A 72,089-nucleotide genomic window follows, 5' to 3' on the forward strand; every position below is an offset into this window, starting at 1 on the left:
GCTTGGAGGATGACCTTGTTGACACCTTAACCACCTCTACCACCATGGGCTAGATCTTCACTTATGGCTTGGATGAACCCTAAGTGTAATGACCTGGTCATTTTCTTTCCTTTCCTTTTTCTTAAATTTTACGAATAATTTTTTTCCGTTGAATTTCCTTTTTCTGAGTTCGGTTTCTCATCACTTGGTGTCATCTCGAGTGCTCGGAAATGACTTCCGAGACTCTTTCCTTTGGATTGACAACTTCCTTGTTAAGAGCGCATCATTTCCACACTTTTGTTTTTTAACATTATTCACTTTTTGTCTTTTTCGCCATTCGTCGCTTTTTGGCACAACCTCACTTTTCATGCTCGGAGTAGGTTTTTGACTTCACGTACCTTCATTCTATGTGGTTTCCACGAAGCACGTATCTTTACTTTTGTAGAAACATACTCTAGTTGCTCTCGGTGTCCATAAGGGCATGGATGCAAAGTTTCTTCGGAAACATTCTTCTTTCTTGGGGTATTTTTCATAAATATCTTTTGAAGATATTTTTATTTTGGGTGTTTTTAAGAAAGTATCTTTTGGAAGATATTTTCATTCTGGCCCAGTTTTGCAGTTATCCTTTCTTGGAGGTGCCATTGTGCAATTAACGAAAGTTATTGCAAAATGCCTCATTTTGAGCCTGGATCCTTGTACGGGATTCATTTTCACATTTCATCAAGTCGTGTATTCTTAGAATTCCCTTCTGATTGTTTTCCCCAGTTTTATGGTTTTCGGCACCAATTGCCGCCGAACTTGTTCGGGGCATATATTTCTGCACGGAACTTGGTTTTCAACATTCTTTCTTCCACTATTCATTTTTTTCCATTTAGGTTCTTTTTTGTTCGTGGTGTTTTACCATTTGAGAACGACTGCGCAAATTCCACTTTTCTGGACCCGACGGGGCCCGTTCAGGGCATTTTTAGGGTTTTACTATAAATAGGATGCCCTAAATGAAAAAGTCAACGTTTCAGCCTTCTTCCTCCCTCTTTAGTCGGCAGCCATGGCAGCCCCTTGGGCTGCCACCATTCTTTCTTCTCCTCCACTCTTTTCCCTTCGTTATTTGCTTCGAGCCTTAGCGTTTACCGAAGGCCTTGGCGAGGTGCACCTTTTATGATTGCCCAAGTTTTGCAACCTGGTGCGTCAGTGGTGATCTAAAAGTTGACTCGATAACATATCCGAAATGCAGAAGCGAAAGAAGTAAAGTGGCCTCTAGAGATGTACGTCATCCCTAAGGCACCAAAATGACTCCCCATGAAGCCACGGAACTCAAATGAGTCAAGTATTGAAGCAAGGATTTCAAACCTAATAAGAAATGAACCAAGGGTAAAATGGTCATTTCAAACTGAAATGGCTGCCACCGTGCACACCATTAGAAATACAATGAAAAAAGAATGAAGTTAGACTCAAGAATCACCTGATTCGGATTCCAGACGGAAAAGATATGAAGATAGAACGAAGTGGCGTCCTCTGATTAAAAGATACCACGACCCTATCTCACTAAAACTGTCATAACTCTCACTATAATTGGAGTTTTGGCGTATGGTTGGTACCATTGGAAAGCTAACTTCAATCTCTTGAATTTAAACTTAAGAATGACCAGATTTGGATCAGAAATGAAGGAGATATTACCCTAGGAATTTGGTGCGAGAAAGTTGTCCAAGAAAAACTGAAAAGGGAAGGCTTCAGGGAGGATCAGCCGGCCAAAACTCAAGTATTAGTCAGCTGATGGCAAGGATCAGGCGGCCGAAATGGCCTTTTCCACTAACAAACCTACTGGAATTGGTCTCGAGGGTCTGTCAGCCGGCTGATATCAGTTGTCAGTCGACCGATGCACCTGATATCAGTAAAAATGCTACTGTTAAGTGTGTGGAAAGTGGTCGGTCCAACTCTAAAGCTATACATGCATCCCATATGATCCGAAACATGTTTAAAAACATTCCCTAGCCTTATACAAGCATCCATAACATGCTAAATCAAAATGGAACTTCAAACCATACTCCAATGCATGAATTTTTTATAAAAATTCATAAATCACTCAAAAATAGTTCTAAAGTCAAAATTTAAGAGTTTTGTGAGATGTGGACATGCACGCAAACGTAAAACGACATTTAAGATATGTTACAATGGCCCATGGCCTCAAAATAACCCCAATGCAAAATATGACCTCTCAAACCACAATTTTTTCATAAAATTGTCTTACATTGCAATAAATAAAACCAAAATGCAAAACCTAAAACAAAATGGTGTTTGGCCCTTGGCCACACCTCATACATGATTAATGAGACCCTATGAAAGAATAAAAATGGAATTCCCACACCCGATGCAAACATGGTGAAACAATAACTTGACATTTTTCAATATTTCCATAATAAACCTTGAAAGTGAAAATATACAGAATACAAATTAGATGTCATTGGCCTATGGCCTCATCTCATACATGTCAAATACATTATAAAGAGTGTACTCATGTACACATTACATGTTTAGAATCAAATATACACATTTTGACTTGTAAGGATACATGTGGCATTTCAAGCCAACCTTTACAAGAATGGAAACCTTCAAATCCACAAATCATCCTGAAAAATGTCCCCACTACGTGGGTGAGTAACATAAAACAACTCGTAGAAGATGAGCATGTATAGACCTAACGTTTTACTATTCATTAAATTGATATAAATCAATACATATGGTCCATGCCACCTAGCGTTTATATCAAAGGTGAGACTCAAGGAGCATCCTAAGCTACCTTAGATCATTTCTAGCATAAATCACATCATTCATGCAATTCAAACAACATAGAAGCATGTTATACAAAGGAACAAGATATAGATTCTCAAAGCTATCAACTTGAAATCTAAACTATGAAAACAACTAAAGTGGGTCATGCCACCTAACGTCTATGTTCCAAATGAATCTATAGGATCATTCCTAAGCTACATTTGAACATTTTAGCATAAATGTACTTAATAACATCAAAATTGCAATGATTCATTAAAAATCACAATGCATGAATGTACTTAACAACATTTTAAATTTGCAATGATCCATTAAAAATCATAATGCATAAATGTACTTAACAACATTAGAACTGCGATGATTCATTAAAAATCATAATACATAAATGTACTTAACAACATTAAATCGCCAATAACCAAAATCACAAGTCACAATTAAACATTGGTTGTCAACTTGAAATTGAATGCGAAATCAAATAGTGGAAGACTTGGACATCAAATCTCGGAGTAAAACAAAGACCTAAACGGTTATTCCGGGCACTAACCCACTGAGAATACCACCCTAGTGCGCACTATAAAATGGGGAGAACTCGTACCTCCCGTACTAGAGCCAAACTCTAGCCATGTCTTTGTAACAATGTCCCAAGTGACTCCAAAATCAATAATAAGTTCACAACTTATATTTAATTAAATAATGCACGAAACTACCTTCCATGCACAAGTAAGTTGAAGCCACAAAATCCATGCCTTCGAGTTCCAATTCTAAAATGGCATATATATAATGTCAAGTCTTTACTATGATATAACGTACAATACAATATCATCTACTTAACAATTTAAATCATGCTCCCATGGTAAACTTTAACCACTAATTCTATGACATTGTAGCAAGAAGTTTACAAGGCTAATACTATCAATAATTCGCAAGAATCTCATATTACTACCACATAGTAATAAGTTAGCAATTTAACTTCTAATAATGCGCAATAAGCATTCATATTCATAATACTATGAAATCATAAGAATTTAGTAATCTACTAAATTAAATAACTTCTCTACACAAGTTATATCTTCTCAAATACTTGATTATATCAAAGGGACCATTAAATACATTTTAATTAATTCATTTAATTAAAATCTCTAGATTTCAAAACAATTGCAAATAGTCTCAATTTAATATATGTTAAGGAACCTAGCATGTTCATCAACAATATCAAGTTAAAATTCCAATTAAGTAACTAAAACACTTAAAATAAAATTAATTAAACTAATTAATTAATTTTCTCTCAATTTTAAAACAATTCCAAATGGCCTCAAATTAACATAGGTTAAAGAATATACCAAGGCCTATTTTAATATCACATTACAAGTTAATTTCATGCTAGTTACAACTATGTAAATTAAATTTTCATAAAAGAAAATAATTAAATAAAAGTCTCAATACTTATTCAAATGTCCTCAAATTAATATATGTTAATAAACATAACAAGGCCTAAATTAATAGCGTGCCACAATTTGATTCTATCACATATATAACCATGTGAATTAAATCTTACACAAAGAAAATAATTAAATTAAATTTTAGATTATGAACAAAAGCATGCATATAAACTGTATAAGCATCAATAGCATGCAAGACAACAAAAATATAAACCTATAACATCCCCTACCTCCATTTGAGATGAAATCTCAAATCCCCACCGAAAGAAAAGTGTTCCAAATCCGACAAACTCCTAGGTTATGTCGGGGACAGCAAAAGAAGCAACTTTAACCCTTGAGGCACCATGAAAATCCAAACCCGAACTCAACAATGTTCGAAAACGGATTCTAATACGGGGGAAAGGAAGATCTACCAAGGCCTACAATAAATGCTAAGGTACTACGACAAAATACCAAAGGGAAGTGGCCGAAAAAGAAGAGAGAAGGTTGGCAACCTAAGGATGCCATGGATGGTCGGCAAAGGAGGGAGGAAGAAGAAGAAAAATCTAACTTTTCATTTTATAACCCCCTATTTATAGAAAAACCCTAAAAGTGTCCCGAACGGGTCCCGCCGGGTCCGAAAAAGTGAAATTTGCGCAGACGTGCTCAAACGGTAAAACACTGTGAACGAAAAAGAACCGAAATGAAATAAAATGAATAATGGAATAAACGGCGTCGAAAATCGAGTCCCGAGTGAAAAGATATGCCCCGAAAGTAAAAATGAATCCCGTACGAGGATTCAGACTTAAAATGAGGCATTTTGCAATAACTTTCATTAATTGTATATTGGCCCCTACAACTAGGGTTAACTGCATTAATGACCCAGAATGAAACTATCTTTTAAAAATATTTTCTTAAAAACCCCTAAAATAACATATCTCCAAAAGATATTTATGAAAAATACCCCAAGAAAAGAAAATGTTTCCGAATAACTATGCATCCATGCCCCTATAGACGTAGGGAGCAACTAGAGTACTTTTCAACAAAAGCGAAGATACGTATTTCGTGGAAACCACTTGGAATTAAGGGAAGTGAAGTCAAAAACCAACACCGAACACAATTGAGGTTGTGCCAAAAAGTGACAGACGAGGAAAAAGACGAAAAATGAATAGTGTCGAAAAAATGAAAATGTGGAAATGACGCGGTCCTTTACAAAAGTTGTCAATCCAAAGGAAAGAATCTCAAAAACCATTTCCAAGCACTCGAGATGACACTAAGTGATGAGAAACCGAACTCAGAAAAGAAAAGATTAACGGAAAAAAAAAATATCCGTAAAATTTGAGAAAAAGGAAAGGAAGGAAAATGACCGGGTCATTACACCTTTCCCCCTTATTAGAACTCGTTTTTTACTATTTTTGAGTTCGGGTTTCGAGCTCGGGTTCGGATTTTCATGTTACCTCAAAGGTCAAAGTTGCTTCCCTTGTTGTCCCTGACATAACTTAGGAATATCGTCGGATTCGAAGCACTCTCCTTTCGGTGGGGAATTGAGATTTTCATCTCAAATTGAGGTAGGAGATGTCTTAGGTTCATTTGTTTGTTGTATTAAATGTAATTCATGCTTATACAACCTATTTACATGCATTTATATCAAATCTAGAAACTTTAATTAATTATTTCTTTATGTAAGATTTAATTTTCCTGGTTGATTATAGCTTGGATTAAACTTGTGGCATGCTATTAAATTAGACATTGATATGTTCATTGATACATATTAAATTGGGAGCATTTGGACAATTATTGAAACTTTTATTTAATTATTTTCTTGGATGAAAATTTAATTCATGTGGGTGTATTTAGCTTGAAATCAACGTGTAATGTAATATTAAATTAGGCTCTACTATACTCTTTAACATATGTGACTTTGAGAGTATTCAGAGATGTTTTAAAATCTAGTATTAATTAATTAATTAGATTAATTAATTTTATTTCAAGTGTACTATTCACTTCATTGGATTTCTAACTTGATATTGTTGATGAGTATACCATATACTTTCATATATATTAAAGGGTAAAGAACAACAAACCCCCCTAACCTATCAGCCAAAAGCACAAAACCCCCCTGAATTAAGTATTATCCCCCTGAACTTTTTAAAATATGCAATCCAAGGACAAAACCAAAATTTGCCCTTACCGGAGCTACTGGATACGTTAAATTACCAATTTATCCTATAGCATATGGAGTAGTACATTTTATTGCTTTAGCAACTGATGTTCATGGCGTGTCAATTGTAATCTCAACACCCAATAGTACTGTGACACATAATCTTATCATAGACATTCCCTCGTTAAAGCTCCATGTGTGCAACTCCCTCTGTATATGCGCTCTCTTTATACACTCTCCTCTTCGTGTAAAGCTCCATGTGTACAGAACTCCCTCTATTTAAGCCCTCTCTCTGTACACTCTCCTTCTCTAGTAGTTGATTATATGGCGGACCAATTGTAACCTCCGGCAGCCATCAACCTCAATTAAATAATTGATGGAGTGAAGCTCTGAATTTTACTGTTGTCATTGTTGTTTGGCCTCTCCAAGCATCCATGGCTAATATTTCTATATAAATCTTTAGAATCTGATAGCCGCGCAATATTAATTTTTCCATGGTTGTTGGGTTTGAAGATTTGGGGAAAAAAAGGTTTGTTTAGAGAATTGGAGGTGATGATAGGTTGGTGTGGTCTGGGTTTATTTTCTTTGATGGGTTAGCGTTATCGAACAAGCTTTTTAGTTGAATTCAAAGCAACCCTGAATGGTTTGACTCCTCCAACTTCATCATCGCCGACATTCAATTCATCAAATAGAGCGCTTAAAAGCTTCACTCTCCGAACCAAATTACTGTACATCTTCTTCTAGGTGTGTCGGCACTCGGGTAGCCCAAAAATATCCCTTATTGTCTCACCCAGTTGACTCACCAAAGCGTCTTTTCGATCATCCATTATAATATTATGGATCACCAATTAGAGCTCTACGAAAGACCCATCGTGAATTGAAGATTTTAGAGCAATTGTGAGATACCCAAATGAGAAATTTGTTTGAATTTTAATGGTTTTTTTGTAAGACGAATCAACTCACCAACTTGGGGTATGACAAAATCCTAAGCACAAAAATATCAGAATTTGGAGAGTAATTTCAGAAACCCAGATGAGAAAATTGATTGAGTTTTATGGTTAGGATATGATTAGGGTATATGAAAGAACGACATATATATTCAAGTATACATTTCTATGTATACTAAGCAATATTGACATACATGGCATACAATTATACAAATCTAAGTATACAATGCAAGAAATGAAGTATCATGCATCCTAGCACAAGTTAAAAGTAATCCAAGATTACACTTAAGAATTGAATGCGAAATCAAATATTTGGCAAAAAAACAAAGGACATAAGATCTCAATGACCAAGTAAATGGTTCTGGGTTATTAGCCCGCAAGGTACTACCTAGTGCACAACTAAACCCGGAATAAAACCATTATATTGGTGATTTTGGGTTACTAGCCCTCAGGGTACCATCCGGTGCGCACTATATGAAATAGAGGGAACTCTCATCCCCCGTACTAGAGTCATGCCCTAGCCGTAACAATTTCTAATGTCCACACAAGCTTCTCAAAAATTATCAAATTGTGCAACAAGTATATCACACATACACAATGCACTAAAATCAATTACCATGCACAACCAAGTCATGGAATATACACAAGCCATACCCTAGGCATTCAAGCTACGAAGGCCTATTAAATGTCATATAAATAAAATGTGAATACTGACAAGTTAAATTATAACTCCAACTCATGGAATACTATCATATAACAATATAACAAGTTCCAAACCACAAATTAAGCAAGAATACAACATCAATGCCTAATTATCTCACTGGGAGCATAAAGGGGAATTTAATTAACTTAAATAATTAAATTCTGACGATTACAAAGTAACTCCAAAAATTCTAAAAATCATATATGTCAAAGGTCATATCAAGGCCTATTTTAATTTCATGATACAAGTTAATTCTACACTAGGCATCACTAGGTGAATTAAATTTCATGCAACGTAATAATTAAATAAAGTATTCAAGACTCATTCAATTATTCTCAATTTAAAGTATGTTAATGAACATATCAAGGCCTAATTTAAAATCACATTACAAGTTAATTATACACTAGTTACAACTAGGTAAATTAAACTCAATGCCAAGAAAATAATTAAATAAAGTTCTCAAAACTTATCCAAATATTCTCAATTTAATATATATGATAGAACATGCCAAACTCATCAACAACATCAAGTTAAAAATCCATTCAAGTGAATAGAACACTTAAAATAAAATTAATTAATCTAATTAATTACTTTTTTCTAGATTTTAAAACAACTCCAAATGCTCTCAATTTAACATAGGTTAAAGAATATACCAAGACCTATTTTAATATCACATTACAAGTTGATTTCATGCTAGTTACAACCATGTGAATTAAATTTTCATTCAAGAAAATAATTAAATAAAAGTTTCATTACTTATTCAAATAATCTCAATTTAATATATGTTAACAAATATAGCAAGGCCTAATTTAATAGCATGCCACAATTTAATTCCAAGCTATGTACAACCATGTGAATTAAATCTTATACAAGAAAATAATTAAATTAAATTCTAGAATTAATACAAAGGCATGCTTATAAGTTGTATATGTTTATAAAACTATCAATACAACACATATATAAACCTAAAACCTCAATTTGAGATGAAATCTCAAATCCCTACCAAAAGAAAAGTGTTTCGAATCCGACGATACTCCTTGGTTATGCCGGGGACAACGAGGGAAGCAACTTTAACCTTTGAGGCACCATGAAAATCCAAACCCAAACACGAAACCCAAACTCAAAGATGGTCGAAAATAGTATCTAATAAGGGGGAAAGGTGCGCCTCACCAAGGCATTCGATAAACGTTAAGGCACTACGATATTTTACACAAGGGAAGAAGGCTGAAATGAAGGAAGAAGAGTGGCAGCGATGGCTGCCATGGATGGTCGGCCAAGAGGTGGAGAAGAAGGTGAAATGAAAATGTTTTCATTTTATAACCCCCTATTTATACTAAAACCCTAAATGTGCCCTGAAAGGGCCTTGCCGGGTCGAAAAAAGTGGAATTCGCACAGACACGCTCAAACTGTAATGACCCGGTCTTTTTCCTCCTTTTCCATTTTCGGTGATTTTCCTTTTTCATTTTTTTTTCTCTCTTATTTCGTCTTTTACTCATTTATCATTTTTCCTTGGTTAATCTCACTTCGGGTGTTCGGATTTGATTCTGGTTTTGCATGCATTCATGATACTTGATTTCCATGACATTGGTATTTTCACTTTTGTTGAAAAGCATGCTAGTTGCTTTTATTTTTCATAAAGGGCATGAATGTTTACTTTAGTGTAATTATTCATAACTTTTAGGATTTTAGTGTAATTATGCAAAATTATTATTTTTCGTTTGAGGGACCTTTTTACAATTTATTTTAGAGGATATTTTGAAAAAGGACCATTTTGTAATTTTTGGAAAGTGTGACAAGTGTCACACTCTCATGGAGCCATTTGTTGGCATTTAGGTGAAGAGACTTGGCACCATGACCTCTTGACATTTGGTGGGTGGAGATTCATCCATGTGTTGGCCTTAGATTGGTGCACATGTAACCATTGATTGTTAACAAGTGTAAGCTTAGGATTACGTCTTGGAAGAGGCATTGGATTGTTAACAAGTGTAAGCTTAGGATTAAGTCTTAGAAGAGGCATTGGATTAGTGACAAGTGTAAGGCCATTATGTAGTCTTGCATTGTGTGTGTGTGAGAGGTAGTGCAAGAGCACATAGTGAGTGGAGGATCTTTAGCCCTTCCACTCACCATTTTTACACTTTACTTTCTTCATTTCATTATCTCACATGAACTCTAACAAATCCACCATTGGAGGAAAGCTTAGTTCATAGCTTACCCCTTCAATTTGGCTCATTTCCATACACCTTAGACTAAAAACCTTGGGAGAGAAAAGTTTCCTCCCATTCTCCTCTTCAAGAACCTTAAACTTGTTTTCTATTTTGTGCTTGGTAGCTTGGATTATAGAGATACAATTCTCTATTGAGGTAGGGGTGGTAGTATGTTTATTTTCTAAGTGTTTTGAAATCCTTTGGGGTTTAATATATATTGTATACATGTTTTTAGAATTGTAGTATTGCATACTATAGGAAATCCTTATGATTGACTTAGGATTTCATTGATCAAGCATGTATGTTGTGTATATATCTTGAGTAGGATTGTTGAAGTTGTATAGAATTCTTAATGATTTGAGTTACTATGCTATTGTGATGGTAATCCTACATTCTATTAGATTACTATTGATAATCATGATTGTTTTAGAAGCTATTTGCTAAAATGCAAACATTTAGTATATATGGCTTATTGTTGAGGCATGCTTAAATTGATAAGTTAATGATATTGTTATGTGCATTATATCATGTTAAGAACTTGCCATTTGGCATGCCATTCTAGACTTGGAACCCTAAGACATGGTTTGTATGGTTTCAAAGTACTTACGCATGGAAGGTGGTTTATATGCCTTGTTTTCTATATATATAAGTTTTGAACTTGATATATATTTTGGATTCTCTTGGGACATGGTTACTAGTAACATGGCTAGAGTTTGGCTCTAGTGCGGGAGGTATGAGTTCTCCCCAATTGAGATAGTGCGCACTTAGGGTGGTCTTCCCTACGGGTTAATACCCGGAATAACCGTTGAGGTCTCAGCAGAATTCCGAGCTTAGGTGTCCACGGCTTCCATTTTTTTTTTATTTCGCATTCATTTCCAAGTTGACAATCAATGCTATTTGTAACTTATAAATTTTGTTATATGCGGTTTGGTGTTGTTAAGTACATCCATTTTGATATTGTATTGCTAAGAAACATTTAAGTTAGCTTAAGATGATCCCTTAGAACACCTTGAACATAGACGTTAAGTGGAATGCTCCCTTGTATTCGTCTATATTAATCTTGCAATGATATTGAAACTTTAGGGTATACGCATATGCTTCTCCTACGAGTAACTTGATTACTCACCCTAGTGGTTTGGATTGTTTTTTAGGTAAAGAGACCATGTTCTTGGATGCTCATCATCCTTAGAAGATTTTGAGTTATTTGAAGCATTTTTGTATGTTGACATGCACTTGTTTAGCATGCCTTCCTTTTTGGATGTTAATTTTGTATACCATGGATGTATGGTATTGTAGAAACTAAGATGGCTTCCTTGATGTGTAATGTATATCTAAGAACACTTGAAGATGTTTATTTTGTATGCATAGCATGAGGCCAAGTGCCATGTACATTTATATCACATGTATGCTAGTTTAATCCCATAGTCGTCTTATGAAATGATGAGAATTCGAGGTTTGATAGGTTGCATTTTGTATATGACATGTTATGTGACCATGGGCTATTGGAACACATGTATTTACTCATTTTACATATATGTGCATGCTCACTTTGGCACATAACACCATTCTTGATGAAATGAACACTTAGAGTAGCATTCATTTACACATTTTTGCTAAAAGAGACCTCAAGGGCATTTTTGGTATTTCACTTGAACAATAAATGTTGGTCTTGACATGGTTGATCATAAAACATGATTTTAAGGGGGGTTACTTCACAACTTTTTGCCAAAAAAGGCCCAAAAAGTCCTCAAAATTGCATTTCAAGGTTGCATTTCAGGTACAGCTATAGGAGTTCGAGCGCTCTAAAGGGGAGTTCGAGCGCTCAAAGTTTGGGCAGAAAGTTTTGGCCCTTGGACATGTACTATTCGAGCGCTCGAAGTCCTAGTTTGAGCACTCGAAGTACTGTTCATAGGTGTGTGTTTGTGTGTCTTGGTTCAACACTGTCCCTCCGACTTCAAATTATCATATCTTCCTCATTTTAACTCCGAATTGGTCCGTTCTTGAGTCTAAACTGACCGCATCGAAATAAGACTTCCAATGGTACCAATTAGAGTTTCAGATTCATTTGGTAGCTAAAGATATTCAAATTTTAATGGAGGGGTGTTAGTTTTTGGTTTGAACCGAGATAGGGTTTTTCTTCCTTCGACTTCAAGACTTGATATCTTTGCCGTCCGGACTCCGAATTAAGTGATTCTTAAGTCTAAATTCATTAATTTTTTGTTGTATTTCCAACGGTGTGCTCGGTAGTACTCACTTTTATGATGGAAATGACCATTTTACCCTTGGGTTCCTCTTTGTCCATTTTTGAAATCTTGTTTCCGCATTTGTTTTCTTTGGATTTCGTGATCTCATTGAGGGTCTCTTTGGTGTCCTAGAGACATGTTGTGTCCCTAGGGATGTTGTTTCATCTTTTGCTTCCGTAATTCGGATACGTTATCAAGTCATCTTTCGGTTCATCACTGACGTACCGGATTGAAAAACCTTGGGCCATCACACAAACGGTAAAACACCGTGAACGAAAAAGAAGTGAAATAAAAAAAATGAACAATGGAATAAACAACGTCAAAAATCGAGTCCCGTGCAGAAAAATATGCCCCAAACAAGTTCGGCGACAACCGGGGCCAAAAACCCTAAAACTGGGGAAAATGACCGAAAAGAAATTCTAAGAGTACATGACTCGATGAAAAGTGAAAATGAATCCCGTACAAGGATTCAGGCTCAAAACGAGGCATTTTGCAATAATTTTCGTTAATTGCACAATGGCCCCTACAAAAAGGGATAACTACAAAACTACCCAGAATGAAAATATCTTTCAAAAGATATTTTCTTAAAAATCCTTAATCAAAATATCTCCAAAATATATTTATGAAAAACACTCCAAGAAACATCAATGTTTTAGAAAAATCCTTTCATCCATGCCCCTATGGAAGAAAGAAACAGCTGGCGTGCTTTTCTCCAAAAGTAAAGCTACGCGTTTCGAGGAAATCAATTGGAGTGAAAACTCGTGAAGTCAAAACTCAACTCCGAACACGGAAAGTGGGGTTATGCCAACAAAGTGACTAACGAAAAAAGGATGAAAAGTCAATAGTGTCAAAAAAATATGAAAATGTGGAAATGACTCGGTCAACTTGTCAATCCAAAGGAAAGAGTCTCGGAAACTATTTCTGAGCACTCGAGACGATACTAAGTGATAAGTAATCGAACTCAGAAAAGAAAATTCAACGGAAAAAATTTATCCATAAAATTTCAGAAAAAGGAAAGGAAGGAAAATGATCGGGTCATTACACACACACACATATCCACCCTTCACTTGTCACTAATCTAGGCATCCTCACAAAGTTTGATCAAGGCTTTACACTTGACACCAATTTAGACTTCCAAGTGTATCCAATGGAAAGACAAATGGGCCAATGGGAGAGTGTCACTTGTCAATCTTTTTCCCAAATTGCAACTTAGCCCCTACACAAAATATCTTAAAGAATAATTACACAAAAGTCCCTAAGGCAAAATATCTCAAAAATATAATTACACAAAACACCTCAAAAAACGAAAATGTTTCCGAAGAAACCATGCATCCATACCCCTGGAAATAAAAAAATAAATGAGCATGCTTTACAATGAAAATAAGACATACGCGGGCAATAAAAGATAATATAATGCAATGCACGTGGTGCCGGAAATCAGTTCCGAACACTGAAGCCTACCTCGGGCGCAACAAAACCCTAAGACAACGTGGAAAAAGAATAAATCAAACACTTAAATAACTAACTAAATAATTAAATAAAAAGAAATGAATGACGAAAAATCAGAGAAGGAAAAAGAAGACACGGTCTTCACATATTTACTTATTAAAAGGTAAGCTAATTAAAGCTCTTAAAACTTGCTACACTATTAAAAAGGCAAGTTTGTTTGTTTGAAGCCCATAAATGTCAACTCCCTTGTTAAAAGTGGAGAAAGAGGCAATCATGCAATGCTTGGAATGAAAAGAACATAATATGATGATACAATAGTCATGAAGCTTCTAAAAACGTGTCAGCATTCCTGATACTTGATAAGTAAGTTCGGGAATGGGGGGCAACTGATAAGGATAAAATGTTAGGTTGATCAATTTAAATTTGAATGGTGGTCTTCAAAATTCGAAGTATTACCAATGGTTAAAGAAGATAAGAATGAAATGATACTACATCAGTAAATCTCTCTTTGATAACCGATTCAAATCAGTAGACCAACTATAAATGACAAGTTGGTGAATTGGCAAGGTATGAGAAAAATAAATATTAATTTCCTACTTTTATTATTGAGTTCTAACGACTGACTTGATCGTCGGAGAGTTCTTGGCAGGCACCACACCGGTGTTAGTCAAGATCCCTTTTGTATTGCAGGGATACGGTGTCGGTTCAGGTCCTGCTGAATTTTGCATCAACAATTTGGATAAAGTTTTCTCTTCTCAATATCTAATATATGTTTATAGGGTCTGTTTTGGAGGCTATATTGACTGGACAATATGTGCAATAGGGTAAATGATTCTTAATTATTTCTATATGTTTAAGGAAGTTGAGGACATAACTAACCTTTACATTGTGAAGTTGATGTGATATATATATATATATATATATATATATTAAAGATTTTTTCTAAAAAATATGGGATTGTGCTTGGTTCTTAGGATGTCCCACGTGAATGTCTTGATGGTTGCCATTTTTGTCTTATGATTAATAGTCTTTATTACTATTTTTATTTACAAATTACTCACGCAATACTCTTATGTTGCATTTGGTGTGTAAGAATGAAATAGAATGAAATGCAAATGAGAATGAAATGATAATGAGAATGAAATGATAATGAGAATGAAATGGTCATTCTTATTCTATTGTTTGGTTACAAGTATGAAATATATCGGAATGGACTAATGTAAAATTTAGAAAATAATGAATTTCAAATTGAATTCTCCAAAATACTCCTATAAGTGACAAATAATTTATATTGACAAAATAACATTCTTCTATATTTTTGTTTACAAGAAATGGCAATGGTGGTTGCTGGTGGTGGAGCTGGAAAGCGGTAGTGGTGTAGGTGGTGGTGTTGGAGGCGACGACGATGGTGGCAAAAAGCAGCTGGGTGATGGTAGAAGGTAGTGATAGTGGCGGTGGCAGTGGTGGTAATAGTGGAAGACGTTAGTAGTGTAAGTGATGATGGTGGAAGGCAATGGCAGTTGTGTAGTGATGGTGGAAGACGATAGTGGTGTAGGTGGTGGTGGAAGGTAGTGGTGGTGGTGGTGGAAGACTACAATGGAGGTGGCGGTGGTGGAAGGTTGTAATACCCTTAATTTTTAAAGAATTTTGTTGTAAGCTTAGATAAACCACTCGCAAGTGTACAAATCTTTGCAGATAGGGCTTCTTGTAGGGGTGTCGTATCCAAGAGACTTGTATTAATTAAGTTGTTAACAGATTTCTTAAATTCTAAATTAATTTGAAATAGGACAAACAAGTTTTGATGATTTAATCTAATGAACTAAAATAGAATATTAAATTAAAAGGAATAATTAAATTAGATGAATAAAATATGAGAGAAGAGACTAGGGACATGATTTCACCACTAACGTTGTACTACTAATCAATTGTATCAATTTATTGGAGAGATATGAAACATGCATAAGAAATTAATCATGGTTACACGCACGTATTAATTCAGTTAGAAGATAATATAAAATTAAAACTAAGTATGAACTATCTTCGATTAGCATAAACCATCTACCTAATTATTTTACTCTATGATATAGTATGATATATCTTCTTTCAGTATAATCCATCAAAATTCTAAAATTATATTTAATGAAAAATCATTGTATACCCATCTCATCTACAATTATAAAAAGTAAATCTGTTGTGTTCAGTCACAAGAATTAAAAACCTAAGAGAACTCCCTGTCCTTGTAATTAGTCTTTTTCTTTGGATATATTGGAACTCTCATAAATTCCTAATTTTTAAATGGTTATTTTGAGGGGATGTTTTTTAGTTCAGGTAAATGGACAGAGTTTAAGAATTCTCTTGAAGCTGGTGCAGGTACTTGTAAGGTCGGTTGGTGGATTTATGAATAAAATCTAGATTGGTAATAAATAAATAAATAATAATTAAAATTGTAAATTTATGCACTATTTGATATAAAATAATTTTTTTTTTAGACAAATAAACTTTTGGATTACTCTTTCAGAATGATATATATACATATTTTTTATTGTAATATATTTTGAAGTGTGACTTTTTTTTTTTTTTTTTTCTTTTCTTTCTCTGGTTTGAAGTGGGTGATAGTATTTCTTTTGATTTGGATCTCTTTTGTATTTTTATATTCCTTTCTTTTTCAGCTTTCATTTTCTGTGAAGGATATTCTGTGTTTTCATTTAATGCGTGGACGTGCACGATCTTGCATTATTTAGACGTGGCAGCAAATGAGTGGGTGGAATCAAATTACTTCGATTTTGGCTACACACTTTTACACCACAAACATGAGAAGTGTTGTATTTCCACGGCTTTATCTCTGGCCCCTGACTATGTCTCCTCATCCTCACAAAATATGTGGTTACGAAAAATGAAGTAAGAATAAAACTTTATTTTTTTTTTTGGAATTTTAGCCTCTCGCATCAATGAAAATCAACGCTCAACATTTTCATTTTATTTATTTCTCTTTCTTTATTATTATTCATCTTTCTTAATTGAGCAAAGTCCATTAGAATGTTTTTTTTTTTTTTTGGTTGGCACCAGAAACTCCCTTGGGTAGGCCCCTTCAAGTTCCACTTTAGGCTACAAATATGAGAACGTTGTCGACGATCTCATACCTCAGCACCAACTTTTAAGGAATATAATAGGAATGGTCAGACTCGAACATGATACATATGACAACCAGACTGTTGTCTTATCAACTCTATCAAGTCCCTGGGACATTTTTTTACAATATCTAATGATAAACTTAAACTGAAATTAAAAAAACACTTCCTAATTTAAAATGATAAATTATAGCATGCTGAAATTAGAAAAACACTTCCCGATTTAAAATGAAAATATGCCCCGCTTGTAAAATAAAATTTGTAAAAGAATTAATTTTTATTGAAATAGGGTAAACTAAAATTGATTTGAAATTAGATTCAGAATGTAACGTGATCGAGTCATTCCCAGCTTCTGAGGCTTTGTTAATAAAATTAAATTTTAAATCAAAAGCTGATCACGTTAATTATGCTGAAATTTAACGGTAATAAACTTTGGCCGTTTAAAAAATATATGGTTTTAGAAAGTAGATTGGTAGAAATAAAACAATTGAAATTTTTTGTAATTTTTGGTTACCAAAAATCAGTGGAACAATTTTATAAACGACAGTTACTTCAAATATTTTAGAAAACTAATCACTTAATCCAAAATTCACTGAGCTCTATTTTGGTAAATATAATCCATTATATCCTGAAAACAAGTGGTATACCGTATACATAGTGATTTATATATATTGTGTATGTATATATATATATTTAATAATTACTGATATATACTCTTATTTCCTACGTTTCTATTCCATGACTGATTGAGAGAGAGTAAGAGAGAGAGCCCCTGAGACTGGAGAAGGAACTTCTCTTCCACCTTCACCACCCTAAAGAGAAATTCACTTTTCATATCTGCTTCTCTCTCCCCTAATTTCCCACACTTTCCCACCAGCCAAACATGGACTTAGCCACTAAGCTTCAATGCATCGACCTCCGTTCGACGTTCCTCACTGGTACAGCCCTTTTAGATGCTCGCAAAACCAGTCTCCGACCACGTCTCCGCCCAATTTCAGCCACTCAATCAATTACAGGTAACAATTGTTCCATCAGAACCAGTAATTTCTTTAGCACTAGACAACCAAAAATCCCTAGAATATTAGCCAATTTATCTGCGGTCGCTGTTGAAACATCAGTCGTGGAAACTAACGTCGAGGACGATATCGAATCGCTGTTTTCGGAGAATTCAGTGGATAAAACTGACTATAAGCGTATGAATAAGCAATCGAATAGGGGTGCTTCGAGTATATCATCGGGCGTTAGGTTAGAAAATGTGAGCAAGAGCTATAAGGGTGTGACTGTATTGAAAGATGTGACCTGGGAAGTGAAGAAAGGCGAAAAAGTAGGGTTAGTAGGTGTTAATGGTGCTGGAAAGACAACCCAGATGAGAATTATTGCTGGTCAAGAAGGACCCGATTCCGGAAATGTAATTAAGGCAAAACCCAATATGAAAATCGCGTTTTTGAGTCAAGAATTCGAGGTTTCGGTGAGTAGGACGGTGAAGGAGGAGTTTATGAGCGCGTTTAAGGAGGAAATGGAGGTAGCTGTGAGGTTGGAGAAGGTGCAGAAGGCAATAGAAGGCTCCACGGAAGATTTGGAGTTGATGGGGAGGCTTTTGGATGAGTTTGATTTGCTTCAGAGGCGAGCAACTGCTGTAAATTTGGATGAGGTGGACGTGAAGATCAATAAGTTGATGCCGGAACTAGGGTTTGCACCAGAAGATTCTGATAGACTGGTGGCGTCATTTAGTAGTGGTTGGCAGATGAGAATGTCCCTTGGGAAGATTTTACTTCAGGTAACACCACGTCTTATTTGATAGTTTGGTTCAGAAATTTGATGGACAAATTTAATTTAGAAACTTTGCCTTTGTATGCATCCCTGATGTTGCCAATGAAATGGTGTGATAGTAAATCTTTTACTGCTATTTTGAAAAAGATATCGATACACTAAATTTCCTGATAATTAAATTCTATTTCATTAACTTTGTATTATATAAATTTTTCTTTTTTATTGTGGACTTAATCTCCGGAATTGACAAGAAATAACCTTTTTCATCACTGGTATTTGTCATTATAGACCAAAATCATCCATTTCTTGAAGTAAATAATATAATGCGTCCGTGCTCTCTAACATGGTGTTGCATGCAGCACATGTGAACCGTAGAACGTATTAAAAGTTGTATTGGTTGATTGTATTTATGAAAAATAATGTAATTTCTCTATGACTGATTGCTGATATATGTGATTACCTGCAGGACCCAGATTTGCTATTATTAGATGAACCGACAAATCACCTTGATCTTGATACCATTGAGTGGCTTGAAGGTTATCTTAATAAGGTCAATGTGCCAATGGTCATCATATCTCATGACAGGGCTTTCCTTGACCAGCTGTGCACAAAAATTGTTGAAACTGACATGGGTGTATCCAGGACATACATGGGCAATTATTCTGAGTATATTATTGCAAAGGCAGCATGGATTGAAGCTCAAAATGCAGCATGGGAGAAGCAGCAGAAGGAAATTGAGCACACACAAGACTTAATACACAGGTTAAGTGCAGGGGCAAATGCTGGCCGTGCATCTACTGCTGAAAAGGTATACTGAAATCTCTATCTTATTGAGTAATATAATTGATACATCTATATCATCTCAGGAGGACAGTAAGTGCATCGTCGTGGTAAATCTTCAAATTTGAGTTGTAATTTGTGGCCTAATAAACTTGGATAAATTTGTTTTAGGTTACTTGCTAAATTTGTGGCTTAATTCTTAAAAGTTACAGTAAGATTGGAACAGTGTGGTATATTTTCTGCTGCTTGTGGTGTTCTGTAAGCTTAACTAATCAAATAATGCTTTGTTTCGTTTTGTGGGGCCGCTCAGGTAGCATTATTTCTTATGAAGTTAGGGATGTTTGCTCAGTATCTTGATATATTTTCTACGGTGTTCTTAATTATGTCTTCAGAAAGTCTAAAACCTGCCAATTATCTCTTAAAATCAGTTGAGACAGATGAATTTAAGTAAGTTGGCGATATGTGAATCTGGGTCCATGTGGTAATTGTGCTGCATTGATGCTTTTGTTTTTATTCTCTTCTGGGCTTGATTTTGGTTGTGATGACCTGTGCTTCAGTGAGCATATCATATGTTCCCTAAGATCAGGGTCTCAACGTGGCATTCTAGTTGCTTCATAACTTTAGCAAGCTTCCTAATATCTTTACAGTTGCAATTGCATTGGAGAGCTGACTTACATGACTGTTGCTCCTAAGGCCCTGGTTTCTTTACCGTTTTACTCAAATTAATTGTTGAGAAAATAACCGTTTGCTGAACTTTATTGATTGTGATTAATTCTTTGGACATTGTTAATTGATGTAATTCAGAAACTGGTGAGAGGTAGTCCAATTAAATATCTTTCTAACTTGATTCTGTAATTATTTTGTATTCCACCTATATTCTATTATGTGGTTATGTGATTCTTCTTAAATTTATGTTTTGGTTTGATGTTCTGTTGCTTTTATTATTACTTATCTGTTTAATTTTTTTATTATAACAGAAGCTCGAAAAACTTAAGGAAGAGGAACAAATTGATAAGCCTTTTATAAGGAAACAAATGAAGATCAGATTTCCTGAGCGTGGAAGAAGTGGAAGATCTGTTGCAACAATAAAGAATCTGGAATTTGGATATGGGGAAAAGGTAATTGGTATAATCTGCCTGACCAACGAAAGAAGGCTGGCAGCTTGAGCTTTCTGTTAGTTATTGGGTACACAATTTAATTGTTGCTTATCAGAAGACCTTTGATGTTTGCCAGGTTCTGTTTAAAAAGGCAAATGTTACAATTGAAAAGGGTGAGAAAATTGCAATTATCGGCCCCAATGGGTGTGGTAAGAGTACTTTGCTTAAACTGATAATGGGCCTACAGAAGCCAATAGCAGGAGAAGTGCTGCTTGGGGAGCATAATGTCCTACCAAACTATTTTGAGCAGAATCAGGTATGTCACTACCATCGCTAGGTGTACTTATTTCGTTTGATTTTGTGGTCATGGTGATTTTAGTTGTTTTTGACTTTTTGCTGGGGTGGGTTCTACTCAATATAAGTGAATTCTGTTTCTGTATGAGATTAATGTTTTCCATTTTTCAGGCTGAGGCGCTTGATTTGAATAAAACAGTCCTTCAGACTGTAGCAGAAGTTGCAGAGGACTGGAGAATTGATGATATAAAGGGACTCCTTGGTCGTTGTAATTTCAAGGCTGATATGCTTGATAGGAAGGTTTCCCTCCTCAGTGGTGGTGAGAAGGTAAGTACTTCATCCTTGTTAAAAATACTTATTTTATACCTCCATGATCACTGATAATTTTGTTTCTAAATTTATGTTCTTAACTTTTTATTTAATGCTAATTCTAAGGTTTTCTTTCACATATAATTTTATATTTCTCCTTCTGATTGAACTTTAATTTGCTTTGGTTATCCAACTTCTTATTTGTGTTCTGGGCGTTTATTGGCTTTATTCGAAGCCACTACCATGGCATCTTGGGAGGCTATTTAGTTGATAGCTTGCAGGACTAACGTATTACAAAAACTCAGCAGGCAACTATTTGGGTTAGGGCATGAAATGGATCCCATCTAAAGTGAATCCATGTGAATTTGAGTCCAGATCATTTTTATTTATATATTTTTAATGCAATGATCTGGATCCAAATCCGAGTTGGATACTATAAACATACTCTGAATCCGACCTAATATATTCCACGTATAATCCAAGGAAGTCTTAATATACTAAAATGAGCTTGTTTATAGGATCTCATGTTAAAACCAATCCATTTCATGCCCACTCTCAGATGGATCACAGTTCAACCCAACCCATGTGATGCCCTAATTTTGATGAAGGTTCTACGATTCCGACTGCCACTGCGTGATTGAAGCCTTTGCTTGTTTTGGATTTAAATATATAGGCTTATAGCCGTAAGCTACCCTTGTTATGCCAGACTGGAATTTTAATAAATTTCAGATCCGTCATATGGAGCCATATGGATATGGACAGTTCATCTTGGTTGAAGATGCCTGTGCAGAGAACTCAATGTTTACATTTGAAGAAATGAATAATGAAGTACTTGGATTAAACAGTGGAGTTGAATATTTATACATTGATATAGGCGCATTAACAAATTTACCAGTAGTATGGAAATAAGGATTGAGTTTATGAACTATTATCATGCCTTGGGATGAAATTTTCCCTCCTCGTTGTTGGGAACTAATTTTATCCTTCATTGGTGTAGTCTTTTACTCTCCTGTTGTGTTTATTGAGCAGCATGACTACTAAGTTTTTTTTTGTCCTATTGTAAAACTGATGTTGGATTTAAAGAAAGATGTATATATGTTGCTGTCAAATAGGTTGTACATTTTCTATAAAATGGAGAAAAGTACATCGAGTTTTTGTTAGATCTGCAAGGGGCCACTCTTGCTGACCTAATATTGCAGACTAAATATCTGATTCTTGCCTGGTGTAGGGTTTTCACTAAAAACATGGTTCATTTAAAATAGTGTTTTGAACTTAAGTGGCAACTCCCGTATAATTTTGAACATATTTTCTTTTTTTTTTCAAAGAAGAAAAAAATAATTCTTTCAGCCTTGGGTTAGGCTTGCGGATGGTTCTTGCCATGTGTTTGTAATTCTAATTTGTTCTTATCGTGCCTATTCTATTTGTCTTTTCCTTGTTACGAGGAATGAATATTGATTCTTGTTTGACTGTTGTGTTTAGGCACGGCTCGCCTTTTGCAAGTTCATGGTGACACCATCAACATTGCTAGTTTTGGATGAACCAACAAATCACTTGGATATACCTTCTAAGGAGATGCTTGAGGTTTGTTTTGTAATATATATATATATATATATATATATATATATATATATTGCATTATAATGTTTTTCTATCATTTATATTATACCAAAAAGCTTCAATATCCGTTATGATTCTTTGAAACCTTTTTGTTCCATCAGGAGGCAATAACAGAGTACAAGGGCACTGTCATTACCGTATCTCATGACCGATACTTCATAAGGCAAATAGTTAACAGAGTGTTGGAAGTTAAGGATGGCAATTTACAAGACTACGCCGGCGATTACAATGTAAGTGTGAATTCTCATCTGGTAATTACTTATGGTATATCTTGCCTTATTTGACGTACTTTTTTTTTAGTTTCGATTTCTAAATATATATATATATATATATATATAGTTAGTTAGTTAGTTTCCTCCTGTCAAAATTGGTTGAGGGGTTGGGAATTTTTGGTTTGTTGGGTGCATGGATCTGCGTTTTTCTTCCCTTTCTCTTCTGTCATAATAGCAGTGCATGGGCAATGGATGTAAGAGCCACTGCTTGATGAGTTTGGAATGACAGACGTGAGAACACTGGTTTTGAGTCTGAGGGCACTTTTTGAAAGAGCAAGTCTATCAAGACGAGTCATAAAAGGTTAGTTGTGTACTGAGTCATTCCGTCCAATACCCAACATTGGTATGCTCAACATTATAATGACTTTTATGGCAATGGATGGTCAAGTAGTAGTTTAAGGGGGACGGCTCCTCGTTGCAAACTGACCTATCAGACAGTTTCAGTTTGTAATAGTCTGGGCTATGTATTGTTTTAGACAATGACCGATGCTTAGAAAGAAACCATGGTTTCCTGTGTGCTTAAACCAGATACATGCTGTATATTCAGCTATAACTCGTGCAAGACACGATTAACCTGAACTTATCAGATAGCCAATGCCCTATGTCATACTCAGATCTATAGATTTCTGGGGCATCCTTCTTCTTCCTCCTCCTCCTCCTCTTCTTCTTCTTATTTTATTTTTTTGTTATTATTAGTTTTCTCCTTTCTTTCTTTCTCTGGGTGGAAGTTCTCATTCATAATCCTAATTATCATGATGAAGTTACCATAAAACAATCTGAGTTGGAAGTTCTCTGTTTTCATGCCTTCATTATTTCGAATGACTACAATCAAGTTGGGTGTACAAATTTATCCGAGTACTTAATATAGAAGCTGCTTATGTAAATTGTTTTTTTATTTGAGAATACATCCCCCTGAATAATGCATTAACTCGTCTTATGCCTGTTGAGTGGTGGGAACTCAACTTCCTCGTATATCCTTCATTTTTGGAACAAGTGAAAATCAAGAGTGTCTTCCAACCAAACTTCTGTGTACCACAATACCTAATTCATGAGTTCATTAGCAGTTTCTGATCATTTGAAAATCATAATTCACAGTATTATTTGGAGAAGAACCTTGATGCAAGGCAGCGAGAGCTTGAACGCGAGGCAGAACTTGAGGAAAAGGCTCCTAAAGTAAAAGCCAAATCCAAAATGTCAAAGGTAAAACTAACGTCAACTTTTTTTTTTTTGGGTAATTAAGATTTCATTAGCTCAAACTTAGTATGTACAAAAGTGGGAGAGAGGCATTCCCCTCTGTACGGTATAGCATCTTCAAGGAGAAAATTAACGATGTAGTTTTTCACATCATGAAAGGGAATATAAAAAATGGTGTATGGATTGCTAGTCTGATGTTCAATTTGTTAATTATCCCATGGAGTGGTGATCTGAGCAAATGCTTTGTATAACTATCAGGCTGAGAAGGAAGCACGGAAGAAACAGAAAATGCAGGCATTTCAGCAGGCAAAAGCAAAATCGAAGGGGCTGAAGAATGCTAAGAGATGGAACTGAGTCCTGCTTTTTATGTTTTAGTTGAAGTCATTTTTTAAGTAATGTTAAGGGAGGTGATGAGTCCTAGTGTGAGCTACCGTATCGATGTGTATATAACATGTGTAGAAATAGGTTAGTAAATTCAGAAATCAAGGGTAGATTGCAACACTGGATTATTTTGGAGCTGTATTATTGCCATTGCCGGATGGGCTGCTCACTGTACCAAGGTAGTTTCGAAGAACATTATGTAATTGACAACGCCTGTTGCGAAATGAAGATTCACCCATTCTTATATATTCATGGCTGCTTGAAATTTGGCCTTTTTCTGCTATAATAAGAACTTCAAATTTGTGTTATTTAGGTTTGTCATGAGTGATGTCCTCTTTCCAGCAATTTCTGTGAGAGAGAGGCTACATCATAACTTGACATAATTGAGATGAGAAAGGTTTGAAAAGGAAAAGCCTCTCTACATATAAGGGTACGACGGTGTACATTTGATTTTTGTAAGACCATGTGATGGCGGGAGTTTCATGCACTCGTCTAGCTATTTTTTTATTTATTTAATTGATGTTATAGTCTTAAAATGAGCAGAGTGATAGAATAAGACTTGTATAACCAATCTTTTGTTGACTTGGGTGGAGTTGGAGATGGTACAAGAAGGGAAAGCTGGTGTCACTGTAGTCAGTTCACAATCTATTATTGTATCTATTATTGTTTAATTTTGATGTCGGGCACTTGAATTTGTGTTTGATTACAAATCTACAAAAGCATCTAGCTTAATGGTAATCTTTTCATTCTCAAAGAGGAGGGAAGGGGTTCTATGATGACCTATATGGGTGGATGTGATGTGGATGGGTGTGAATAGGCACTGGGTAAGTTACCACACTGGGTGAGTTATATGTTGCACAATCTCACATCATCTGAGTAAGAGGAAAATGAAGTGTGTATATGTGGTGGTGTTATCTATAAATGATACGAGGTCTTTTGGAGTAAAACTCAAGAATAAAATCGTGCGGGTTCGGATTTAAAACAGACAATATCATATCATGCGGTGAAATGGACACGTTGAAACTGCACATTAAAACAGACAATATCTTACTATGTGCTTTATTAATTCTGAATTTGTTTAAAAGATTTATGTGAACATTAACTAGAAAAATCAATACTGAGTATAAAATTTACCACCTATATATGTCATTATTTCGAAAATACTTTATAAATTCTGAATTTGTTTAAAAGATTTATGTGAACGTTAACTAGAAAAATCAATACTGAGTATAAAATTTACCACCTATATATGTCATTATTTCAAAAAGAAAAAGAACAGGACATCCTCTTATTATCTCAAAATCTCTGCATTGTCAAAACTCTTACATATTTAAAACTTTTTGGGCACCTTGAAACGTGGTAGTCGCTGTTTTTGACCAAGGAAGATGTCATTGTGAAAACCTCAAAGAGCACAAGTCAACTTTGCATTTGTATTTAGTGACATCACTATATCAAAAAAGAAAAAAAGGGAAAAGAAATAAAAAGTTATGTTAGATTTGTCTCCCTTATCTTTGAATTTGATCTCAATATAATGTCTACATCTATTCAGCGCTAGACCATAAAATTAAGTGGAATATTCCTTGGTTACTATTCCAAAAGGTGTTTCTAGGAAGCTTGAAAAACACAAATGTTGAATGCTGAATAATGCAAGCTACTCCACCATGGATTCATTCTCCTTGTTTGGTGGCTTCTTGAATAGTTAATGGCGGCATTAGAAACTCAATGCTGATACACACACACACACACACACACACACACGCACGCACACAGTGTATAAAATGAAATGCTGATGGATTGGAGAAAATGATTTTTTGGCCAAGACCTGGTTATTGGACTTGCCATGGTACATTCTTAATGACTCTTCTTCTAATCCATCTTCTTATATTTTACTGTTGTTGTGCTATAGAATTTTGCAGTGCCATAGAAAAAATTACATCAATTCAGCCCATCAATGACCCTGAAACTATAGTCTCCAATGGTGACACCTTCAAACTAGGATTTTTTAGCCCGGTTAATTCAACTAACCGGTACGTTGGTATCTGGTATAACGACCTCTCTGCTGCTGCTGTGGTCTGGGTAGCAAATAGAGATAAACCTCTTAATGATTCTTCCGGGACTGTGACTATATCCGAAGATGGCAACCTCGTAGTCATGGATGGACAGAAACAGATTGTTGGGTCATTAAATGTGCCACATTCTTCAGCAAATTCAAGTGCCCAGCTTTTGGATTCCGGGAACCTTGTATTGCGAGATAGTTTTGGTCAAAGCAGCATAATATGGGAGAGTTTCGAAGACCCTTCTGATTCAATCTTGCAGAAGATGAAAATTAGTACCAATAAATATACTGGTGAGAGGACTCTGCTCACCTCGTGGAAAACGTCTTCTGATCCATCTACCGGGAGTTTCACTTATGGAATGAATCCCTTAGATATTCCGGAACTATATGTATGGAATGGTAGTCATACGTACTGGTGTAGTGGTCCATGGAATGGACAGATTTTTATCTGAGTACCAAACATGGTTGCATTTAACACACTTGATGTTATAGATGATAAAGAAGGAACTGTGTATATAACTTACATGTCGTCTACGAATCCATTTGAGTTGTACTATTTCTTGAATTCTGATGGAATTATTGTGCGGAAGTACTTTGATGTTAGAAAGGAGAATTGGGAAGGTATGTTGTTGGCTCCACCAAACGAATGTGAAATTTATGGTAAATGTGGTCCCTTCGGAAGCTGCAGTATGTAGGATTCGCCAACGTGCACCTGTTTACAAGGGTTTGGTCTGAAGGATTCCGAGGAATGGAGTAGAGAAAATTGGACCAGTGGATGCGTAAAGACGAGACATTTGCAGCGTGAGAGAAATGAAACTAGTGGTGAAAAAGGCAAAGAAGATGGGTTTTTGAAGCTGAAGACAGTGAAAGTGCCGGTCTTTGCTGAGTTGTCATCAGCATTGGAGGATAGCTGCAGAAATGAGTGCTTGAATAATTGCTCCTGTATAGCTTATGCCTATTATAGTGGCATTGGTTGTATGCAATGGAGTGGAAACTTGATCGATGTACAGAAATTCTCCTGTGGTGGGGCTGATCTTTATATTCGTGTGGCATATTCGAAGATTGGTAATATGTTGACTCTTCTTTATGATCTTGTTATTTAATATGTGCTTCAAATAATCCGATTTTGCTTCTATTGTTTTATTTACTTGTTGAAATTCATTATTTAGTTTTGAAATCTTTTGATATATTTCAACAGCATTAGTATATAGTTAATTCCAATTCAAATTTAATTGAACTCAAATCACTCAAAGTTTGTTATGCTTCACAGATAAAAAGAGAAACATCAAAGTAACTAATCACAATTGCAGTGATCATCGGGTCAGTGGCAATTTCAATGATCTGCATCTATTTTTCTTTGGAGGTGGATGGCTAAATCACTAGGTATATACAAATTACAATTAGCTCAATAGAGAAAATATTTCCTGTTATTCTATAAATCAACTAAGACCTGAACTTTGATTCAGGAAGGAAGACGAAAAGTGAGAAGTCATTATTTGGAAGACAGGAAGTGAATGCAGATTCAACTGAAAGCACGTTTGGAGGTAATCTAGGCCAAGTTAAACTTGAAGACCTACCTCTTTTCAGTTTTGAGGAATTGGCAATAGCAACAGATGACTTTCATGAGGCCAATAAGCTCGGGCAGGGTGGTTTTGGTTTTGTGTCCAAGGTAATGCTTGTTCATCCATTGCTTTGTGCTCTACCCGGAGGGTAAAAAAAAAAAATTTCATCTTTATTTCCAGGGAAAATTGCCGAGTGGACAAGAGATAGCTGTCAAAAGGCTCTCAAAATTCTCTGGACAAGGCATGGAGGAGTTTATGAATGAGGTTGTGATTTCTCAGCTGCAGCATCATAATCTTGTTAGACTTCTTGGCTGCTGTGCAAAAGGAGAAGAAAAGATGCTGCTCTATGAATACATGCCAAATAAAAGCTTGGATGTGTTTCTCTTTGGTTAGTTCATGAATGCCTTAACACCATGTCTTTTCTTTTTTGGTCTTTGGGAACAACTTTAACCTACTTGTGTTTCTTTTCTTCAAAATTTCTTTAGATCCAATCAAGCAAAAACTCCTAGATCGGAGAAAACGTGCCAACATTATTGAAGGGATTGGTCGAGGCCTACTTTACCTTCAAAGGGATAGATTAAGGATTATTCATAGAGATCTAAAGACGAGCAATGTTCTCTTGGATCAAAATCTAAATCCAAAAATTTCAGATTTCGGCATGGCAAAGATTTTCGGAGGCAACCAAGACCAAGCCAACACTAGAAGGGTAGTTGGACCATAGTAAGTAGCTTTTGCTTTGTTCAAAATGATTAATCATTCATGTCTTAGTCCTTCTTTCTCATAGCCGGAATATAATTTTAATATTTGGGCTTCAATGACACAATGCAGCGGCTATATGGCCCCTGAATATGCAATACAAGGGAGATTCTCGGAAAAATCTGATGTCTTTAGCTTTAGAGTATTATTGTTAGAGATTTTAAGTGGGAGGAAGAACACTAGTTTTAATCATGATGACCATTATTTAAGCCTTCTAGGATTGGTAAGTTCACTTAAATTATTGCCTCAGTTACTCCATATAGTTCCTTTTAATCTTTCTAAGTCCAACATTTCATAGTCGTGTTACTGTGTACAGGCATGGAAGTTGTGGAATGAAGATATGATTGTAATGCTGACAGATTCGGCAATTTCTGATCCACGCTTTCAAGTGGAGATCTCGAGATACATACATGTAGGACTGTTGTGTGTGGAAGAATTCGCCACTAATCGGCCAACTATTTCTACTGTTCTTTCGATGCTTAGTAGTGAGATTGTGGATCTTCCAACTCCGAAGTAACCTGCTTTTACTGAAACACAAGGTCTCTCAAATATACCGTCTTCTCAACAGAGCCAAAGGACATGTTCTGTGAACAATGTAACTGTTACAACCATTGATGGTCGTTAGCAAGCAAATTCTTCTGATTTTCAAGTACACTGTAATTGAATATACGATATATAGTTTTGTTTTACACAATGTATTTATCTAACTCTATTCAAAAGTCGGTTTTTGCCTTTATCCTTCCACATTATATAGGAGTTCAAGTTTGCTCTATCAAATCACTGGCCGAACACAAAAATATACACACACACACACACACACTCAAGAAAACTATAGTATGTTTATGTGTAAGTATGTTTGCCTTGCTATTTGTATTTTTTTAAGATCATAATAATTGTATTTAAATAAGTTTGAGAACAAGAAAGGCTTGAGAGGTGGATTCATTTTACGAAGTTATACAAAACTAGCAGCTCGAGAGTAGTCAATTCAAGAGAGAGGGCTTTCATTTAAATCTTATTTATAACAAAAATAGGAATTATTTGATCTCCTAAGCAATAATGGCTTTCACCTGGTGGAAGAGAGAGAGCTCTTAATTAAAATGGTATTTGCAGACTCAAGAGAGAATTTTTCAAGAACATGCAGTACCTGTTTATATAATGTTTTCCATTTACAAACTAAAGCAAAACTAGTTATGTGATGTAAGAACCATTGTAATACAATTGGCAACTTAGCTGTTGCATTCTGCAACTACAAATAATTGATAGTGTTCTGCAATTCTTTTCTATCAATTACTTGTGATGATAATACCCCATTTGTAAGCACTAAAAACTAAGCATCAATGCTAGCCGTACACTTGTATAGCTAATAATCTAACTCTTCTCTGAAAAACTACTCTTTATGCAGTTTCTACTAAAGCTTACTTTTTGCAAGTAACAACCAACTCAAGCTGGCCCCTTCATTATTTCCTCCGTCCCATAAAAACCTTTTTTATTTTTTATTATCCCAATTCAAAATTTAATATTCTATTTTTTTAATACTTTGAATTTACCCTCGTCTTAAATTTATAAAAAATACGTGTGATGATGCAGCAGCAACTTGGAACGGTCTCGTATCTGAAAGAAAAAGGAAGCAAGGTAACCGAAGGGGCATCGGTGTGGTACCGGCCGAAGAGCCTTCGACGATCAAGTTAGTACTAGATCGGAATATCAAAAGACTCTTGATAGAGATTTATGTCATACCTTAATTATTGATTCACGAGAACCCTCTTTATAGGGGTTGTAAGTAGAATTCAAGTAAGGCATTTACTCTGTTTCTTTTCTAACACGGTTAGGAGAAGTATTTATATTATCCTTATCACATTAGTTGATCGTAGTTCATTTATTTCTAATTCCGTGTCGTTTGAACTTTTCTAAAGACTCCTCATCAGTTGGCCCCCGTTCCCAAACTTGATTGTCATGTGCAGGGAACGCAAAGTTGTTGTCTTTCCAACTAATGTTGCAGAAATTCGCAGTGACCTGGAAGACGTCGTATTTTTTTTTTTTAAAAAAGGAAGGAAGGTAATCGAAGGGGCACCAGCGTGGTACTGGCCGAAGAGCCTCCGACGATCAAGTTAGTACTAGATCGGAGTATCAAAAGACTCTTGATAGAGATTTGTGTCATGCCTTTTCGATTCACAGGAACCCTCTTTATAGGGGTGTAGACACTAAAATTTAGTGGGCTTTAGTTTTAACAAATGGACCCATTAAATATGAGTCTAATGTTTAATTAAGTTATTTAATTGATCTTGGCTTGGTCCACTTAAATTATTTAATTAGTCCATGTGATACCCCTCGGATCCGAGACACGGGTTGATCAGGCCCAGGCCCAAACCCGAGGGAATATCAAACAATTAAAGTATTTTAAATGAACACAGATTACAAAAAAAATGATTTAAGAAATAAAAGAATAAGCGGAAAGATACTATAAAAGATATCCTCAATATAAAAACCTTAAAATATTAATAACTTAAAATCCTACAATCCAAAATCTCCAATCTTTTAACAACTTGGGAATCCATCTCTAGTGGACCCCTAAAATAAAAATCCCAAACTGAATCAAAGTAAAACTGAAGATAAAATCCAAGTCGAACATCTGGAAAGAGATCCTACATCGTCGGAAGAATGAGTGACCGTCTCTGCTCCACACGAACAAGCTCAAGCCTAGAACTGACGTACACCTGTAAAATAGGAGTGGGTCAGGCCCACGAACAAGTTCTATCCTACTGCAATCCAAGCAGAGACCCGATACGCATGTACATACTAAACAGTTCAACAATAGCTAATAGTCCGTACATAAATATATATCCACACTACTGGACTCTCGCTAGACCATGAAGAGGGTCTCAACCTGAATAGAAGGCATCACACAAATCGCACCTGAGTGGGTATGAGTACCTAAGCCTAAACAGGGTATACCTCAATCCCCACAGTCAGCTACACATCCAACTGCATATACGCATCCTAACCGTTGATTCTGAGACTCAAGCTCATGTCACGGTACCATAAAATATATTTAAACTCCAATTCCATCCATCCACAAGAAATCCATTAAGTCGTTCGGCGTAGTCAACCGCACCGACTTACATACATATAAGGAGGATTTATTTAATAACCCGTACCTTCATTCCAAATAGGTAGAACTTAGCAACTTGTGCTGTCCAAACCTAGTATGTCACCGTCCCATACCGGTACATACAATCCAATCCATCCAACAGTTGATACCATACATAAACAATGCACATAGCAACTGAACCGTAATAAGCATAAATAGAGATATAGACTAGCATGCCTACTCCGGTAATTGACAAACCAAAACCATAAGACATATCAATTAATACCATGATGAACATAAAATAAATATATAAGTTATCATATTCATCCCATATCTCCATTATAAATTATAATATTACTGAGCATGCAGATAATTCATCCTTCTCGTCCACAAATCCATGACAAGTACAATAACCTTAACTATATTAATTACCATGCTTGTCACTATTAATAGCATCATATTAATCCATTTTCCATCCACAGAGAATATAAATTAAATTCAGTAGAAGTATAATTCCTCTGCACTACAATGAACAACTTTCGTCGATGCTTACTAATGTCTAAGCTATAAACACCAACTGGTTTATTAAACTTTAATCCACTCTCACAAGTGTTAATTAGACTTAGAACATCTCAAAACACCCAAGTATAGCTTCCTACAGCTTCTGAAAAATCCAAAATCCGAGTTCCGTAGCCAAACAAGTCACAGAATACGTCACACTAGAAGTTCGGGAAAGAGCCTGCTCTTTCAAATGAAAGAGCCTGCTCTTTCTTTGCTTGGAGCCTGCTCTTTGGTTGCAAAGAGCCTGCTCTTTTTGCTTCTATGAGCCGTCTCTTTGAAAACTTAAGCCGTTTCTTCTCTGTTCTTCTGTTTCCAACTCCGGTGAGTTTCTGTTAAACTGTGTTTCAATCCTAAGAGTCTTAGATGTTTAAATTAGATTCCAACTAATTCCAGAGTCCACTAAATTCATTCCCCAGTTACCAAAATTAATTAAAACATAAACTTTGCACAAGAATTTAATACTAGCAGTTTATGTAATCCCAAACTCCAACTGTTTTAACACATCAACCTTGTAACTAAAAATTAATTCCATTGATTTCCAACATGATATAGAATTAATTAAAAAATCATTACTCATCAATTTCATTGAACTAAAATAAAAATTTAACATAATGAAGAAATTATAACATGAAAATACATTCAGGACCAAACAAAATGGAGTGTAGGAAAACTAGTAAAAATCATGGTGCAACCTTTAATACCTTGGAACTTAATCCCACTCTAGACCCTTGTTAAACCATTCATTACAGTAACCATTCCATTTAGATAACTTAGAAAATCAATCTCCATAAAGCCATCTCACTGAAAACTGGAACAAAACCTCACGGAACGTGGAAAACTGGAGATAACCAAATGGAGCAGGCTCTGGAAAACCTTGGAGCCGCCTCCATGGCCTTGGAGCTGGCTCCCAAGTGTCTTGGAGCCGCCTCCAAGCATGTAGAGCCGGCTCCAAACCCTAAAGGAGCCGGCTCTCCCCCTCCTTTGCTCTGTGTTCTCTTTTCCGGCTACGTTTAAACCCTTCTACAGATCACCGTTTTGATTACCAGAAATTTCTAAGTAATTCCCCGTAAATTCTAATGTTGGTTTAAGCCTTGATTATACTTACTAATATGGATTTAACCAAGCACAATGCAAGATCAGTTCCAAGCTTTAACAGTTTATCAAACCAAACCTAGGACTAACAGTTTGCGTCCTAGTAACAGATAGCCTATCTATTTTTGTTTTAAAATCATATAATAAACCTGGAACCAATTTAATATGCAAAGAACACGAGTATAAGGGAGAGAGTAAGGTTAGAACTTGCCTTTGAGATATTTGTTCAAAATCTTTACACCGTCTCTAAAGCTTTCCGACGATTCCCACTGCAAAACTACTCTATTGCTTCTCTATCTCTAGAGACATGAATAGGGTTTTGTTTGTTTTTCTAAAAACCCTATACAGACATCTCACATATATTTATAGGGTTTTACTAAACCCTAGATTAATTCCAACCCTCCTAAAAATCCTTACCGACCCAAAGAAACCTAATAAAACCTACGTCGGCAACAACTGACTTTTAAAACAAAACCCTATTTAAAAATACAATTAAATTAAAATAATTACCACTTAAATTAAATTAATCAAACCATTTTATTAAATTAGATTAAATCAATTAAACAGTTAAATTAAATCAAATAAAGCATTTAATCCTAATTAAAAAAAATAACTAAATGCAATCAAAATACAACCATGAAAACAATTAAACTAAAACAAGGCATAAACATAAAACCCAATAAACTCATAATGAAATTTAAATAAATTTTCAATTAAAACAAACCAATTCATAATTAAATAAATAAAAATATAATTTAAACAATAAAATAAATTCCAAACCTATCCTTTTTAAATTAGGGGTATTACAGTCCAGCCTAGATGATTAAATAAAAAGATAATTAAACCTAATAAAATATATTTGGAATAATTAATTTTAAGGATAATTATCATAATATAACCGGCCCGGCCTAGTTATGATTTTTTTTCTTTATCCTGAGATGACACGTGTCATCATCCTATTAATCCAAGAAACTTATAAATAGAGGCCTGGAGGAAGAAGAAAGGGGTACACAAATTCAGAGTCCAGAAATCCAGAGATTCATTCAGAAGTCCAGAGACTCAGAAATCCAGAGACTCAGAAGTTCGAGACACAAATTCAGAATCCAAACCCAAAAGCGAAGAACATCAAGCACATCCAATAACGTGCCGTTCTTCATCAAATCCCATGGTGATCAACAATAAGCACATCCAACGACGTGCTGTTCTTCATCAAATTCCACGGTGATTCAAGAACAAGCTCGTGCAGCCCTTGGATCCAACCAACAACAAAAAGGAGATCGAATTAGAGGACCATTCTTTTTGTAAAAGATATCACAAAGGATTGTGGTCTAAATATTTCTGATTTAATAAATTATTATTTTGCCCATATTTTGTCTTTATTTGCAGAGAACAAAATTTGTGCGTACAAATTTCTAGCACGCCCGGTGGAACTTCCTTTGCCTCTCATCTCTTTCTCCTACCATCAAGTTTCTTCTCTGTCAGATTCTATGGCTCCCCCTAAGGCTCAGACAGACAAAAAAGCCCCAAAGAACATCACTGCTGCAAAGGTTGACGCCAAATCCGCCATGAAAAGTGGCACGAAGGCCAAATCAAGTGATGGAAGTACCTTGGCGGGCCCTGTGACACTTAGTAAGTCCCAGGCAATTGCGTCATCCAAACATCAGCAAAACTTGGTGAAAATCACTCCTGTAAAGCTGGCAAACGTTAAAACCCAACATGTCAAGAACCCTGACGTTGTTCCAGAGGAGATTCCGCCACCAAATTCACCTCATTCCATCCCTGATGCTTACTCTAGTGTCGGTTCACCCCTAGAGTCACCACGTTAGACTTCGGAGCATTCAATCACTTCAAGAAACGTTGACTTTTAAGGCCTATCATACTCAGATGTGGTCGCTGCTATGATGACTAGAGCTGCCACGGTGGAGGAACAATTAGCAACTATGTCTCGTGCCATTGAGAACCTCACAAAGATTGTTAAAGAGAAGGACTTATAAATCGCTACGCTGATGAACAAATTGGAAGTTCAGACCTTCGGTGAATCACCAGTACAATCTGGGCATCCTACATCTTCTACAGCACCGTTAACTGGGAATCGTGTAACTTTCTCACCACCACCGTCTGGGAATCCTACATCTTCCACAGTAATGCCGACGAAGAATCCTAATTCTATTGCACAAGGTACTCGCATGGAGGACCCCAAACAGACGCCGGTGACAGAACAGGCGGTTAGTCAAAACCAGATGCCGGTAACAGAACAGACAACTAACAAACTAATCATGCTTCTTCAGTCTCTTCATTATCTGTCGCACAATTGTAAGATATGATAACGAATACAATCCGAGCCCAATATAGAGGCATCTCACAGAGCACTCTCATGTACTCAAAGCCCTATACAAGGAGAATCGATAATATGAGGATGCATGTAGGATACCAACCTCCGAAGATTTAGCAATTTGATGGAAAAGGTAAACCCCAAGCAACACATTGCCCATTTTTGTCGAGACTTGCAACAATGCCAGAATAGAGGGGGACTTACTAGTTAAACAGTTTGTCCACTTCCTTAAAGGAAACGCGTTCGAGTGGTACACCGACCTAAAGTTAGAGTCAATTGATAGTTGGGACCAAATGGAACGAGAATTCTTGAACAGGTTCTATAGCACTCGTCGTACTGTTAATATGATAGAGTTGACTAACACGAAGCAATGGAAGGATGAGCTTGTAATCGACTACATTAATCGGTGGAGAGCACTTAGTCTTGACTGCAAGGACCGATTGTCAGAAATCTCTGCTGTGGAGATGTGTATACAGGGAATGCATTGGGGCCTTCTTTACATTCTGCAAAGTATAAAACCTCGCACATTTGAAGAATTGGCAACGCGTGCCCATGACATGGAGATCAGTATAAAATCCCATGAAGGTAAAAGTCCCGTGGCCATAGAACCACGTAAGGATAAGAAAGACTGAAAGAAGGGCGATAAGTCGTCAAAGACCGCTGCTAAAGATTCCATGGCTATCTCAACCACCCCAATCAAGATATCTGTTAAAGTTGACAAGAAGGATGATAAAAAGCTTCACCAGTTTCAAGAGAGGGAAAGACAGCATCCTACGCTAAAGGAGTTAGAGAAGAAGGAATATCCCTTCCCCGATTCCGATGTCCCTGGCATCTTGGAATGTTAACTCGAAAGTAAAGTTATAGAACTCCCTGAATGCAAACGCCCTTAAGAGATGGGACGTGTCAACGATCCAATATACTGTAAATATCATCGTATTGTCAGTCATCCAATTGAGAAGTGTTTTATCTTCAAGGAGGTGGTGATGAATTTGGCAAAACAACAAAAAATCTTGTTGGACATGGACGAAGTTGTAACTTCAAATCATACTACTGCTACTATAACAACCTCTGTTGTGGGAAGTGCTCGTTCTCAACCTTCAACTTCTGAGGTATATTGCACAACCATCCAGTTTTGCTCATTAGAACATATCCCCATCTCTCTTGGTAAAGGTAGTGCACTTGACATTTCAACCTTTGGAAGGGTCTTTCCTCAGGATGATGAAGAAGGATGGACTCTAGTGACAAGAAAGAAACCACGGAAACAACAAGCTGACAATTTTTGGACTAGTTATTCTGATAGGGGGCAAAGGATGAAGAAACCTCAATATCACTATAAGAAGTCTAGCCATAATAGAGAATGGGTTAAGAAGACACAGTTAACCAAACACGCCTTTATAAACAAAAGGATCCAGAAGCCCATTACTTTGTAAGAGTTCTTTCCAAAAGGATATCTAGATGCCGAAGTTGTGACAGCGTACATGGTTTCAACTAAAACAAGCCCTGATGGTGAGAATAGCAAGGATCAAGATGAAGCCCAGACTGTGGAGAATCATGCTGTCGTGACCTGAGTTTTATTCAACCCGGTACGTTAGTGATGAACCGAGGATTGACCCGTTAACGGATCCAGATGCGGAAGCAAAGGATGAAACCATAGTCTTTTGAGATATAAATCATCTCTAAGACATAAATGTGATATTCCATGTGGTCACGGAAGCTAAACAGAGCAAAAGGGGAAACTAGAGTTAAAACGGGTTAAATCCGTCAAACAAGGGCAAAATGGTCAATTCATAATTAAAAGGAGAAAATTGACTCTAAACAAGTTAAACAAGGTGAATACAACCTAATCTAATAATTTTCTAACATTCCAAGAGGTTCTAAGAACTTTGGATACGAATTCCCACAAAACGCCCTTTCCTGGTTTAAGTGAAAACTGACACTACTTCACTAAAATATACACATCTCTCACTCTATTTGGTATCTGAGAATAAAATTAGTACCATTGGAAAGCTGACTCAAAATCCTTGAGTTTAGGCTTAAGAATCATCCCATTTGGATTAGAAAAGAAGAAGTTATGACCCTTTGAAGTTGGAAGACCAATGTTGAAACAAAATCTGGAAGCTGTGCTTATGAAAGCTATTTAGGTCGACTAAAATGGAGTTTTAGTAGACCAAAATGACCAAAAAATGTGCTGAAAACTTGCATCTAAGTGCTGGTTGTTTTGGTAGACCAAAATAAAGGTTCAGTCGACCGAAATAGGCCTTGAACAGTAGAATTGGCTACTGGAATGATGAATTACTGAGTGTTAATGATTCAATTTGCCATCGGTCGACCAAAATGGAGTTTCGGTAGACCGAAACACCTCAAAAAGCTGCAATAAGGCCTGTTATAGGCCTAAGGTGCTAAGGTTCAACCTATGCCTTGAATCCTATGATGGTTTGGTTAAAAAATGAGTGTTTAAAACTGATTTTCAATGAAATTTTGAGTATGTGAACATGCCAACAACCTTGAAATGACTAAATGAATGTATTATAACCACTTATGGCCTTATACATGTTAATTATAAGGATATCATATGCTAAACCTCTAAGGTTGGTTAAAATATGCTTTTAACACAAACTATTGCACCAAATGACTACAAATGTGAAAGTAAACATGTTAACCTTGACCTCATTACAAACACATCCATATAGTATCAAAAGGTGCACTTAAGTGCACAATACATGTCTTAAACAATAAATACAAGTTTCTAACATAATAACCAAAACAAGGTGTGATATGTTAACAAGTGCATATTCTAATGTAGTAAAAATACTCCAAGTAGTCTAGCAAGTCTAAGATTGTTGTGCATCCCACAGTATAGCTTCTTTATCTGAAAAACACCCAGTAACTTTGGGGTGAGTAAATAAGTTTACTCGTAGGGAATGCATATGTTTATCTTTATACAAGGTTTGCAATTCAATACAATTTAATCCATGCTATTAAAGTGACATTAAAACTTTCAACATAGCATAATGAGATGTAAATTCACAAAGTTAACAAGTTGGAATTTAAATGCGAAATCAAACCAAAGTGGATACTTGGATATTGTCCGGATTAAAACTGTACTCTTGGGATCACTTTAGGGCTATTAACCCATGGGTACCTTCCCCTATTGCGCACTATAATGTAGGGAGCTCTCTATCTCCCGTACAAGAACCAAGTCCTAGCCTAGTCAAGTTCTTGATAATATTCCAAGTTTCCAAAATCGACAAGTAGAGCAACAAATCATGATATGTGATAAAACACAACAAGTTCCATGAATTGAATGACTAAATCATTAGAACAATAACATAGAAATTAATTAAACAAATTAAGTAATTTCTCTAGATTTCAAGAGTTGTCCAAATGATTCCAATTAAATATATGACAAGTAGTAACTCATAGACATGCCATACATCAAGTCAAAAATAGAATTTAGCATGGTGCAATTAAGTAGAATTTAAATCAATTTAAATTAATTAATTCTCTAGATTTAAAAGCTTATTTAAATCATGCCAAATTAATATACTACAAAAAATCAAGTCATGGCCATACCATTTATCAAGTCTAAAATGAATTATATGCAAGTTACCATTAATCATTAGTTTCTCAAATTAATACAATCTTGCATACAACTTATACATCATTATGAAAAACAATAATTGACTTGAATGACAAACTATATGTAATGACCAGGTCATTTTCATTCCTTTCCCTTTCCTTAGATTTTCACGGATATTTTTTTTCTGTTGATCTTTTTCCTTTCTGAGTTCAATTTCATGTCGCTTAGTGTCATCTTGAGTGCTCTGGAGTGATTTTTGAGACTCTTTTCTGTGGATTGACAACTTCCTTTGAAGATCGAGTCGTTTCCACATTTTTCATTTTTCGACACTATTTACTTTTCGTCCTTTTCCCTATTTTGTCTTTTTCCCGTTTAGCGCTTTGTTTGCGTAACCACACTTCTTGTGTTCGGAGTTGGTTTTTGACTTCACGTATCCTTATTCTCAGTGGTTTCCATGAGATACGTATCCTTACTTTTGTGAGAAAGTACTCTGGTTGCTCCCGGTGTCCATAGGGGAATGGATGCATTGTTCTTTGGAAACATTTCCTTTTCTTGGGGTGTTTTTCGTAAATATCTTTTGAAGATATTTTATTTCAGGGGTATCTAAGAAAATATTTTTTGGAAGATATTTTCATTCTGGGGCAGTTTTGCAGTTTTCACTTTTTGGAGGGGCTATTGTGCAATTAATGAAAGTTATTGCTCAATGCCTTGTTTTGAGCCTGGATCCTTGTACGGGATTCATTTTCACATTTCGTCGACTTGTGGACTCTTACAATTTCCTCCTGGTCGATATTTTCCAATTTCAGGGTTTTTGGCCCCGGTTTGCGCCAAACTTGTTTTGGGCATAACTTTCTGCTCGGGACTCAGTTTTTGACGCCGTTTCTTCCGTTGTTCATATTTTCTAATTTTGAATTTTTTTCTTCATGAAGTTTTGCCGTTTAAGTGCGTCTACTCAAATTTCACCTTTTCGGACCTGGTGGGCCCGTTCGGGGCACTTTTTGAGTTTTTCTATAAATAGGAGGTGTTAGAAAGAAAAATAAGATTTTTCTCTCTCTCTCTCTCCTCTCTCATGGCCGGTCCAAGCTCCTCCCATGGCTGCCATCTTCTCTCTCCTCTTTTGAGCTTCTTCCCTTCAACGAAAAGTTATCGTGCCTTAGTGTTTTATGTTCGTGTTGGCGAGGCCTTCGATTCCAACCGATTGGAATCTTGTTTTGGCCATTTCTTGAGTTCGGGTTTGAAGTCAAGTTGTGTTTTTGATGGGACTTCCTTGGGATTCATGTTCGTGGTGTTGTCCCCGATAAAACCTAGGAGTTTCATCGGATTCGGAGCCGATTTATTTTGGTGGGGATTTGAGATTTCATCTCAAATGGAGGTAGGGAATGTTTTAGGATTATTTGTGTGTTGTATTGTGTGTTTGCCATGATTATATAACATATATGTAGGCCTTGTATCAAATCTAGAAAGTTAGTAATATTTAATTCTTTGTATAAGATTTAATTTTCATGATGATGAGAAATTTGGATTTGAATTGTGGCATGGTAGAAACTCTTGTTTTAATATGTTGGTTAACATATATTAAATTGGGATTAATTAAATAAGAATTACTTTTTTTAATTAATATTTATCTTTTGTGAAAGATTAAAGTCCATGGCCGTATCTTGCATGAAATTGAGTTATAATATGCTTTTAAATTAAGTCATGGCATGTTCTTTAACATACTTTAATTTAAGAGTATTTGGTTGAGTTTGGAAATCTAGGGACTTTAATTAAGAGAATTAATAAAAATCTATTTTGTGGTTTCATGGGCCTAATTAAGCTTTTGTGTGAATATATGTAATGACCATAATATGTCTTTTATCATATATTAAATTGAGGCCATTTGGAAATGATTTGAAATCTAGAAAGTTTAATTATTTTGATGTAATTAAATTCTATCTTGTTTATCCATAGATCTAATCATGTTTTAGAAGTTGTTTCTATTTTAAGAGCATAGATTTAGACTTGTGATGTATTCACTTGATTGTGTTATATGCATTGAAGAGCATTGTTGTTAAATTTATATTCATGAGAGTATGTTTCTAATATGAATATATTGTTGACTTGTGATTTGATAGCATTATGAATATGAAATGCTTATTATGCACAATTGAGAGTCATATTGCTAACTTGTTACTATGTAGTAGTAATATGTATAAGTTATGAACTTATTTGGTTTTTTTTGGAGTTTTGGGACATTGTTGTTACATGTGATATGGCTAAAGTTCGACTTTAGTGCGGGACGTATGAGTTCTGCCCAATTGAGATAGTGCGCACTTAGGGTGGTTTTCCCTGCGGGTTAGTGCCCGGAACAACCATTTTGTTCTCGGCGGAAATCCGAGACGTGATGTCCAAGTCTTCCACTATTTGATTTCGCATTCAATTCCAAGTTGACAACCAATGTTTAATTGTGACTTGTGATTTTGGTTATTGGCGATTTGATGTTGTTAAGTACATCCATAATAAATTGATATATTTAGTTGATTTCATACTTTTAGATTTCTAGTTGATAACCTAGAGAATCTATGTCTTGATGTGTGGTATTAGATATTCTAATTATGCTAAATTGTTATATTTAGTTGATGTTGCATTTTAGACTTTAAGTTGATAACCTTGAGAATCTATATGTTGTTGCTTTATGTAAGCATGCGCCTATGTTGTTACTTTGTGTAAGCATGCGCCTATGTTGTTACTTTGTGTAAGCTTGCTCCTATGTTGTTGCTTTGTGTAAGCATGCTCATATGTCGTTGCTTTGTGTAAGCATGACCCTATGTTGTTAAAATTGCATGAATGAGGCGATTGATGCTAGAAATGATCTTAGGTAGCTAGGATGCTCCCTGAGTCTCACCTTTGACATAGACGTTAGGTGGAATGAACCACAATAATTAAATCATGCAAACTTGTAAAACATAGGTCGATGAAAGCTCATTTCCTACGAGTAGCTTTATGTTACTCACCCACGTTGTGGGGACATTTTTCAGGTACAGGGATCAAGGTTGAGATTTTCATCATTGCTTGGATTATTGTGGACTTGAGGGCTTTAGTTTTTGTAAAGATTGGCTTGGAATGCCACTTGTAGCCTTAATTGTCAAAATGTGTGTATTTGATTCTAAAAATGTATTGTGTACATGAGTACACTCTTTACAATGTAGTTGACATGTATGAGATGAGGCCAGAGGCCAATTACATGTATTTTGTATCCTATGTAATTTTTGACTTTTGGAATATTATGAAAATATTGAAAAATATTGAGTTATTGCTTCACCATATTTGCATTGGGTGTGGGAATTCTATTTTGATCCTTCCATAGGGTCTCATTATTCATGTATGAAGTGTGGCCAAGGGCCGAATGGTATTTTGAAACCATTTCGTAGTTTTGAATTTCGAGTGTTCATTTCAAGTTCCATTTTTGTCATTTTGGCCGTTGGGGGGTCGAATTTTGCATTGACTATATTATTAAGCCATGGACCCTTGTAGCACATCCAAATAGGTAAGTTACATTTGCGTGCATGATCGTTTTCAAGAAAAACCTTATCCTTGGTGATTTGAGCTTCATACGGACTCATTTTGCATCTTTGTTGCATAATCTTGCTTAAGGGCATTTTGGGAATTTCCTTTGGGAAATAAATTCTGGTCTCCATATAGTCACTTAGAAAATGTGATTTTAGGGGGGGTTTCTTCTTCGTGTTTTTCCAGAAAATGCCATCTTGGTATCGGAAATCGATCGCAAAGTTCAGCTTCTGTTTTTCAATTTAGCAGCTTTTTGGACCTTCATGACCAGATTTCATGGAGGGGAATTTTGGGCATTTTAAAGTGAGTTTTTTTTGAGGGGGGTTTCTTCTTTATGTTTTTCCAGAAAATGTCATCTTGGCCCTCAAAATCTCAATTTTTCTGGAAAAACCCTTGCTGCTAGGGTTTCTTACTGCCCATTCTGCCTCCTTCACATCTAAACGGTTAGAAGGGGTTTTGTAACCGGTTAGATGAGTGTGGACAGTGTTTTGGTTGAGTTTTTTGGCCATCTAACCGGTTAGATAGGTCATCTAAATGGTTAGATGTTCTTGGGTTGGTACTTTTTGACCGTTTTGCCCCTATTTCTTCCGTTAGCCATATCTTCTTCATTCGGACTCCAAATCAAGTGATTTTTGAGTCTAAGTTCATTGATTTTTCGTTGTCTTTCCAATGGTGTACTCGGTAGCACCCACTTTTAAGCTGGAATGACATTTTTGCCCCTAGGTTCATTCTTGTTCATTTTTAAAACGTTGCTTCCGCGTTTGATTCCTTTGGGTTCCGTGACCTCGTTGAGGGTCACATTGGCGTCTTAGAGTCATGTTGTATCTCTAGAGACCATTGTTTGTCTTTTGCTTCCGCATTTTGGATCTGTTATCGGGTCATCTTTCGGTTCATCATTGACGCATCGAGTTGAAAAACTTGGGCCGTCACACTATAACACCCCCTACCTCAATAGAGAATAGAATCTCTATAATCTAAGGCAACCAAGCTTAAAAATGAAAAATTAAACAAGTGTTTTATAGAGGAGAGTGAGAGGAAACTTAAGTATTCCAAGTTTAATGGTTTTAGGTGAGTGGAAGGGCACCAAAATTGAAGTCAAAGCTATTGGTCAAGCTTTTCCTTAATGGAGGCTAAGTTAGAGTTCTTGAGAGGAAAGAGATGAATGAATAAAAATGTAAACCCTAAGTTAAAATGGTGGATTCTCCACTCACTAGGTGCTCTTGCACTACCTCACACACATACACACTAATGCAAGACTAAAGGTGAGTCCTGCACTTGTCACCATCCTATGTAAACTTCTAAGGCTTAATATTGAACCCACACTTGTCAACCATCTATGCCAACAAGTGGTCCAATCCTAGGTCAACAAATGGGTGAATCTCTATCCTCCATGTGTCAAGAGATTAAGCCTCCAAGTGGTTCCACCATAAGACCAACAAGTGGCACCTTAGGAACGTGACACTTGTCACATTTTCAGGAAATTGCAAATAGGTCCTTTTTGAAAATATCTTCCAAATTAAATTGCTAAATGGTCCCTAAGACGAAAAATAATTACTTTTCTTAATTACACTAAAACCCCTCAAGTTTAGAGTAATTACCAAAAAGTTATGCTTTCATGCACTTTATAAGGGAAGTAAACATTTAATATGCTTTTCCATAAAAGTAAAAATGTAGATATCATGAAAATGAAATATCATGGATGTATGCCAAGCCGGAATCAAATCCGAGCAGTGAGGTTATGCAAGAAAAAATGAAGAAATGACTAAAGGACGAAATAGGGAAAAGAGGAAAAAAAGAATTTCTGAAAAAAAGAAAGGAAGGAAAATGACCGGATCATTACACATGCAAAGGATGCAGCCATCATTGAAAAGTCCGATGATGATGAAGTAGTCAGAGGTACGCTGGATTCATGTTATGCACCAATTATTTTCACTGAGGAAGATCTTCGGTTTGGTTCGAAGCCGCATAATTGTCCTTTTTTCGTCTCCGGTTACATAAAAGAACAAAGAGTTACTCGAATTCTTGTTGATGGTGGATCAGCGGTGAATCTCATTCCAAAATTTACGATGAAAAATCTCGGCATCAGAGTTGACGAGTTATCTCGTAGCCGTTTGATTAGTCAAGGTTTTAACCAAGGAGGACAGAGAGCTATTCGCATGATTCGGGCAAAACTAATTATTGGTGAGCTCTAAGCTAAAACCTTATTCCACGTTATTGATGCAAAGACATCCTACAATTTTTTGTTGGGAAGGCCTTAGATACATAGTAATGGTGTCATTCCATCGACTCTTCATCAGTGCTTCAAATTCTACAAGAATGGCGTACAAATGGTTATGGCGGACCATAAACCATTTACAGAAACAGAATCTCATTTTGCCGATGCCAAGTTCTATATCGATCATGATACACCTTCGGAAGTGCCCATCCCAAGCCATCCATCTACACAAGTGGTTCAATCTACAAAAATAAAAGAAGCGTTAAGTGATCCATTAGATGTTTCAGTGATAGACATTGTAAAGGTAGCTAAAACGAGAGGGGTCTCGATAAAAACACATCGGATGAAACCTATTTTAAAGTATGTTCCAAAATCTCAACGACAAGAAGGGAAGTCACCTGTCATTGAGATACTTAAAACCAAGGAATTTAAATTGAAGATGTCACAGACCAAAGAAAAAGAAGATGTGCAAAAGCTAAAAGGAAAGTTAACTCTTCCTCTCACCAAGATTCAAAAGTCTTCGCCTTCCAAGCCTCCATTAAAAGGGTTCATGCGGCCTTCTCAATCTCTGGTCAATCATGGATCACTTCCAAAACAAAGGATTGATGAAGGATTCGATCCTAAAGCATACCAACTCATGGCTAAGTCGGGGTATGATTTTACAAATCCTGCAAACCTTGGAAAACTAAATTGAGAGGTCACCGGTGAGAAAATGCATGGCCTCAATAAGACACAGAAGAAGTTGAAAGATCAAGGGCATAAAATCATTCCACCCAAGTCTGGTATCGGTTTCGTACCTTCTGAGCCACTTCGAATTCTCATCACATAAAAGGATAAGAAGTCAAACACTTTTTACATTGGGTTTGAAGAAGTCAAAGATGAATAAGATAGATTATGCATCAAAAATCAGTCTTCGACTGTATAGGAGCTCCATGTGATCGAGCATCTGTATTCAATAGGTTGTCAAGCCAAAAGTCAAATGTCTCAAGTTCTCATGTCAACAGTTTGCCTCGTATCTCTGTTTTTAACAAAATGAGCTTTCATGACCAAGGAAGAAAATCTCCACAACCTCAATCTCAAAAGGCAGTATTTAATCGAATTAGTACTATTAATGATGCACCACTAAGAAGCAGTAAGTGTGGAAAGTCAGAGAAAACTAACATCGACGTGGTGAACAATAGTGAAGTTCGGAGTGATAAGCGCCGAATATTGCATATTTAAGTGCCCTTAGCTGCATTAGTTAAGTCCATTATTCGATTATTCTAAATAGATTATCTTCATTTGCACATTTTTATATATTTTCAGGTTCATTGGCCAAAAAGGAGCAAAAATGATGTTTTGTTCAATCTTTGAATAGCAATGTGCTCAAGGCTAAGGTTCTGGTAGCAGTGGAATTTGACTTTGCTTGCCATTTTTGACCTATAAAACTCAAGAACTGGACTTCCATTAAAACATAGTGTATTTAGAGCTTTGAATTAGCTTTCCAAATCTTCAAACGGTTCATCATTTGGAGTTTGGAGAAGAAAGTTATGGTTGTTTTACCAAAATAGTGCAAAGTAGGTCAAGAGAAAGGAGCATACTGGTCCAACTTCGAGCGCTCGAAGTGCTTATTTAGAGCGCTCGAACTTTGAGCAGAATGCTTTTCGGGATCCATCACTTCAGCCCACTTGCACCTTGATTCCCTCATTTCTGATTTCCATCTTTATGGGTTGGTTGGAGATGTCTTTTGGTGGGAATTGAGCCTTGTTTGGTGGGAGAGGATGTCTACAAAGGAGGAGAACCACACATAACAATATATATCTCATCTTTATAAGATTTCTGGAGAGGGAAAGAGGAGGAGAAGAGAGAGTTCTTGAATCTACAACAAAGGAGCTCGAAAATGGAGGTTACATCCAAGCTTCTTCCTTCCTTTAGAGCTTCCATGGGTAACTAAACCTCCATCTAGGGAGGTGATGAGGCCCCTCCCTTGTAAGCATGTTCTAATTTAGGCTATATTTTGGGGATTACAATGTATATTTTATGGTCTTTTCATAACCAAGAGCACTTCATTTCTTGTAATGAATGTTGATATTTGTATAGATGATTTCTTTAAGTTGATTATCTTGTTTTAGATGATGTCTTATATTAATCATATTGCTTAAGTTTTCATGGTGAGAATGGAGACAAGGTTATGAAATTGTTTAATGGCATGTTGATAAGTACTTTGATAGATCATTGCTTAGGTGAAACCTTTGATGGTCTATGCTTATTTCTTACCTTCATGTGCTTCATCATTTTATCTAGGGCTTGATAATCTTTCATTCAAGCAAATGTGGTTAAGCTACACCTTAGTTAGGTAGTCTAAACATGTTAACCTTTGATAGATCATGCTTGCTTCAGATTTAATGAACTTCTTGAGGATATTATAACAACCAAGTGTTGCTATGTATCATGACCATAGTATATATTGTTTTTCCCCCAATTTAGCTCTAATCTAGCATGTGTATAGGGATGGAGGCGGATTCACTTCCCTAATCCTCTTTACTTGTATTTCATTTCCTTTAAACTCTTGCAAACTTTTATTTTATACATCTTAATTTCATAGCTTAAGTGACAACCAACAAATCCTCTATGAACACCCCTATCATTCTAAAAAGACTCTTGACACTTAGGTTGCCATAGATTAGCGCAGTCCCAGTGGTTCGACTTACCCGACCAATAGCCCTATTTTACAATGATTCGTGCTATTGCGAAGGTTGATTTATAATTGTAATCGACTCAACCGATCAATTTTTGGCGCCGTTGCCGGGGACTGCAAACGGTTTAGCAACCGAAGTTTTAGGGTTAATTTTAGTGTGATTGTTAATATTATAAATTGTGAATATTTCTTGTGTCGTTTAACCATCTTGTGTTGTAAGTGAGATTCTATGGACTCGAAGCTCGCCGAGGGAAAACTAGCTAATTTGTAAGTCTAGAGGACCCCAGGTAAGTCTCTTGACCTTTTAGTTTCGTCATTGTAATATATTGTGCATGTGTTAAACTTAGTGATAATTTAGTTTTAAAGCCCTTGTTAAGGCTTTTATCTTGTTTAAATTTCGTGTACAAGCATCGATCCTTGTTGTGGCCATTTAAATTCTGTCTTGATAATTGAGGAGAATGGGAACATCATATGTGGAGTTGTGAATGATGAGTAGTAGCATTGATAGCATTATGTATTGTTAATGTTTGGCCGTAGATCGCTCTCCCTACCAACTCTTGACTCGCCAGTTGACATAAATTCACTTGAAAGAACTCTTAGACGAAACCTTAGGGAATCTTCTAGCGTAAAAGAACTTGAAATTGAATTTAACACAATGGCTGAAAATGTAGGAGATATTAGAAATGAGGAAATTAATAATGATAGGGCCGAAATTCCAAATGTAGAGCCACTGACTCTCAGGGACCATTTCATCCCTACTACATATGCTTCACCTTCATGCATAGTGATGCCAAACATCAATGCGGCTCAATATGAGATCAAATCAAGTACCATTCAAATGCTTCCATCTTTCCATGGCCTTGATAATGAAGATCCGTATAAGCATCTTGATGAATTCCTTGAAATTTGTTCGACCATCCAGTTGAGAGGTTTTTCTGAGAATGCACTCCATCTGCATCTTTTCCCATTTTCTTTAAAAGATAGGGCAAAGTATTGGTTAAACTCACTCACTCCAAATTCCATCACTTCTTGGGCTCAATTACAACAAGAATTCCTTAAGAAGTATTATCCGGTGAGTAAAACCAACCAAATGAGGCGTTCCATTCTTAGCTTTTCTCAAACGGATGGAGAACAACTCTACGAGACTTGGGAGAGGCTACAAGACCTTCTTAGAAAATGTCCACATCATTTGATTCCAAAATGGCAATTAGTGCAAGCTTTCTATGCTGGCTTGACCGAACCCCATAGATTCATGGTTGACTCTTCTTGTGGTGGGATGTTCATGTCCAAGAATGTGGATGAGGCTTGGACCCTACTAGAGAATTTAAGTGAAAATTCACTTCAATATAATTCTCGTAGGGCTCCGACCTCAACCAATGCAAAGAACACCAACCCTTGTCAACAAAAATCAGTAAGGGAGGAATCATCCCAAGTGGATGCCATAGCTCATAAATTCTATCAATTGATGGCACCACATCTCTCTCCTTCATTATCTCAAAATTCGGTAAGTTCGGTATACTCATCATGTACTAGTCTATTCCATCTCACGGAAGATTGCCCCACACCGGAGAAATTTTCCAATCCAAATCAAGAGCAAGCTAATGCCATGTTCTCAAGATCTGGGAATAATCGCTATTCTAATACCTACAATCCGGGATGGCGAGATCACCCAAATTTTTCGTGGCGGCAACAAGCCCCACAAAATTCCCAATTCCAAAATCAAGGGCATCAAAATCAGCCCCCTCCTCAATTTCAAAATAGGCAATTTCCAGCCTTTTCAAGCTACCGTCCTCCGTATAATCCAAATGTCTCTAATCAACCTCCGGTGTACCCAACTGATGAAATTGTGGCTGCAAACAAGCAAATGATGGAGTCATTAAACAAGTAAATCATGGATTTCAACAAGCAACTCTTGACATCTTTGCAGCCTACTCTTCAAATGGTTCACTCTCATACTCAATCCATAGCTAAGCTCGAAAATCAAGTGGGCCAAATAGCTAACTCTGTGAATCAATTGCTTCAAAAGGACAAAGGTAAGCTTCCCGCTCAACCATTTGAAAATCCTAGAGGGATGCATGTGATTGATGAAACCCCTCCATCGAGTGGGCCGAGTCATGAGCATGTTCAAGCAATCATCACCCTTAGGAGTGGTAGAGTGGTTGACAACAAGGTTGATGGAGACAAAAATGAAAAAGAACCATCTTTGAAAAATCCAAATTCAAGCTCTTCCAATCAAATTCCAAGCTCTTCTCGTCCAAATACCATTCACGGAAATCCCACACATGTTAACCCAAATATGGAAACTACTAGAGCCAAAAGCTCCGTTTCCTCAACGTCTTCAAGAGTCAACACATATTGGGAACAAGAATTGTAAAATTCAAGACATCTGGGAAGTTTTCAAGCAAGTGAAGATCAACTTGCCCCTCTTGGATGCTATCAAGCAAATCCCTCCCTATGCAAAATTTCTTAAAGACTTGTGCACTCAAAAGTGCACTTCTAAAAGTCATTTGCCAAAGAAAGTAAGGTTAACTAAAAATGTTAGTGCTATCATTCAGCACAGCACTCCTCCAAAGCATAAGGATCCGGGTGCCCCCACAATCTCTTGTGTCATTGGTGACAACAAAATTGAGAGGGCCCTCCTTGACTTAGGAGCTAGTGTGAATTTAATTCCATACTCAGTTTACTTACAGCTTGGCCTGGGAGATTTAAAGCCGACTTCCGTGGTTTTGCAACTTGCCGATAGATCGGTCAAGTATCCACGAGGCATTCTTGAGGATGTTATCATCCAAGTGGACAAATTCTACTTCCCGGTAGACTTTGTGGTTCTTGACACGGAACCGGTCCACAATCCAAAAAAGCATATTCCCGTGATCCTGGGTAGGCCATTCTTAGCTACAGCTAATGCATCAATTAATTGCCGAACCGGGGTGATGGACATTGCTTTTGGAAACATGCAAGTCAAACTCCATATCTTTCATGCAACTCAACATCCTTCTAATGAGGATGATTGTTTCCTTGTTGATGTCATTGATGAAGTGGTCGAAGAATCTCTTCCCTTCATTCTAAGCAAGGGCCTTGAAATTTACATGTCTCATTTCGACTTCTCAAACTTTGACATTGATCAATCCATCCAAGAAGTTAATTCTCTGCTTGATGTCGATGCTATATGGATATTCCCCCTTGGAAAATTCCAAGAGAGCGGCTTCCTCAACTTTCCACTACTCCTCCGGTTCTATCTCTGTAATCCCCACCACTACTTGAGCTTAAGCCACTCCCGGCTCATCTCAAGTATATATTCCTTGGTTCAAATCAAACTCTCCCGATCATCATTACATCGGATCTTCTAAAGGACCAAGAAACCAACCTTTTAGCGGTGCTACAAGAGCACAAAGAAGCTATTGGTTGGGCAGTGGCTGACTTGAAGGGAATTGACCCCTCTATTTGTATGCACCGCATTCATATGGAGGAGGACGCAAAGCCTACAAGAGAGGTTCAACGCTGGTTAAATCCTAACATAAAGGAAGTGGTAATGAAGGAAGTGATAAAATTGCTAGATGCGGGAATTATCTACCCCATCTCTGATAGCAAGTGGGTAAGTCCCACACAAGTTGTTCCCAAGAAATCCGGTCTCACTGTTGTTAAAAATTCAGCGGGTGAGCTCGTGCCACAACGAACCACCATCGGGTGGCGTGTGTGTATTGATTACTGGAAGCTCAATTCGTCAACTAGGAAAGATCATTTTCCACTACCATTTATTGATCAAATCCTAGAAAGGCTAGCCGACCAAAGTTACTATTATTTTCTTGACGGTTATTCTGGCTATAACCAAGTGGCAATCACCCCCCAAGATCAAGAGAAAACAACATTCACATATCCCTTTGGAACTTTTGCATATCGACGCATACCTTTTGGGCTATGCAATGCTCTGGCAACGTTTCAAAGGTGTATGATGTCCATATTTTCTGATATGGTTGAAAAATTCTTGGAAGTTTTCATGGACGATTTTTCTATCTTTGGCTCCTCCTTTGATTCTTGTCTCAAAAATTTATCTCTTGTGCTCCAAAGATGTAAGGAGACAAATCTAATTCTAAGCTGGGAGAAAAGCCATTTCATGGTCCAAGAAGGCATTGTTCTAGGACATATCATCTTTAAACGGGGAATCGAGGTAGATAAGGCCAAGGTTGAGTTAATCTCTAATTTTCCTCCTCCGAATTTCGTCTGTCAAATCCGTTCTTTTCTTGGCCATGCCGGATTCTATCGTCGCTTCATCAAAGACTTTAGCAAAATCTCACGGCGCTTGTGTAATCTCTTAGCCAAGGATGTTCCATTCGATTTTGATGAAGCTTGTATGGAAGCTTTCATTAAACTTCGCACTCTCCTTTTATCTGCCCCAATAATGAAACCGCCTAATTGGTCTCTTCCTTTTGAGATCATGTGTGATGTATCCGACTATACATTAGGCGCGGTTTTGGGCCAATGTGTGGACAAGCTCCCATACGTCATTTATTACGGTAGTCGAACTCTTTCTAATGCTCAATTAAATTACACCACTACTGAAAAAGAGTTACTAGCTGTAGTTTATGCCTTAGACAAATTCTGCTCCTATCTTCTAGGTTCTAAGGTTATAGTTTTCTCGGATCATGCCGCTCTTCGGCACTTGTTATCAAAGAAAGAGACCAAACCCCGCTTGATTCGATGGATACTCTTACTTCAAGAGTTTGACATTGAAATCCGGGATAAAAAAAGGGGCAGACAATGTTGTCACTGATCATCTCTCTCGCTTACTCATTGAAAAATCTTCCGATTTCGCCGCTGTCCGTGATTCCTTTCCGGATGAGCAACTCTTCCAGATTTCCCATGCAAATCTTCCATGGTTTGCGGATATTGTTAACTACCTTGTGGTAGGTAAAATTCCAACTCATTGGTCCAAATAAGAAAAGGACCGGTTCTTCTCCCAAGTCAAGCATTTCTTTTGGGAAGATCTGGAACTATTCAAATACTGCCTGGACCAAATCATCCGGCGATGTATTCCCGAAACTGAGACCACAAGTATCCTCAATTTCTCTCATACTCTTGCTTGTGGAGGCCATTTCAGTGCTAAAAAGACCACTCACAAAGTTCTTCAAAGCGGATTCCATTGGCCTTCCTTGTTTCGAGATGCATACAATTTCTGTAAATCATGTGAAAGATGCCAGAGGCTCAGATCCATGTCCCAAAGAGACATGATGCCCCTCACTTCCATCTTAATAATTGAAAATTTTGATGTGTGGGGAATCGACTTCATGGGACCATTTCCACCTTCTTATGGCTATGAGTACATCCTTGTAGTGGTGGACTACGTTTCCAAATGGGTGGAAGCCGCGGCCACCAGAACCAGTGATCATAAAGTCGTGATCAAGTTCATTCAATCTAACATCTTTAGTTATTTTGGTACGCCCTAAGCAATCATCAGCGATGGTGGATCACATTTCAGAAATCGTTATCTTAAATCCATCCTTTCTAAGTATTCCGTCATTCATAAGGTTGCTACACCTTACCATCCTCAAACGACTGGTCAAGTAAAGGTTTCTAACCGGCAGATAAAGCACATTTTGGAAAAAATAGTTCAACCAGACCGCAAAGATTGGTCACTAAGACTAGACGATGCACTTTAGGCTTACCGGACGGCTTATAAGACACCCATTGGCATATCGCCATATCGACTTGTCATTGGCAAAGCGTGTCATCTTCCGGTAGAATTAGAGCACCATGCTTTTTGGGCCATAAAAAGGCTAAATTTTGATCTCAAACAGGTCGGCTTTAATCGTGCTTTGCAACTGAATGAACTTGAGGAAATTCGAAATGATGCATATGAAAGTGCCAAAATCTATAAGGCAAAGACTAAAGCTTTTCATGACAAGCACATTGTTAGCAAGTCTTTCGCCCCAGGACAAAAGGTTTGGCTTTTCAATTCCTGCTTAAAACTCTTCCCCGGTAAACTCCGGTCAAGATGGGATGGTCCATACATCGTCACTACTATCTTCCCTCATGGAGCAATCGAACTCCAAGATCCGGCAAAAGGATCACTCTTCAAAGTTAATGGCCAACGGCTGTGCATTGACGGCATAGTCCTAACCCAAAAAATTGAGAAAGTCCTCTTGACGGACCCAATTTACGAGGATTGATGCCTGCTCTAGCTTCGTCTAGCTATCGACTTTAAATTTAGCAAAGCAAGGGAAACAATTCTTTCTATTTCTAGGCTTTTCTACTTTTCCAATTGTCTGAGCCTTGAAATTTTCTGGGAAATGGTTAAGAAAAGCCAAAAACTTTAACCTTATGTAGAACTATTTTAAATTGTGTTCCCACAATTCAGACTGGCTTTCTTAGACCTTCTCAACCCTTGTTTTCATTCCCGGATGTTTCCATCTCTTCCTAGTAATTTCATCGGATCTTTGGAATGCTACACATGTGTGTAACCTCTTATTTTTAATGCATTGTTAGATCATGGTTCCCCAAATTCCATCAATGTATTGAAGTGATGTTGCAAAGTTTGAAAATTTTCCCCAAATTCCATCGATGTATTGGAGTGATGTTGCAAAGTTTGAAAATTTTCCCCAAATTCCATCGATGTATTGGAGTGATGTTGCAAAGTTTGAAAATTTTTCCCAAATTCCATCCATGCATTGAAGAGATGTTGAAAAATTGGAAATTTCAGTCATTTCACCCAGGCTTTTGCTCACTGGTCCAATTTTGAGCACTCGAAGTCCAAGCTTCAAGCACTCGAAGCTCCCATTTTTCGTTCAAGAGCCTACTGCCTCAAGTTCGAGCGCTCGAAGACACACTTCGAGCTCTCGAAAGTCCATAAAAACACACTGTCCAAACTTCGAGCGCTCGAAGTGTCACTTTCGAGCGCTCGAAACTCACTGCCTAAAGTTCGAGCGCTCGAAGGCCTAACTTCGAGTGCTCGAACCCCCCTTCCCTCCTTTTTAAATCTGAACTCTCCCGTGTCTTTCCATTCTCTCAACCTACGACCTCCTCCCTCCATTTCCAACTTCCTCTCTTCCATTACTTCCCTTCCACCCCCCCACTCCTTCCATCAACCCACGACCTCAACCCTTCCAACTTTCTCTCTTCCTCCATTACCCCCTAGCCCATCCCACTTCTCTCATTCATGCACCAACCACCCATGTCCTCCTACCTTTTCCCCTCCCTTCCATAATTCCTCTACCCATTTCACTCCTCTCCTTCCTGCACATCCATCCCTATAAATACCCCTCACCCCCACTATTCCTCCTCATTCCATCCATGCTTATCTTCATTCCTCTTTCAAGGTATGTCTCTTCCCTCTTTCTCTTCATTCTTTTTGTTCCATTTGTGTTACATTTGAGGAGTATGGGCATCAAATCCTTGGAGTTTGGTTGTGATTGTTGCTATGCTCTACAATAGAGAGCATTGTGTCTGAAATTTTTTGGGTTTCTTCATCCATTCCTCTCATTCTCACATTCTCTCTTTCTTGATGCATGCCAGGTGCTCGCTGAAATTCCCCAACCACGTCCGCCTCTCCAAATGTCTCGTGCCGGCCCTTCTCGTAGTCCTAGACCCTCTGAGGATATCCCCGTCGTTCCTTATGCGCAGCCCCGAGCCCCTTGACTCGACAAAAAGCTCAATTATGAGCTTCTCTTCCCGCTCACAGGTGTCTTTGACACTCTTCCCACCACTTCATGGGCTGCCGCGGAACTAGTCAACCAGCGCCTTCAACACATTTGCCAACCCATTACAAAGGTCACCTACCCCCGTGTGGTGCGCCTCTTCTACCAGAATCTTAATTGCCCTGAAGAGCCGCCGGTTTCTCTCACCACATCCATTGATGGCATCCCTTTTTCCTTCACTCTTGCTGACATGGTGGCAGTATCCGGCTGTCCTCTGGAGTGCCCCGATGACATTGTCAATCGTGAGAATCTCCCTTTATATGAGGAGCCAGATACTTTAACTGTGGAGTAGGTTATCGCTGCCATTTGCAACGTGGATGACCCTCATTGACCCAGGAGCTTTACCCTCAAATCCACCCTTCCGGAGCGAGTTTGGTTCCTTGACTCCATTCTCAAGCATAATGTTTACCCCTTGGTGTATAGCACCGAGCGCCGAGGCCTGATGTTGTAAGCCTTGTATGCCATGGACCAAGGCAAATGGTTCTCTGTCCCGGAGCTCATTTGGGACACATTTATACGGTTTTGGGACGAGTGTATCAATGCACGGTAGCAGCGTCTTAAAAATCGGCCTTTGCCATTGCCATTCTTCGTTATTAAGCTTTTGAAGCACAAAGGCTTCATTATTCCTCCTCATGAACCGAGAGGCAAAAAGATTCAAACTTTTACTCTCCGCCGGTGGACCAATGTTCTAAGCCATTCTCGGCACCCTCAGCTCGCTGCTCCTCCATTGCCCCACTCTCCATCTCCTCCTTTTTCTGAGGATGATCCCATGGCGGAGGACGCTGAATGGGACGAGCCTCCTGTTGATCTTTCGCCAGACCAAGCCTTCATCCGGGCTAGTCTTGCCCGTATTCATGAGCGGATGGAATTTTTTGAGATTTCTTTGGCAGACTACACTTGGAATGTGCGTGAGGACTACTTCCGTGCCGAAGAAGACCGTCGTCTTACTGCAGATGACCGCCGTGTTACGGCGGAGGACCGTCGCGTGGCATAGGAGGAACGGCGTGAGACTCAATCTCTCCTCAATGCCATCTTTGCCCATTTTCCCCCGACCCCGTAGATAGTTGCCAGTGTTGGACTTTATCGTTTTGTTTCGCATATTTATATATATATATATATATATATATATATATTTTTTTTTTTTTCCTTTCTGTTTTTGTTTTACTTTTAAACTTTAGGATTGTGCTATGCACGAGTTGCTCTGGTTAGACATGATTGACTTTTCGTTCCTTTTGTAATCATGTCCTTTTGAATGCATATTCTCTAGCTTTTCTGTTATCTTCTATTCAGCATTTCTCCTTCCATGTTTTACTGTTTGTTACTATTTTTGTAGTTGTTTCTACCTTTTCTTTGTGTCCCATTTCAGGTGGCACATTTCAAGTTTGGGGGAAACATTTGCGCATTCACATAGATGGAAACCCTTGCTTTTGTTAGTCCACCTGGTATTTTTGTTCCTTTTATCCCCTATGCCCTTTATTTATACATCTTTGTCTCACACATTGAGGATAATGTGTACTTCAAGTTTGGGGGTGCAATTTTGCATTGTTGGTTCCATATTTTTGCTAAGCAATGATAGTATAATTTGAAACTTGTCGAAAATGAAGCATATGTTTAATACCTTGTATATAGAAGCAATTGTGAATTTTTGAAAATAAAGAAAAATGTGAATTTGAAATGATCATGTGGATGCAATTTAGTCTTTATAAATGTTTCAATTAAATTCTCGCTGGATCTTATACTCTTTTATGCTTCACAATGCACAGATGCACATTGGAAACTTAACCGTGAGGCATGTAACTTGATTAACCTTGATCTTGACCTAGTTAATCTGAATTGATGAACCTAATAGATGGATACCTTTGGCATGATAAAAAAAAAAAAGAAAAGAAAAGAAAAGAAAAAGAATGAAAAAGAAAATAATGACCAGTTTGAGTTTGTAACCTTTCCAACTCGAGTCATTAAGCCCTAGGAGTGTCTCTACACTCAGCACCCTAAAGCCATCTGGTTTGGGAGTTGTTGGCCTAACGCTTGCTACATGGGTTGGTTAGAAAGATTAAAAGACTTAGACATTGCACGGTCATTCAATATATATATATATATATATATATATATATATATATATATATATATATATATATTGTAATAAACATGGTTCGTTGGAGTTCGTAGCCTTGCCAATTCGAGCTATTAAGCCCTAGGAGTGTCTCTACACTCAGCACCCTAAAGCCATCTGGTTTGGGAGTTGTTGGTCTAACGCTTGCTACATGGGTTGGTTAGAAAGCTTAAAGGATTTCAGCATTGCACAACCATTTTATGTATCATTTTTGAGTTATAATAAATTATCAGCAAGCAGCAAAAGTTGTCTTGTAAATAAATTCATGCCTTAGGGACTTCATTTAAAAGGGAATCCAATGATTTGAAGACTTGTGTCTTAAAATTGGAAAAGAAAGTAAAAGCCACATGTTGAGAATCCAATCTACTTTCACTGAAGTTAGAGTTGATTTTCATTTAAGAGATGGCAATTGAGTTATTTATATGGACTAGGATGTTGATGCATGTATATTGAAATGTGTTTAGCTAATTTTTGTATCAATGCTTCATATATGCATGGTAGTCTATTTAATGACCTCGTTTCCAGTCCTTTGTTTGTTTCGAGTTGTATTTGAGCCATGTATATATTTCATTTTGCCATGGGTGATATTTTTGTGGTAGCATTCCCATTGTTGTCATTTCATTGAGTTTTTCATTTTAGTTTTGCTAAGGGACTAGCAAAATGTAAGTTTGGGGGTGTAATAAACGCCAAATATTGCATATTCAAGCGCCTTTAGCTATATTAGTTAAGTCCATTATTTGATTATTCTATATAGATTATCTTCATTTGCACGTTTTTATATATTTTCAGGTTCATTGGCCAAAAAGGAGCAAAAATGATGTTTTGTTCAATCTTTGAATAGCAATGTGCTCAAGGCTAAAGTTCTGGCAGCAGTGGAATCTGACTTTGCTCGCCATTTTTGACCTATCAAACTCAAGAACTAGACTTCCATTAAAACATGGCGTATTTAGAGCTTTGAATTAGCTTTCCAAATCTTCAAACGGTTTGTCATTTGGAGTTTGGAGCAGAAAGTTATGGCTATTTTACCAAAGTAGTGCAAAGCGGGTCAAGAGAAAGGAGCATATTGGTCCAACTTCGAGCGCTCGAAGTGCTTATTTAGAGCGCTCAAACTTTGAGTAGAATGCTCTCCGGGATCCATCACTTCAGCCCACTTGCACCTTGATTCCCTCATTTCTGATTTCCATCTTTATGGGTTGGTTGGAGATGTCTTTTGGTGGGAGTTGAGCCTTGTTTGGTGGGAAAGGATGTCTACAAAGGAGGAGAACCACACATAACAATATGTATCTCAACTTTGCAAGATTTCTGGAGAGGGAAAGAGGAGGAGAAGAGAGATTTCTTGAAGCTACAACAAAGGAGCTCGAAAATGGAGGTTGCATCCAAGCTTTTTCTTTCCTTTAGAGCTTCCATGGGTAACTAAACCTCCATCTAGGGAGGTGATGAGGCCCCTCCCTTGTAAGCATGTTCTAATTTAGGCTATATTTTAGGGATTACAATGTATATTTTATGGTCTTTTCATAACCAAGAGCACTTCATTTCTTGTAATGAATGTTGATATTTGTATGGATGATTTTTTTAAGTTGATTATCTTGTTTTAGATGATGTCTTATATTAATCATATTACTTAAGTTTTCATGGTGAGAATGGAGACAAGGTTATGAAATGGTTTAATGGCATGTTGATAAGTACTTTGATATATCATTGCTTAGGTGAAACCTTTGATGGTCTATGCTTATTTCTTACCTTTATGTGCTTCATCATTTTATCTAGGGCTTGATAATCTTTCATTCAAGTAAATGTGGTTAAGCTACACCTTAGTTAGGTAGTCTAAACATGTTAACCTTTGATGGATCATGTTTGCTTCAGATTTAATGAACTTCTTGAGGATATTATAGCAACCAAGTGTTGCTATGTATCATGACCATAGTATATATTGTTTTCCCCCCAATTTAGCTCTAATCTAGCATGTGTATAGGGATGGAGGTGGATTCACTTCCCTAGTCCTCTTTACTTGTATTTCATTTCCTTTAAACTCTTGCAAACTTTTATTTTATGCATCTTAATTTCATAGCTTAAGTGATAACCAAGAAATCCTCTATGAACACCCCTATCATTCTAAAAAGACTCTTGACACTTAGGTTGCCATAGATTAGTGCAGTCCCAGTGGTTCATCTTACCCGACCAATAGCCCTATTTTACAATGATTCGTGCTATTGCGAAGGTTGATTTATAATTGTAATCGACTCAACCAATCATGGAGCCTAGTGCCCTCACGAATGAAATGTAAGACCAAGGTAGATGTCACCAATGATGTTACATTAAAAGCTCGAAGGTGAACCGTTGTATTCACTAATCAAGCAAAAGAAGTGGATAAAACATAAGACATTAGCGAATCATCTTGTGTTACTTCATACCACATCATTATTGAAGAGGAACCTGACTCTGAACAACCAGATGACATCGAGAAAGCTCCACCAACACTAGAAGACGGGGGGCAGGCTACCGTTGATCAACTCAAAGAAATCAACTTAGGGATTGATGATCAACCAAGACCAGTTTTCATTAGTGCATTCCTAAGCCCCTCAGAAGAAAATGATTACTTTGAATTATTGTCTAAGTACAAGGATGTCTTCACTTGGACATACAAAGAGATGCCCGATCTTGATCCTAAAATTGCAGTGCACAATCTTGCTGTCAAACATGGGACACATCCGATTAAGCAGTCTCAACGTTTCTTCCATCTAGAGCTAGTTCTGAGGATAGAGGAAGAACTCAACAAATTAATTAAAGTAGGGTTTATTCGTGAGGTCAAATATCCAACATGGATTTTGAGTATTGTTCCAGTGAAGAAGAAAAATGAATAGATTCGAATTTGTGTGGACTTTCATGATTTAAATGAGGCATGCCTAAAAGATGATTTTCCTCTTCCCATCCCCGAACTCACTGTAGATGCAACCATAGGGCATGAAGCTCTCTCGTTCATGGATTGTTACTCCGAGTACAATCAGATAAGAATGGCTCCGAAAGATGAGGAACTAACTGCCTTTCGCACTCCTAAAGGCATATATTGCTACAAAGTTATGCCCTTTGGACTCAAAAATGCGGGAGCAACATACCAGAGCGTCATGCAAAGGATCTTTGATGACATACTCCATAAGATTGTTGAATGTTATGTTGATGACTTAGTGGTTAAGACGAAAGAACGAAGGAATCATTTATAGGATCTATGTACAGTTTTTAATCGCCTCTAAAAATTTTAACTTATGATGAATCCTCTTACATGTGCATTTGGTGTGACTTCAGGTAAATTCCTGGGATACATTGTACATTATCGTGGTATTGAGATTAATCATAATAAAGTGGAGGCCATTCAAAAGATGCCGCCACCAAAGAATTTACACGAGCTTCGAAGTTTACAAGGTCAACTTACGTTCATTCGTAGGTTCATCTCAAATTTGGCTGGCCGTTGTTAGCCTTTTAACTAATTCATGAAGAAAGACACCCCATTCATCTGGGACCAATCTTGCCAAAATGCTTTTGATAGCATCAAAAAGTACCTTCTCAATTCTCTGGTATTAGGAGCACCTGTACCTGAAAAGCTGCTCATACTTTACATTGCTGCGTAAGAAGAATCGTTGGGTGCCTTACTTGCTCAGAATAATGAAGAACATAAAGAAAAGGCATTGTATTACTTAAGTCGTAGACTCACCCCAACGGAGCGAAATTATCCTCCAATTAAAAAAACATGCCTCGCACTTATCTTCGCCTCTAAGAAATTGAGGCTTTATTTCTTAGCTCATATGATACATCTTGTTGCAAGGACTAATCCTCTCAAATATGTCATGTCTAAACCGGTCCTTTCCGGACGCTTGGCGAGGTGGTCAATTTTGTTCAACGAATTTGAAATTGTTTATGTGCCACGAAAGGCAGTGAAAGGACAAGTCCTGACAGATTTCTTAGCTGACCATCCTATTCCAGCTGATTAGGAAATTTCTGAAGATTTTCCTGATAAAGAAGTCTTCCTTGTGGACATCTTCCCTTCATGGATGATGTTTTTCGATGGGGCAACACGAGCAGACGGGGCCGGAGCAGGAGTAGTGTTTGTCTCTCCAAAAAGACATGTTATTCCATACTCTTTTGCACTAGCTAAAAATTGCTCAAATAATGTAGCTGAATATCAAGCCCTGATCATCGGCCTTCAAATGGCAAATGAGATGAAGATCATGGATCTTGCAATATATGGAGAATCTAAGTTGGTGATGAACTAACTTCTTAAAGAATATGAAGTTAAGAAAGATGATCTAGTGCCGTACCATCGTTATGCCTCTCATTTGTTGGAACGGTTTGATAGCGTCATGCTAGAACACATTCTGAGGAAAGAAAATCGGATAACAGATGCTTTGGTAAATTTAGCTACAACATTGGCGTTAACTGATGAGGACCTGGTTGATGTTCCTGTATGTCAACGATGGGTCTTGCCACAAGTCTTGGAAGATAAATTTGATGAAAGTAATTTGGTTTCTTGCTGGACACAAGAGGATGAAGATTGGAGGCTCCCTATCATTGATTATCTAGAACATGGAAAGCTTCCCGAAGACCTACGCCACAAGATTGAAATACGAAGATGAGCACCTCATTTCATCTATTACAATGATACGTTGTATAGACGTTTATATGAGGGTTTTTTCCTTCGCTGCCTTGGAAATGACGAAGCAACCCATGCAATGAAAGAGGCACATTCTGGGATTTGTGGAGCCCATCAATCCGGTCCAAAGCTTCACTTTCGTGTCAAAAGAATGGGTTATTATTGGCCTACCATGGTCAAAGACTGCATGGAGTATGCGAAAAGGTGTCCAGCCTGTCAATTCTATGCTAACTTCATACACCAACCACCGGAACCATTGCACCCTACTGTGACGTCATTGCCATTTGATGCATGGGGATTAGATATAGTTGGTCCTCTAGACAAGTCTTGAAAGGGCCATTTATATATCTTGGCTGCCACTGATTATTTTTCTAAATGGGCTGAAGCTGCACCCTATAAACATGTGAAAAAGGAAATAGTGGTTGATTTCATCAAATCTAACATTATTTATCGATATGGTGTCCCTCGGTACATCATCACTGATAATGGGACAAATTTCAAAAACAGTTGGGTAACCAACCTTTGCGAGAAGTTTGGCTTCAAACAACGTAAATCCTCCATGTACAATGCCCCTGCAAATGGTCTCGCGGAAGCATTCAATAAAACTCTTTGTGAGTTATTGAAGAAAATAGTCAACCAGACAAAGAGAGATTGGCATGAGCGAATAGAAGAAGCATTGTGGGCATACCGCACTACGTATCGTACACCTACTCAAGTAACTCCGTATTCTCTTGTCTATGGCGTGGAAACGGTTCTTCTATTGGAACAACAGATCCCTTCGTTAAGGATAGCCATACAAGAAGGTCTTACAAGTGAAGAAAATACCATCTTACGTCTTCCAGAACTGGAAGCATTGGATAGGAAGAGATTAGAAGCTCAACAACAGCTAGAGTGTTATCAAGCTTGACTTTCAAAAGCATTTAATAAGAAAGTTCGATCTCAATAATTTCAAGTTTGAGACTTAGTATTAGCTGTTCGTAGACCAATTGTCATGAATCGCAAGGGGAATAAATTTGTATCTAAATGGGATGGACCATATGTTGTTCGTGAAGTTTATACTAACGGCGCACATCTCATTATTGATAAAGACAGAATAAGAGTGGGGCCCATTAATGGTAAGTTGCTGAAGCGCTACTATCCATGAAGGCAATGCTCCTAATCGTATAAGCTTAAACTGTACTATGCTCCTGGCCCGCATGAGCTAAAGCTATGTTCGGCCTCAATAATAATAAAAAATAATAATAATAATAAAATAAAATAAAAATTTTTGCATACTGCTGGCCCGCAAGAGTATAAACTGCGAATGGCGAAACCAATAAACAATGACAACATCTTTGCTAAACAAATAGAGATAATAAATCATTTCTTTTATTGCTGAGATTCAAAGTTACAACTTTTGGAAAAAAAAAAAAAAAAAAAAAAAAAGGATGATGATCAATATTAAAATTCCATAGCTGTGATTTTGTCACGTTCTTGCCATAATATCTCTTCTAGTTGCTTCACTACTTCAAGATCATTATTAGAGATGACGTTAGCTTCTTCCCCTGAGTCTTTTCCCTGACTTGTTGCAACTCCTTCACTAACTTGGCTTCTTTAACTTCGGCTTCACTCAAACTAGAACGAAGTGATTATATATGCTTGGCATCATCATCTTCTATAGACCTAGCGTTGGTGAGCTGTGCATCAATACTGGCCAATCGTTGGGATTGAGAGTTTGAAGTCATCATACAAGCATAGGAAGAAGATGTAGCAACATAATTGGCCGCATTATTTGTATACGAGTCAATTCGCCTCTTTAAAGCTGAATGGTCTCCAGGGAGTTTTGCAAGTCCCTCATAAAGTATTTGAAGATTAGGTACTCGAGACGATATTTTGTCAGTAGGAGTATCGCGGATGGTACCTTTTATGACATCAATAAAGAATAAAGCAGCATAGCAATGAACATCAATAACGATCTCTTCAACATTGAAAATTGACATTTTGGAGGGGGCAATATGATGCAAGGGTGGACCCTATTCTCTTATAGGCATGTAAAGGATAGCCATATCAACCTTTTCAACCGCCTCCATAGTTTGACTAGTCACTTCAACAACCCCCAAAACATCCGAGTGTTGAATAGCTCTGCTTCTTTGTAGTGAAACCTCTGTACCTTTTCCTATTGCAGTTGCCAACACTAAGGATGATGGTCGATAAATCCTTCACTACATGTTGGGTTAGCAACAAAGACGACATCTTCCCTGAGAAATCCCTCATTGCCTTCTGTCTATTAGAAGAAAAAAAAAAAAGGTGATGGTAAATCATGAGAGGAAATATATATATATATATATATATAATACCTGTATAGGTTGTGAACTGCTAGGTACCTCATTAAAAATTGATCAAGAGAAGTGGCAACACATTCCTGTATTGGATCAAGTCTCACCTTATCAGTGACATGCTTCTAGTTACGATCCTCATCACAAGCGTTCACATCCTCATCTGAATCCATTGCTAACTGACGACGGCGACGGTTATTGATTAGTGGTGGGACCTCTTCTACTATCTGGTGATGACTACTAGACCCTCCAACAACATCACAGTTATTATGAGATTTGATGGTTGTCTTTGGCATTGGCTTACATGGGAGGCTTGACTTCAACCCCTTAATTAAAACCTTCCTGATTTTAGTTAGTTTCTCTGGTGGGGAAATCATCCGTTTAGGTTGCTTTGAGGTAGTTTCTTCCTGTGTAAATGGATCAACATAAACTTTGGCCCACCATTCAGCATATACTTTCGTGACCCCGAATTTCTGAATATTGGAGCTTGAAGGAAGCAATACGTTACACCAAGTATGGAAATAGGTGGACAATCTCCATAGTTTCATAACTTCTTCTAATTTACCAGTATGAATGTCCCTCTTCAACCTCCCTGGGACATGTTGAGGAAAGTGAAATTGTCTGCTAAACCTATGCGGACTATAAGTCTCAATGATGAAATGGTTACCTTGGCACAATATCAAATAACTCGACCGAAGGGAGGCAAAATATTCAAAGATTGAGAAATTCTACTGGATATCATCCACAAATAGTCGCTCTGGCTCGAATATTTTAGACAAATGTGATAATTTAACACCTTCATAAAATCTGAACAAATTTTGGGCAAGTGCTTCACTGACCCTTCCCCTTCAAACTGTATCATTTGAGGAACATAGTTGTGCTCTGGAGAAATAAAGTGCGTGTTGAAATATTCGGCTAGCCATCCATACACATAGTGAATGAGAAATGGCATTATTGAATTCCATGGGGTAGAGGAAGAAACAATATTGTTCAAGCCCTTATAAATGTTGGCCAGGATCGGAACATAAAGACAAAACCCGTTACCATCCGCAATCATGCTGGCAACTTTGAAAACTCCAGGGCGAATCATATTTTCAGGGCTAGAAGGTAGAACGAATTTGCATAACCAACAAGCTACAAAGGCAGCTAAATAAGTTTTCTTTTTCATCCCCTGTTCCAAGGCCGGTGAATACTTCATCCGTTTGCAAAGTCCAAGTATGAATGGTAGGGATCACTCCAGAAGGATGCTTATGAGTCTATTTCAGACGTTGGGTTTTGTTCTTTGACGCTTTTCTTTTAGATTTTTCATACTTTATTGGGCCTTTAAACCAAAACTTTACCTAATCAGAAATCTTCATAGTCTGCTCCATTGTGTGCTATTTACAAAGATAGAGGAAGGCAGAAAATAAGTACCGACAGTAAGGAGGAAGGAAAGGTTTACCGTCTTTGCCTGAATCTGATAACTCTTTCACAGAAGGGATAACTTCTTCGTATTGTTTGCCAGAAAAAGGAAGACTTCCTATCACATACAAGTCACGAAGAGAAATTGACAATTCGCCTATTAAACAATGGAGGGTGTTGGTAGAAGAGCACCAAGATTCAAGGAAAGCTTTAAGAACAGGCCCAGGGAGATCATATGTGAATAAAGAAGCAAATATTGCACCATATAGTCATTTTTCTTTAAGGAATTTAGCATGGCGACCCATGATGTCCTCTGATCATTCCCAATATCCATTAGTATAGGATAAATCAGGAATCTTGAAGGAATTGCCCCATTTAATTCCTTTAGCGCGCATCCTATGACCCAAAAGTGAAAAATGTTCTGGCGCCTTTATTGGCTTGTGAAGTGTAGAGCGTAAAATCAGAACATTTGAAATCGAGCTTATCTCATTATTCTGATCGTAGCCAAGGTTGGAGAGCTCACAGGATGATATGCGGGACCACTCTGGCAAATGATGGTACAGAGAATCAGAGTGAAGCGGTTTCAGTCCAAAGCGGCCAACAAGAGAAGTTCTGACATCCAAAGTAGTTCCTTTCTCTATGGTGTCATTCTCTTGCTCCAAAATGGTGATATTATGGGGCTTGAAACTCTTGAAAAACACCATGGTTGACTAGCACCCCCTGAAGAAGAAAAAAAAAAGGGGGGGGGGGTTTGCACTTGAAAATAATAATAATAAAATATAATAAATAAATAAATATATATATAAAAAAAACAAAAAAACAAAAAAAAAATCATCAAAAGTGTGGATTGGCATGGATGGAAGATTTTGGTTCCCAAGGAACAATGGGTCCTTACGGACTAGTTGCGTTCCGAAGGAACAATGGATCCTTACGGACTAGATGCATTCCGAAGGAACAATGGGTCCCAAAGGGACTAAAACTGTGAAAAAAAAAAATCATTATTCTTCTAGCAAGCGTGGAGAGAAAAAAAAAAAAAAAAAAAAAAAATTTGTTCCTGGAAGTGTGGAGACAAAAAAAAAAAAAAAAAAAAAAGACAGTCATACCAATTATTTGTTCGAGCAGAGGCCACAATCCAACACAGTCTTAGAAATTGTGATCTGACAAGTCTTCAAAGATTATTGGAATTGATGTCAAACCCTACAATATTGAGGGTATATATAGGCAACAAAATACCTCCAAGTTGTATTGGGATTTGGATAATTCTGTTTAAATAGGAAAGTAAAATTCTAATCCAAAGTTGGATAGGAAAGCAAAAGAGGAAATCTTACAATCTAAAGTTAGATAGGGAAGTGAAAAAAAAAAAAAAAAAAAAAAAAAAAGAAGAAGAAGAAGTTGAATACTTCAAGTCCCACTTGAAAAAGGAGATAAATCCTATGGGCCTAATGTTTAATTAAGTTATTTAATTGGTCTTGGCTTGGTCCATTTAAATTATTTAACTAGCCCAGCCCAGATGATTAAATGAAAAGATAATTATTTGTAATAAAATATATTTGGAATAATTAATTTTAAGGATAATTATCATAATATAAGCGGCCCGGCCCAGTTATGATTTTTTTTTTTTTTAATCCTAATATGACAAGTTTTATCATCCTATTAATCTAAGAAGTCTATAAATAGAGGCCTGGAGGAAGAAGAAAAGGGTACACAAATTCAGAGTCCAGAAATCCAGAGATTCAAAATTCAGAAGTCCAGAGACTCAGAAAACCAGAGACTCAGAAGTCAGAGACACAAATTTAGAATCCAAACCCAAAAGCGCAGAACATCAAGCACATCCAACAACGTGCCGTTCTTCATCAAATCCTACGGTGATCAACAACAAGCACATCCAACGACGTGCCGTTCTTCATCAAATTCTACGGTGATTCAAGAACAAGCTCGTGCAGCCCTTGGATCCAACTAACAACAAAAAGGAGATCGAATCAGAGGACCATTCTTTTTTGTAAAAGATATCACAAAGGATTGTACTCCAAATATTTCTGATTTAATAAATTATTATTTTGCCCATATTTTGTCTTTATTTGCAGAGAACAAAATTTGTGTGTACAAGGGGTCATAAGTAGAATTCAAGTAGGGCATTTACTCTGTTTTCTTTTCCAACATGATTAGGAGACATATTTATTATCCTTATCACATTAGTTGATCGAAGTCCATTTATCTTCTAATTCTGTGTCATTTGAATTTTTCTAAAGACTCCTCATCAGTTGCCCCTTGTTTCAAAACCCGTTTGTCACGTGCAGGGAACGCAGAGTTGTTGTCGTATTTCCACCTGATTGATATGTTAGTAATAAATAGTAAACAAACAAAATATTTAATCACAACATGGCATAACTTTTGACAGATTCACTTATAGAGAAATCCATGGATTTGACATCCATCTGTCTTGCCATTGATAATTTCAATATGGAAATTAAACATCACCTGTCATTGATGAAAAAGAACTGGCACTGTAAATCAAACATAAATGTCTACTCACCAAAGTCTTATACACGCCCATATGTATATATAAATGACGTCTAATGTGTGACTCCCACGCGCTGGATATGTAACGACCTAAACGCCCGCCGCCGGGGGGGGGGGGGTTGTTCTGGATCGTTAATCAGGTCTTAACCCAACCTGAGAACACCCAAGGGTAAAATGGTCATTATGACTAGTGCAGTGCATCAGATGTCAAAATGAAGTCATAATGGTCATTTCTAAGCAATTCGGTTCACTTGTGGGGTGAGAGAATCAACTATGTTTTCAAGTCGGTCCACATAGGGTTTCTAAAGGCAAAATGGTCATTATAGACCATACGATGCATTAGGGACCAAGCTGAAGTTATCTAGGCCATTTATATTTATCTTGGTTCATTTGAAAGTAAAGAAATCACTTGGTTCTCAAAACGTTTGTTCTAGGGTTACAAAGGGTAAAAATGTCATTTTGGACCACTCTACTCATATTTCGGCGGGGCCATAATGTTCTAAGCATCCTAGAGGCCATGTAGGATCCACACGTTGAAGCTTGGGCTTGTCAAAAAAAGTAAAAAAAAATAATACCTAAAGTTCAATACCGAGTGCTCGGACAGTGTCCTTTGAGCTCTTGGAGGACACCCTGCGCGCCAAACTAATGCCCACCGAGCACTTGGGCTCCCCTTCCGAGTGCTCGGTATTGGGATTCCAGCACCCTTTGAGCGCTTGGAGGACACCCTGCGCGCCAAACCAATGCCCACCGAGCACTTGGGCTCCCCTTCCGAGTGCTCGGTATTGGGATTCCAGCACTGGAATCCTAATGCCCTTGGCTCGAGCACTCGCCCCCCTGTCCGGAGCGCTCGGGGCTGCCCTGAAAATTGGCATTCTACCCCTTTTTGCCCGTTATTGTTCCCGAACACCCCTTTTTGGTCATTTTTGACCTTAATGCCCCTGTCCCAACTCACAAGCATGAATAAAATGCAAAAAAAAAAAAAAAAAAAAAAAATTAATACATCAATTTATGATTTTGAATCATAAACATTTAGTCAAATTCATTAACATGCTTTAAGTTACATTAAAATGATCCAAAAGGATACAAATTACATGCTTAGACCCTTATGGTCACAATTACAACACTTTATAAAGAACTACATATATTATACATGGATTTCAAGAGGATCGAAAAATGCTCCCATCAACCCTAACTATGCTTGTGAGGGTCCATCATCAACCACGGCTCCGTTATAACTTGAAAAATGTTAATGAAAGGGGTGAGCAGGGAGGCTCAAAGATGCCTAAAATGCCAACTTTGGACTCTCTTGAGCCACATAACGCATAATAAGATTAAAAGAAACTGGGATCATATTTTGGGAATTTCACAAAATTCAAACCACCTTTTAATCCAATCATTGACACAAATACAACTTCTCATACTGTGAGTGAAAATGCAATGCAATGCATAACCATTCCCAAGCTTGGTCTTAAACCGACCCCAATCCCCACCTACACTAACCGACTTTATCGAGCTGAGATTTATACTATCCCTGACCTCAATACATTTGGGGCCTAGAATCAACGTTATATATCATATATCGGCACACACTCCCTCTAGGTCAAGTTAGCACTGGGCTCGTGATGCCTAGTCTATTTCTAAATTCCTCTTTCCTGCCCATTCTAAGATGGCTTACTTGTCAATCTCATTCAACTTCCTCACCATTCTAAAATGGTCCAATGTACTTCTCATTCAAATTCCTCACCATGCTATGCATATGATTAAATTACATCAAATCAACTTCAATTCTCAATTATACTATAGTAATGACGTCAACATGGCATGCATAGATATTAAACACAACCATGGCATTTACCATAATGTAGATACAAGCATGCTCATTATACAATTCACTTAATCTCAATCATGCTATCATTTAGATGCAAACAAACAACCTTTCAATCAAGCAACAACTAGTATTTCATTAGCATAGGAAAAGTTCATCTATACATCAATTTCTAGTATGCTTTCACCACATTATAACCATCATAATTCCTACTTTTACATTAAAGAATGGATTTAGGTGAAATCACATACAATACTCAAATAAAGGAAAAGTTTGAAGCATTAAACAACCCCAACCTCAAATCTGAGCAACCAAACAAGCCTTAGCAATAGTGGTGTCAAAATAACTCTTACAAAGCTCATCAACTTGTCCTTCTTGCTCCTCTCACAAATCCTACTTTAAACCCCTCAAAATGAAGCTTGAAACAATGGAAGACATAGGTATATAGATAAATATAGTTCAAGAAAGAAAAGAGTTAGAGAGAGGAAGTAAATGGCCGAAAATAGGGAAAGAGGAAGGCTTGGTCAAGTCTTCCAAATGAATGAATGATCCTTCCTTTGCCAAGTGTCAACCTTTTGGTTAATTACTAACTTTTTGCAAAGTTACCAACATGCTCTCCAATAATATCACTAAGGACAACCTTGTCCCCAAAATATGTCCTCAATGTGTAGATATATGTATATGTATATGTGTATGAAATGTCAATAATGTCCCTCATTTGAAATGAGAAAACCGGGAGAAGTTCCTGAACCGGAAAGTCGTCCCGACCTTGAAAAAATTTAAAAATAATCCTATCACTTCTATTTGGCTTATAATAATTAAAAATACATTTTAAAAACTCTAGGCTCAAGAAATGACCTAAACGATCCTTCAGACCTGCATGGCATAAAAAACTATGCACGAGAAAATAAATAAAATAAAATTTTGAAAAAATCCAAAAAAAGTTGGGACATTACAAAATACTTTTTGAAAATTTAACACCCATGTGTCCAAGATCCGGCGCGTGGTGAACATGCGCCAAGCCAAATTTAATGTGTTATCACGTTTTAGTCACATAAAAACCAAAGGACGTTGTGAACCAACATCGATAGAGCCCCTCAAGGACTCTCCCACATATTCTGGCAGGTACACCACATTCCCATCGGGAAAGCCCGATAGGATAGCCTAATCCTTTATATATATATATATATATATATATATATATATTCTGTACGACGCGCTGGCTTCCCAGCGTCGTCCGTTGCGGTAGACGACAAACACATTCTTTGGGGGGTTTCTCGACGGGAATCACTATGTTTCCATTGGGATAAACCGACGGTATTTTTTTTTTTGTCCCAGCATGTTGCTGGGTCTTGTAGTGTAGGATTTCCATTGGAATTTCTCAACAGGA

At 37.1% G+C, this 72,089-nt stretch overlaps 3 protein-coding genes across 3 annotated transcripts; all 3 read left to right on the forward strand.

The window, feature by feature from the left end:
- Nucleotides 1-17,727: 17,727 nt before the first annotated feature.
- Nucleotides 17,728-24,976, forward strand: LOC132267299 (ABC transporter F family member 5). Its single transcript, XM_059768437.1, has 9 exons — nucleotides 17,728-18,793; nucleotides 19,253-19,594; nucleotides 20,544-20,684; nucleotides 20,800-20,979; nucleotides 21,129-21,284; nucleotides 22,746-22,847; nucleotides 22,985-23,113; nucleotides 24,251-24,355; nucleotides 24,608-24,976. The coding sequence occupies exons 1-9, from the start codon at nucleotides 17,900-17,902 to the stop codon at nucleotides 24,701-24,703; spliced, it is 2,145 nt and encodes a 714-aa protein (XP_059624420.1). The 5' UTR covers nucleotides 17,728-17,899; the 3' UTR covers nucleotides 24,704-24,976.
- A 138-nt stretch (nucleotides 24,977-25,114) lies between these two features.
- Nucleotides 25,115-29,855, forward strand: LOC132267300 (G-type lectin S-receptor-like serine/threonine-protein kinase At1g11330). The gene is made up of 7 exons (XM_059768438.1): nucleotides 25,115-27,851; nucleotides 28,057-28,169; nucleotides 28,253-28,455; nucleotides 28,529-28,736; nucleotides 28,834-29,068; nucleotides 29,177-29,327; nucleotides 29,421-29,855. The coding sequence occupies exons 2-7, from the start codon at nucleotides 28,154-28,156 to the stop codon at nucleotides 29,619-29,621; spliced, it is 1,014 nt and encodes a 337-aa protein (XP_059624421.1). The 5' UTR covers nucleotides 25,115-27,851; nucleotides 28,057-28,153; the 3' UTR covers nucleotides 29,622-29,855.
- On the forward strand, nucleotides 26,585-27,238 carry LOC132266302 (G-type lectin S-receptor-like serine/threonine-protein kinase At1g11300). The gene has a single exon (XM_059767154.1). The coding sequence runs from the start codon at nucleotides 26,585-26,587 to the stop codon at nucleotides 27,236-27,238; it is 654 nt and encodes a 217-aa protein (XP_059623137.1).
- Nucleotides 29,856-72,089: the final 42,234 nt, after the last annotated feature.

This window comes from Cornus florida, unplaced genomic scaffold, assembly GCF_030987335.1.
Source record: "Cornus florida cultivar Cherokee Brave unplaced genomic scaffold, ASM3098733v1 CherokeeBrave_3.0.0_Hap2_Chr07, whole genome shotgun sequence".
Taxonomy (NCBI): Eukaryota; Viridiplantae; Streptophyta; class Magnoliopsida; order Cornales; family Cornaceae; genus Cornus; species Cornus florida.

Coding starts and splice junctions, on each gene's coding strand:
- LOC132267299 (XM_059768437.1), top strand. CDS start 17,900: ATGGACTTAGCCACTAAGCTTCAATGCATCGACCTCCGTTCGACGTTC. Junction 19,595..20,543: donor GTGCATCTACTGCTGAAAAG/GTATACTGAAAT, acceptor TTATTATAACAG/AAGCTCGAAAAACTTAAGGA. Junction 23,114..24,250: donor ACTACGCCGGCGATTACAAT/GTAAGTGTGAAT, acceptor CATAATTCACAG/TATTATTTGGAGAAGAACCT.
- LOC132266302 (XM_059767154.1), top strand. CDS start 26,585: ATGACTCTTCTTCTAATCCATCTTCTTATATTTTACTGTTGTTGTGCT.
- LOC132267300 (XM_059768438.1), top strand. Junction 28,737..28,833: donor CTTGGATGTGTTTCTCTTTG/GTTAGTTCATGA, acceptor AAATTTCTTTAG/ATCCAATCAAGCAAAAACTC. Junction 29,069..29,176: donor AGAAGGGTAGTTGGACCATA/GTAAGTAGCTTT, acceptor GACACAATGCAG/CGGCTATATGGCCCCTGAAT.